The sequence below is a fragment of the Homalodisca vitripennis genome, chromosome 1, assembly GCF_021130785.1.
Source record: "Homalodisca vitripennis isolate AUS2020 chromosome 1, UT_GWSS_2.1, whole genome shotgun sequence".
Taxonomy (NCBI): Eukaryota; Metazoa; Arthropoda; class Insecta; order Hemiptera; family Cicadellidae; genus Homalodisca; species Homalodisca vitripennis.
In genome coordinates this window covers 169,871,991-169,944,079 of record NC_060207.1, presented here as the reverse complement: position 1 = coordinate 169,944,079, position 72,089 = coordinate 169,871,991, and the positions used below count along the sequence as shown (strand labels likewise).

The following is a 72,089-nucleotide window of genomic DNA, read 5'->3' as shown; positions in this document are numbered from 1 at the left end:
CACCCACGAACAAATTAAATATGGATACGATTTTACGATTTGCTTTAGTTCTTTAATGAGACGTGTTTCGTTAGCTCATTGTTGTTGAAACAATATATATGTTTATATTGATTTAAATCATGATAGGTTTGAAGACGATGAAACTACTAATTTCTTAATTGTATTATGAACAATTAAAGTATCGATATTCAACACTGTTTGAAAAACTTATTGTTAAAAACTTTCACACCTTTTTTATATTTGGAGATGACAACTACCTATGAATGCTAACTTTCCTTTGACCAGACGAAAAGGGTTTTGAGTCTGAATGTAAGAAAAATTACAATATTCTCTAGCATTGCAATAAATATATGGAATTAAAAAATATTTCCATGTTTAGTTATGGTAGTTAAGTTTAGTCGCTTATAAGTGAGTTAAATAGAAGTCTGCTTATTGCAGTCACCCTCATGACGGGGCGACCGTACAAGGTTTCGGAGTAATACACAACAAAATTGCAGAAATATTTGTATACAATATAATACGCGTTTTTTATTGTTTGATTCTTTGCTTATGCCCGGTTTTAATTTTAGTCGTAATATTCAATAAATCCAGATTACACGTAGTACAGAGACAGTATTGCACATAATTCATAATAAGCTGAGACCATTATCTAAGACAACGCACACGAATCATTATTTAGATTATGAAAATATATCTACAAATAATTCTACTTCCTGTATTTTTTGTGGAACATGTTATTCTGTATTGAAATATAACATTTTGCATGGTGTTAGTATGGTACCGATAAAAGTCACAATACTTAAACTCTTATATCCTTACCTCAATTTTGATTTATGTGTATTTAAATAGGCCGCACGATTTCACTGATGTGTCATCATGTATAAATAGCGGTAGAAGTGTTTTTTGGAAATTAGTTATTTTAAAATGAGGTTTTTGTCACGTATACAACTAAAATTCAACTTAATATTGTACCCGGTGACCCAAAGTGTCCTATTAATATTTAAATAAAAGTAATTTAAATGAGACATGTATTTTTTTAAATACGATAACTTCGTCAACAATCCATTTTAGATGCTGTTTATTTATAGGAAACATTTGTTTTCGGAATTTGCTTAAAATTAAACAATCTCATAATTTTCTTTACATATTACCAACATTTTAAGGAAGAACTTAGAAGGTAGTTGAGCTTGTGTTAATGACAAAAATAATGTAATTAGAATCACCTGGTTGAGAACACTCCAATAACAACTGACTGGATACCAATTGTCCCAAACAAATTTAAAGTCCAATTTGCCTTTGTATTGAGGAATTCGTTACGAAAGAGCGCATTCCTTTTCTAATATAAAACAGTTGCTTGATCAATAACTAATTATAAATGTTACAAGGTCTCCAGTGTCATTACACTTTTATATCCATGTTACATAATTTAAATGAAGGAAATAAATATAACTTTTACTAAAACTCGTTACAGAAGTAAACAATTCTGATCCATACAAAAATATCTATAGCTCTGCGTGGTGGTGAAAGCATTAGTGTCCTATATTGCAGCTATATAAATACTTACATGTAGAGGTTTCACTACGACAATAACTCACTATTTTAATCCTTCCATTATGCCACTAATTTTTAGTTCAAGTACTAAACAATAATTGATATGTATAAAATTTAAAACTATAAAATAATACAACCTATCAAATTATACGTAACTATTGCACTGATCTCATTTTTGTATTGAAACAAAAATATATTTAAGCATCGGCTTTTTTATGTAAAGAATTGCATATAAATTTATTTAAAAAAACATACCTACTTAAATTTGTTTGCAAGAAAATCCTCATACATTTCATATAAGTATATAACTAGATTCAAATGATTAATAATTTATAGTACAGAACGGGAAGAACATTTTTTTTTGAATTTTGAATTGATTTTGTGATGTGATTGCCACAATAATTGTGTGCACTTTGAAAGACGCTGTGATGTAAATTAGGAAAAATGAAACTCTATTAAAATAAATACATTTCATGTCACGTTGATAGTCCAGCCTAATGTTATAACATTATTCTATCCCAACAAGATTTCCCTACTATGTCCCATTCCTATTAGCGTACATCTCATTCAACTTACAAATCGTAAATCATTGTATTCCGAAATACTCGTATATTTCACTTTAAAGTTTACTACATAGTCTCTACAGGACAAATCATGTATAAATAATAGTTTAGTAGTTTAGAGAAGTTGGATCATCATGCTTATAAATAAATATACCTATCATCACACCTCTAACCGCTCTATGTTAGCAGTTACAAAATGATATGTATCACAGAGCTGGTGATGTGGTATTTCCGTATAACGCTTCCTAAATGAGATGAATGATGTCAATTCGAACATCGCGGTGTTATCAAACGAGAAAATTATATTATAGTTATATTTCATAAACTAGTACTTATGACGCCTTAGTCTTAATAATTTACAATAATTGACTACAAGCACTCCTAGGTTAACAATTAAAATATATGAGGATAATACTTTATGTAAAAACATGAACTTAACATTACTTAATATACGAATGTAGGCTATTTACTTCATCCTTATATACTATTAAATATAACTAGTTAAAAAAAATAGTAATAAACTAAGATATTAATGCAAAAGAACTTCCCATTGTTTATTTATTCTCGATCGTGTCTTAATATAAATTAATACATACCTTGTTATTTTAGTTGGTAAAAATTATATTGGCAATTTAAAAAATGGCTATTCACTCTTGTAAAAGTATTTTGTATTTGAAATGGCATTTCCTTTTGTATTCTTGTAAGCTGTTTTCGGCAAGTCTCCAAGGGCTGAGGGGTTGGAGGGCTATTGAGGTCGGGACTATCGGCTTAGTATAATACACAGCTTGTCCTTTATCCTGACCTAATATTTGTTTCAATATATCAACTTTGAAAGTATTTAGAAAATAAGTTATAGTAGACATTCAATATTCTTATGGCTATATAGAGAAATATGAACTGTATTGAATAATAACGTTATATTTTCTGTGAAATTCACATAATTTTTATAGGGTTGAGAATGTTTGTACATAACTACAAAAAGACCGTGAAATCTTGGCTATATTCACGTCTGGTCGTTTATATTCCAAACCATTAATATTTGGTTCTTTCAATAAGACATCTAGACCAATACTAATTTAAAAACATTAATTTATACATGTAAAACATTTAATGAAAAGAATATTTACAAATAAAAATTATTGCAATAAATTTTATACAAATGAAGTATCGAGGCACTATATGTAGTATTGATAAGCAGTGTAACTTGCTAGTTGTTGTTGTGTCAGGAATTATATTGATAGCCAATATTAAGCGGGGGATAAGACAACATAAAACTTCCTTATGTTAGTTCAGCAGAAGGTGGATATTGTATGGATTATGAAATACTTTTATCTGATGCTTAATAATTCATACTTTTATTGATGATATAGGTGTTTTTTTAACTTCCAATATCAAATTATACCTCTTAGAGAGTTGAAACAACAAATATTAAATCTGAAGTATTGCACATGATGGTGCGTAAATCTTTACATAGCAGTAGGGTAGAGATCAGCCTACACGTGATTTAATACTTAGACAATACTTTAATAACATAGATATGAATAGTTTCCAGCTACAGGTTAATTAAAGAATGCAAGATTAAAACATCATTTCCGAGCCCTAAGTACGTAAAAGTCATGTTTTAAGATACTACCTACCACAGATAATGCCTTACAGATAGGAACTACACACAGAAACCATATATTGCACTATCTCACCGTTCATGCGGTCTTAAACTATTTACTAAGCTCTGAACTAAAGTAAGATTAGCAGACGTGTCTCGCTTACTTATTCAGTTTTTATAGCTCTAGATTTTATTATAAACTGTACATGAGAAGAATAATGCGCAATGGTAAGGCTTTTCTGTTGATAAAAGCCCTGAATGGATTCGTATTAGTTTTATATTATTAATCTGAGCATTGAAGATGAGATCATTTAAGAGAAGTATCAAATATATACCAGATCCGTACTTCTTATATACCTCAAACAAATCAGCAGTCACTCATAAGTTTGAAAGATTGGCATTCATCAAGAAGACAATATCAGGGAGATTTATAAATGAGCTTATCCACCCATGTGTCTAAAAGCTTTAGTTGTAGTTTCAGCAGATAATTTTCTAGTTTTATGTTTTATTGCAGTTCTCTGGAATGAAGAATACCAATCAATCTTACAAAAATCTATCTTTCCTTTGAATCAAGACCTTCTCAACTGTAATAAATACATAAAGTTCAACGAGCATATTTCAACGATACATCATTGTTTTGCAAATCTACTTTTGTCAAATCAAGATCTAGCTAAAATATACTACCAACAAAATAACAATAAAAACACATAGTTATATCCAAATTGTACATTATATATACATAATACACACACATACATAATATACACGTATAGAAGTCGGATACCCATGCTCTCAGTCATATAATATTAGTGATTGTAAGAGTATAAAAATCTCCCTTCTTTTATCAGCTAGGGAAAATACCTTTGGCTAAAATAAATTAAGGTTTTGGATCAATTATCCAGTGGAGTATATAAACTGTTGGACTGCCTTGATCAGTGTTTAAAAATTGGAGTAGTAGTATTTTATCCCAGGGTGTGATATTCTAATCTCAACGTGCAGCGTCAACTGTAGTCAAGGTGGTCTTTAAACATTATATAGCCCCTGTCGTATTGTATTGCCTTGGTGTCACGTAGTTCGGTAGATTCCATAAGGTAGTTTGACGAGGCTCTCAGTTTGCATTATGATGTTGCTCGTAGCTACGGTCACAATCCTGGATCCATGAATACCACTAGACAGCCCCTCTCCTCCACTATTGGGTGTGGATTTAGCTCACTCCAGATCTCACTGGTGTTAGCAGTGTTAATAGACTAACTATTTATTTATACAATTTGTTTTCATTATCATAATTGATTGTATAATCTAAACTTATTTACCTAAATTAAAAAAATGGAAAACTGAAATATTAACATTAATCCATTTTTAAACATACAATAACTGATAAATTCCCTTCGAAATTAAAAACTGCGATATGTTCCACAGACTACTACAAAGAGCTAGACAGAATAAATAGTTACATCTAGCTATAAAATCTAAGCTTCGTTCTTAACGAAGAACTATCCTTTACCTTTTTATACTTTATCTTGAATCCTGGGAATGCAAAGGCAAAATTATATGCTTGAAAAGTTTTTTTTTTTACAATTTATCATGTCAGTGTCCTTTTTTTGAACTTATATTTTGACGATGGAAGTATGATGAAGAAAACAGGTATGAAGTATGTTCCTGACTATTGTCATCGTTCTGTGATGAAAAAATCTGTAAAATTACCTTTCGAGGTCTGCAATGTGATTTCTTCTTCAGGTGAATAACTAACCTAACACATAATTTTAATTATTTGTTACATTTGTTTTAAGATATCTAACCTAAGATAGATTTTACTTAAGTTCATAAATAAAATGCAACAATAAAATAATAATATAAATATATCTGAAAAGAACAAAGATACATCATAATTTTTAATTTTTTAAAATATAATTTATGACAAAATAATATTTCGTAGTATATTATATTACCTACTAGTATCCGGACCTCTCATACTTCATTTTTAAATTATATAAGAACACTCCAACATTTTCAAAAAACTGTATCTGTATTATCATAGAATTTAAAAAGAACATTTCATAAACAACGTTAAAAACCTTCTATATTAAAGTTTTCATTGCCTTGGATGAATGATCTCTTCTGAAGGAGAGTATTGTAATGTACGACCTCAGTAAATGAGAGTACTTCTTCTACGATAAACTTAAAGTAATATCCACGTAAAGAAGCATCAAAGAGGAAGAAGGTTTCATTTGCATTTGAGTTGTGCTAGAGTGTTTGGTGTGTTTACTGCTCGTATATCGAAGTGCTCGTGAAGCTATATCTTCCTTTGTGTTTGAGAATCCCATCAAATACAAGAAACATTATCACGATATCAAATTTGTTCCTTGTATATAAATAAAACAGATTGTACTGTAAACTTTTAAACACACGCTTCTTCATATCGCTTTACTCGTGTTCGTTTTAGTTGTGTATTGACAAAAGCCATTCCTTAAATAAATATAACAATTGAAAGCATCGGTTACAGTCGCTTATACAATACTTGAAACATACAAAAGCCGCCACAATCGACGGACGGACTATCCTTCTAAGTTTTGCTCCTAAAATTTAATAGAGCTCTTCTTTCTAATAATCTTGAACTTTTCTACCAAAAGCTTTCTTACAGACAGACGGACTGCTCTTTGGCCTTTCGTTATGACAATCAAGAGGTTTCTTCCTTGGACCATAAGGAATCCATTCACCAATTTTCAAATCCTTTCCAGAGTATCCAGCTAATTTTAAAACTTGTAAAATGAGCGGTGCAACCATAAACTTCTTAATGAATAACTTATCATTCCATATAAGACTACATTTGCAAGAAAATGGCAAGCAAATGTTTGAGATAGAAATGTTAAATGGCTCGTATACCACGATTTGACTGGTGTAATATAAACATTTATTCCTTTTTCAAGTAAGCACATTGCTTTCGCTTAAACAAGAGTTATGACAGCCAAATGTAGTTTTAAAGATACCCAAGTAGCGGTTATTGGGCAGTGTTAAAACATTGCTGTTCTGAAGGCAAATGTAACCCACATTAGCATTCTAGAACTATAACGGGGGGGGGGGATTCTATGATAAGAAGTCCAAATTGTTCTTCAAAAATTGTATTTTAGTTCTAAGAGCGTTAATGATATTTGCAGTGCTCTGACAAGTTTTCAATATTAGTTGTGCTGTTTCCAAATAAGATTTATATTGAAATTCATCGGTTTCTGGGTGTTGTGACGGAAAATCAATATCCTTCTAATAAATATTAGCTTGAAAACATTTATTAACGAAAACTGAAAAACTTACTTTAGGAGGCCCCTTAATAGGTGTTTTGATTTTGTAAAATCTTCATCTCCAAAATGTTCATTTGTTATTGGTATATAATCAAGCTTCTTATTGTAAAATTGAAAAGATTCTTACTAAAATTACAAAAACTATTTATTTTATCCTGTTAGATTCCTTCATATTCATTTTCTTTTTTATGAAGTACATTTCAAATTTTCCACCTTCAGACGTTTTCTTGTTCTTTTCTAAAGCCTGTCACAGGAAACTGGGTTGATTTCTAAATAATATAGGAGATGATCTTAATGAGTGATCTCTTAACTTCGGGATTTACTTAACTCAAGTATATCTGAATAAAGGAAATAATCTTCACAAACTGCAGAATTGTTGTTTGGTTCAAAATTGTTCCGATAAATAAATCTATTCCATATTTACCTTAAAAAATTATTGACTGGAAATAAACATATCACCTTTAGTTATGTTCCGTCGTATTAATTAGAATGGCAATCTGGAACACAATACTTAAGCGGCATACTCAATGGAATACTCGTATTTACTTAGTACCAATCCTCCTTGTTAATCGGCATTACTGATTTTCTCTTAAAGCTTGTTGTCTATTAAAACATTTAGTAAACAATACCAATAAAAATGTTTTAGTGAAGCTTCACGAAAATAGATGTTTGCCAAATTAAACAAGTTTAATTGTCTAAAATATAAAGTTGTTTAATTATAAATTTTAGAATCCTGATACAAATGAAGGTAGATGAGAGATTGAAAGAGTGTTCTCATTCTTTCCTTTTTAAAGACAATTGATTTATGAAGTTTAGCTATAGCAAATTGGAAATTTCGTTATATACTGTGCATTATGGATATATATTTTTTTAAAGCAAATGTATTCACTAAGACATACGATTATATATATATATATATATATATATATATATATATATATATATATATATATATATATATATAGTTCATAGGTTTTACAACTATATAAAATATGCAGTTATTTAGGCTCTATTATGATTACGTAATGTGAATTATTGCGTAATACGCAGATGTTTGTTTGTCTCTTAAAAATATAAATGCCTGTCAGTTGGCTCTTAAAGAAGTAGATGAGTGTCAGTTGGATCTTAAAATGTAGATGTCTATCAGTTCTTCATGTAGTTCACTATTCTTTACTCATTCATGCCATTAATAAGTTAATGTTACTAAATCTATAGGCTAGATATACAGACCTTATCCAGTTGAAACCTAAATTTGTTTTCTTACATTATTCAAATAACTAATTTGAAGGCAGACATTATTCACGAGTTATGTTATGTAGAATTTATGATGCCATATGTAAGTTACAACACAGTAAGAAGACTTAACTAATACAAAATTCTAAAAGTACGTCATATAAAATTTTTTAACTACACAAAATATCATTGTGTTTCAATATTTGCCACATATAATAAAATTGAAACTACTTTATACCGTTAATTTATGCGACGGAATAATACAACGAGATATTCATGAAAACTATTATATTATAAAGATCAAAATACCAACAGAGATCAAGAGCAGGTATCTCTCTTCGTTTGAATCAAATGTGAACTCACTCAATCCTGTAGAGCTTGACATATTACAAAGAGTTGTTACCTTACTGCAATCCTTTTTGCTTTTATGATCAAATGTACGTACGCTTAGTTATATTGTGATGTAATATTTTCTTCCTAATTATAGTTATCCATTCAAAAATTTGGGTTTAAAAGTATATAAAATAACTTATATACTCTTTGTTTTTACTGTAATTTATAATAATCTGTAAACCTTTTGATAACTGTAAGACTGGTATTTTATTAGTTATTTTTCTCTTGATATTAACGGTACACATAAAGACCCTCAACATATAGTATTTCTGATGCTTTAGTATTATTTTTAATTATCAATGTTGCAATAATAATGTATACAATAATCATTATGAAATAAAGTATTATAGTAATTATAATTAGAAATATGGTAACTAATTCAATTATACAACTTAACTCTGCTTAAACATAATGTTAGATGAATGTTTTTATTCGAAAATTCTACGTAAATTTAAGGTTATGCATAGTAAAAATTATGTTATATTTAGATATTTAAAAAATGTTTTCTGTAGACTTTTAGATTGCCACAGATAACTAACAGACACACTTACTCTAATACAAAAATATATGAAGGTAGTAAAATCTTTACTGTCTTAGTTAAGATAACTTTATCTTAGTTGTGTAAATAACGAATATATGCTACAACAATAAATACCGATGTTTTTTAGTTTTATTTATTGTGTTATAAATTTATGATATAATTTGCTAATTAAAAAAAGTCAGTGAAAACACATCGGTTAGTGGAGTGAAACGCCGCCTACCGCATCAGAATACGACGATCCAGTCAGAAATGGCAGCGCATAATGTATTTCACAATGTTTAAATAAAACAACCCGCCATTTCTGATTGGATAAACCTTTTGAGATGCGGTTTGCGGCATTCAACTCTACTAAGTGAGCTCTTTCAAATGAGCTCTTTCACTCGACCCATGCTTTCATTTAAGATTTCCATGTTGTCCTCTGTGGGCCGTCCCCCCATGGTTGGCATGTCATGGTAATAGCAAGGAAAAATATACATATAATAATGTATAATATGTATAATATGTATATATATATATATATATATATAAAACATTATCAATAAACATTGTAAATATTGAATAACAAAAAGTACTTTCTCCGCCGGGACTCTCACTTGCCGGGTGAATGTGGTAACATTATACCACAGAGCCCTTACTTTTTACGATTCTATTATTTTCTATTTGGCCGTATCTGTCATATATGCGTTTAAATAACCAAACTAACATATGATCGGAAGACTAAATACCTGTGAAACGACTTTTGTTTACATTTAATAAATTTCTATAAATGGCAATTGCCGAATTTTATATTTTCTTATAGCTCTAAAAGTTCTCGTGATATAAGTTTGTAACACCTCAACTGACTCAAGTAGTACGTATAATCACGTCATATTTGATTACTTATCAACTTCTCTGACCGCTTTTTAATATAGTTTTAAAATATATGATTAAGCCAGAGATACACGGTTTATAGTTCACTGTAGAATGTGGGTATTATCTGCACTCAAAATGTGATACAAATGAAATCTAACTAAAGTTTATTTCCTTTTGACACCAGTTTTGTTTAAGATGAATTTCCACACAGACTCAGAGAGGAATTAGCAAATGGTGGTGTTCAAACAAGAAGTTTCATGACATAAAAGCCTTAAGTATAAGCTGCAATGTAACGTAGCAGTTGCTCTAAATATACTGTCTGTTCCATTAGCAAAATTAAACTCGTCTGAGTACAATTAGATTTCAGAACCAGCTAATCTTTTACATTCCACATATCTGATTAGAAGAGTAGTGATGCAGATCACATTCCATTGTCACCTTTAATCAGTGAGCTATTTAGATGCGAAATACCACACAGTCCATGTATTCTTATTGGCTAAGCTTTAGCGTAGCGTCATTCGATGAACTGGAAAAATCACTATTTGTCTGTACACACGTTATCTCCACATCGAACTGTCCCAGAGATTGAAATTTTATAACACACTAGCAGTTTCCCGCGGCTTCGCATGCAATGTTCTGATGAAGACCAGTACACTATATTCACGTATTATTTGTCTATCATATTCTAAACATTCCTGAGATAATTGATAGTCGTGAGCCTCTTGAGCGCATTACGAAGGTATGTACCATATTTCCTGATTATATCTTTCGTGGTTTATGTAAGTTATTCAGTACAATTAATCTATAGAAATGAACCTCGATAAACTAATTAGGTTATAAAGAATCAAATTCGGTATGTTAAAATTAGTTTTCTGTCTACGACATTTCTAGTATTATTGTGGAGTTTACCTTGTGGTCCGATCAAGAAAATGTATAAAAAAAACCAATTTTGATCATAAAGTGTCTTCTCTCGGCTCTTTTCATTTGCCTTCGATCTAACCAAATTCAATTACCTTATGTGCAACCACTCACGGCTTTGTGCAATGAGGTGTTTTATAACAGCGTTTAATAGTATTTTCACTGCATTATATAGTTTATTGACCATTGGTGCAATCTAAACTAATAATTAGGCAATAACTTATTTTGTGAAATCTGCATTACACTACTGATCAAGCACTTTACAATAATAATTTTCTAAATATTAAATGTTTCTGCCTCTTTGACGAACTTCAGCTGACAGTTTTACCAGCTGTTAAGTATCAGTTCACTTTGTATTATGTGCCGTAGCGCAGTCTGCCGGATCCAATGTAAAACACTCTAACATCAACAACAATAATTTATAAATAAACAAATAACTAAATAAACTATTTAAATCGGACCAAATCATGAATCTAAACCATTCTCGAATCCCCTTCAATGCACACACACAACATTTCTTCAAAATCAGTCCAGTCGTTTAGGAGGAGTTCAGTCACATATACACGAACACAAGAAATATATATATATATATATATATATATATATATATATATATATATAAAGATTAGCAGCACTGTCTCAGATGGCAACCTGATGGCAAAGATAACATCGCAGAATAAATAAAGTAAAACAAAACATTTCAGCATACAACATAGTAACACATGCACCTATAGATTTTGAATACAATATCGGCAAACAATTTTACTGTATATTATGTAGGCTATGTACTCCTTGTATATATTAGAAAATTTATTAATCTGTATCATCCCTGACCTCTTCCGAAAAATAAGTAAAAAGAACAGGAATCCACAAAATTATCAGATTGCAATTCAAAACAAGTTTCTTGCCACAAATTTTACGTTAACTCAATATGTCTACTATAGACAGATATCCACTCATATATGATCATTGAATATTTTATCACATTTTTTATTTTTTTTATTATACTGTTTTTATCAGTTCCGTACAAGATCGCAGGTGGATCTTGAGGAATTGTCACATAAGTATATGTGTGCATGTTGCAATTTTTGTTTTTATTTATTATGTGTTCACTGTTGTATGTACATTTAACTTGTTCAGTTTTGACGAAATCCAATGACCGAAAAATAATGTGCCCCAGGAAACTAAGGGTATACGATGAGGAGGAATTGTTACATAGTATGAAAACCACTTAATTAAAATAAAAAATGCATTTCGGAAACGCCAGGATTTGGGTAAAAGTCCATTTAAATGTAAAAACAAAGACCTGATCCCAAGAACACAGCGATTCCTTCTAAATAAGGTAATGAATTTGTTTAATGTATCTTTCTGTGGCAATGGTTATAATTAGTTAGATTTAAATAGAGATTAGGCATTGAAATAATCTGTAAATGTGTTGAATATTGAAAAATTACCGGATTTCAGTGAAGGAAACAGGATTTTTACGTAAATTTGCCATCGTTCAGTCCTACAAAAAATCAGTACCACTACGTTTCGGGATCTGCAATCTGTTCTCTTCTTCAGGCAAATAACTAACCTAAAACATAATTAAAAACTAGGTTAAAATGAACAAATCATACTATAACGTTGTGACACGCGTAAGTCAGGAATCACAACCACAATGGTGTGTGTAAATTCGCTAACTCTAAAACATGCATTTAATATGAACAAGACACAACACTAATTATTAAAACTGAACTACAGATAATAGGTCGCAATAGGTCTGCATTCATTGACAACCACGTACGACTGACTAGAAGTCAATAGTAAATGGGAATCGTCATGGCAAAAACAAGATAGCGGCAAAAAAGGAGGGAAAGGGAATGGACCGTTTATATTGTTGGTTCATGATAGATGAACTTCTTAAAACCATACTGTGACTTTGCATTGGTCTATTACTAATGTCTAATCTGTTTGATAATTTTGGTTTCCTTTATAGTTCATTTTTCAGAATTGGCAACCAAAGCGGCCTAATCCCTACTAATGGTTGACTGATTGGTTGGTCTGCCAGTTTAATTTATCAAGCCTCGATTAATTTCCTTTTAAACAAATGAGGTTCTCGATTTACTATGTTGGCTTCATCCTAATTCCTATGATGGTCTTCAGACCAACAATGATGTGCAATATTTGACTTTTCTGTTAGACCCTTACTCGTGTTTTATTTATGTTATTTTATCCTTACGTTTAATGGTATATTTGTCTCGCCTAGGCCTATATATTCCGTATTACAACTACATTTTATACCGTAAGTACAGTTTTTGGAATCCTGTGTGACATATTTTTTTCTGGTTGGCTTTATCAAATAACGAGTAGGCCATTCCTCCTTTGACAGATTTTTTATGGTTTGAATGGTGATTTAAATATTTTAATGTCTTTTCTTCCAAAAACCAGTAGTCTTAAGGACATCCCTATCTCCTAATACACACAAATCATAAAAAAGGAAGCTTGTTTTGGACTTCCACTTCCGTTGTGAAGCGGAGGGAAGTAGAAATACTGTTAATGTAATTCAAGAACTCATTCAATTCAGTGTCTTCTTGAGGAAAAACAACAAAATTATCATCAATATACCTTAACCAAATCTTTGGTTTAAACTGGAATAAAGCTAAGACTTTCTGTTCAAATTCCTCCATAAAGGTATTGGCGAAAGTAGAAGACAGTGGAGAACCCATTGTTACCTACTCATCTTGACGGTCTATTTTACTCCCTAACTCAAAATAATTGCATTGAGTGCGTACGGATTGTAATATCCAACACCGTTCTCCTGTTATAGTTATTATTGAAACTGTATGTATATTTCTCATTACGTACAGGTACGTATAACTTACAAAACATTTTTATTTATCCAGAATTTGTATTATAATAGGCCTACTAACGGTTTCCTGCAGCTTTGCACGCTTTTCGTAAGCTCTGCTCGTGTATGGCACTTATGGTTCAAGTTTGTTGCCACGATCAAGAAAATATGTCAAAATTAAGTGTTTATAACAATTATACACGTGCATGTACTTTATTATAAAGTTTTCTAACACTCGAGCTTTAAATACAACCAGAAACGCTTTTTAAAGACAAATACACATTATAACTTAGTTCCTTCAAATAGTGTTTGGCTATATACTATAGGTAACTGTCTCGTATTTGCAGTTTAACATGTGCAGACGTTTTTAATCAGCGCCGTCAGCTCCAATTGATGTAACCGGTTATAGCGGGTTACATCAATGGCCACAGCATATAAATATTCTACATAGAAAAAAACTTATATATAGGCTACAAGTTTTCATAGTAATCGGTCAAATACTTTCTGAGTCTATCAATTTCATATATACAAGCATCCTATTTTGTATATATAAGAATATCCTCGTCAGAAAACATATTATTGGTGACTTCATGTGAATAAAAATTAAAACCACTTTAATATATATTTTTAATAATATTTCGGAAAAAATAGAATTGAGTTAAAGCGCTATAATAGGTGTGTAGGAAAAGAATTATAAATGTATTATTTGTAATAAATTCCTGGCACTAGGATTTATATTACAATCTTCGAAATAAGCGCTGCTGCTTCAACAACTCCAGTTCAACTACACTAATATTGTCTTATTATGATAATGAGTATAAAATAAATTGTAAAGTGAATACCTAAAAGGAAAACTAAGTTTGTAAAATAACGTTTAAATTGGATTCATAAAAATAACTAATTTGTAATTAAATAAGCACAAATTCTCCATAGGAAATAATGAAGAGGGACATTTTCATTACGTTATATACAATTACTTTTCTGGATTAAGTCTTCTGAAATCCGCTAAGATACATTACTTAGCATTCCTTATTCACAACACTAATAGAATTCACTTGAAAGATACTTCTATTATTGTCAGACTAAGCATTGGGGAATTGTTCTCTATTAATGAACGTTCCTTTGATAGAGCCGATGATTCTAAAACGTCGGAAATCCAAATACTAGTTGAGTTAGAAACAGCACAAGTTTTAATTCTGTATGTTATCGTTAACATTGTTACTAGTACAGTACTGTATCGACTCCTCCTCCTTATTGTATTTGATAAGATCCTCGCAGAGGCCAGTGACCCATGATGAAGGGCTAAATAAGCATTAAGAAGGGGCTTCTCCTTGAAAATGAGGATTAATAAGAGATAACTGAGATGTGGACTTTGAAATTTGCGTTGCTCTTCATTTATGTACGGGTAGCATCGATTTTTATTGTGGTAAGGGGGATAAATCAAGAGCTAATTAAGTTATAGGTTTTAAATGATTCATATTTCTTATTTATCCATAACATTTTTTCTTTCGTCCAAGTATGTCGAGTGCATTCTGCAGGATATCATGAAAACTAATTGAACTATATATATATATATATATATATATATATATATATATATATATATATATATATATATAAAACTATTTGTCACGCAACACGTAGTGAGACGTACACCTTCATTTATGTATACCAAGGACACAACCTTATTTTATAAAATATTGGTACGATTCAGACTATAAAAATTGGTGTCTCGTTGAAATTGAAAGAGTTTGTACAAGTTATTTCAACATGCATTATGATGGCAGGAAAGTTACATAACCGACTATTCATTATTAAATTGAATACATGAACTGAACAATGTATTGAATAGTATGACAATTTTTAATAAAATAATATTAATTACGTAAGAGAATTAAATTTTACCCAGTTATTGAGCTATTATCCAGCTATGTAAATGGAGTTCATGATCACAAATAATCTCTCTAGGTTAAGACTTTAACCAGCATTATTATTACTGAACATTTTACCATAAGATAAGCATTTCCTTATCCTCTCATATTATTTACTTTTTCATTCATTTCAATTCTCTGTATATTTCTTTAGTAGAAGGACCATTTTCTGCTATCAAATCCTCCTTCGTTTGGTCTGAGCGCAAACCATGCACCCTACGCGTTGGTATTTTACAGCCTTCGTTACAATCTAACTTCCACAAATGCATTTTATCTTACCAGCTTCAAGATAAAACCTTCCTTGCACTGTTTACGGCTTCACTTTTAAGTAGTACTTCAATCCTGATGTTATTATTCTCTTGGTTTTCAGTTCATATCAGGATAAATTTCTTTGCCTCTGTAGTGTTTAAAGAAATCAAATATTATCACTGAACCGGTGGCACCGGACATGTCATCCCCGGTACTCTCTCCTTTTGGTACTCTCTTTGCTTCTTTTCTTGTTTTTTTTTTTTTTTACTTCCGCACACCAAGATGCTGGAGAGAGATCGAGTAGACTTACAAAAATCACGCAACATGTATCATGTACCATGATGAAAACCAACTTAAATCTTGTAATTTATGGATGTAACCGTTATATCTGGAATCGGTTTAAATGTTTCGGTTGCAGTACATATTTTAATTGAACCCTTCCATTCCCTATTCAAACATTCAAACACTAATCAAATTTCACTAGATTCAAATCGAGAATCCACCACTAAAAAGTTAATTTGCAACACAAAGCTTTGGTGCTACAAGGCCGATTATAATCACAAATGTGAAGCTATGTGAAGAACAACAGCCACTGAAATTCAGTTGTGCTGGGATGCGAGCTCAATTGGCATAATGAAAGATTATGATATTTATGATAACTATTATACTTTAGCTTATACTCCATAATGTATCAACAAAAGCCTTTCTATCTTTTGCTACTTCCTCAATTTCCAACTGATTTACTTGGTGTAAAAAACTAATTCCAATTTATATATTATTTTCTTTTTAGGGTAAAACAGTACTGTGTTGTTTACATCCATAAATTAAAACTTTTGTAGTGAGGCTTCAATTTACTCCTGAGAGATCCTCATACTTCGTAAAAGTACAAAATATTACAAAATAATGTGGAAAAAGCTACTGCAATTGTATTTTACTTTTTTAACACCTTATTAAACACGATTTGAGTTGCTGAAATTTGAGAAACAGTTTTTAAACTAAATTCAAATATTTTCCTGGTGTTCTAAATAATAAACTGTCTACTGTACACATCAATTACTCCAAGATATTTGTACTAGTTGCTTGCTCAATGATGCCGCAACCACAGGACAAGCCCGCGGATCACCATAAGAGTGCAGCCTAAACACCATTCGAACTGGTTCATTGTTAAACACCAGCCGAGTAATTCTGAGAACTAAGAAGTGAAAATTTACAAATTTAAAGAGTCGAGTTAATTGAAACAAAATCAAATCAAAATCAAATCAAATCAAATCATCTTTTATTGCATTTTCTTTACAATTCAACATTGCATCGCAATCGTCAAGAAACCCCTTATAATTATAGTTATAAGCAACCCCTTATACATTCACACACACAGTCAAACTTTACATCTTCATACATTCTCTCAAACACATTCTCACTGACCTCAGATCCTATGCTCTCATAAATCCCAGCGCGGCTCATCATGAATTCATCGACAGAGTAAAACGCTCTAGACACCAGTAGGCGTCTTAGACGAGTTTTTAAATTGATTTTTGATTGTTGGTAATTCCTTTATACCTTCAGGGAGCCTATTGATCAGTTTGACACCAACTTCATGAGGTAGATGTTGCGACACGCGCCAGTCTGTGATGCTGAGTTCGATAGTTGTCCCTGCCTCTTGTTTCATATTGGTGAACGTCCCTGCCACGAATCAGAGTACACCTTTGATCTGCAGTTACTTAATCACCTCAAAAATGTAGAGGCAGAGGGGCAAAGTCATAAAATCCCAAGCTCCCTAAAAGATTCCCTACACGACTCTCTGAAAACTCAACTTTTGTATGATTCTGACAGCCTTTTTTTGAAGTCTGAATACTCGTTCCAATCTATTTTTTGGCACAGCCTCCCCAAAGTCTTACTCCATACGCAAAGTGTGGATGGATAAGGCCATAGTAGGGGCCATTTTTAAAACTTTGGGGGAACATAACTTTGCTAGGTTGCGCAAGGCATATATACCTGCGGAAACTCTAGCACATATGTGGTCGATGTGGTCGTCCCAGTCAGCCCTCTGTCAAGGAACATTCCCCAGAAACTTTGTAGAGTATGTTTCCTCTAAAAGGACCTTATCTACAAATACAGCTGGCCCATCCGAACGTGTATTCCTGCCGAATGCAGAAATGTACAAAATTTGATTTGGTTTGTTAGATTTGTTTTCAAGTTCATTTCAGAAAAGAATTGAATACATGAATTCACTTCAACAAACGTTGTGATTTCCAGTTCTTGCAGTGTTTTGCTTTTAAAAACAGAGAGTCGTGTCATCAGCATATTGAACTAGTTTTCCCATGTTGGATCACCGAGTTCAATCTACTGACATAAATCAGGAATAAAAGAGGCCCAAGGATAGATCCCTGAGGGACACCATGAGGCATTTTGATTTTGTTAGATGTGACGTTCGAAATCTCCCACGCTCTGATCCCGCTCCTTTAGGTAAGAAGCAAGCCACAGCTGCGGGAGTCCCCGAACGCCACATTTCTCCAACTGGTGCAGCAGTGTCCTCATGATGCACACAGTCAAAATGCCTTGGACAGGTCAAGAAATATGCTAAAGCACATGTTTCTCTCGCCGTTCCAATCCATCGACAACATTTTCCAAAAGGTTGTTCAACAGCGTCAATTGTGGATTTGTTTTTTCTGAATCCAAATTGCTCTGGATTCAGAATCCGCCTTGTTTTCTAGAAAGCTTTCAAGTCTTTCATAGAAAATTTTTTCAAAAATTTTGCTGAACACCGGAAGAATTGATATGGGCCGATAATTGCTTGGAATGTAAGGATCGTCCTTCTGAAAATTGGAATGACTTTGGCTGTCTTCAAAAGAGAAGGAAAATTCCAGATTCGAATGAGGAATTTATCATTTTTGTGAGTGTCCTAATAAGTGCCTGAGGCACCGTTTAAGTAACCAAACTGACATCCCATTTGCGTCACCTGTTTTCTTCGAATTCAGTCCCTGTATGACACGTGCTATCTCATCCCCCACACACAGGAGGCAGAGCCATGACGCAACCGGCTCCGGAACACGCCCCTTCCACAAGATTGAGTTTCCGTGAATGACGGATTCATTGAGGCAACAGAAGAAAAATATTTATTGAATTCATTTGCCACTAGTAATTGATCTTCAAACAATTGTGTCATCAACTTTGATCACAAATGATCTGGAACCCTTGTCCTTACTCGTATCTCGAGAAGAATCATTAATAATTTTCCAAGCTGTCCTTGAAAAAAATTTTTACATTCACCCAAGGCTCTATTGATGTCATAGGCTTTAGCCGCTCGTAATGACTTTCTTGTAGATCCTCCGGTATGTTCTAAAAAATTGTTTAAAACGTTCATTTTCAGATTCAATAAAGATTTGTGAAAGAATTTTAGTTTTTCTCGAGATATGAGAATTCCCTTGGTCAACCATGAAATTTTCTGAGGTTTGGTATTGATTTTTTGTTTTTTTAAAAGGACACGCAACATCTAGATAGTAATTGAAAGCATTACTAAATGCCCGATACATGTCATTGACGTTTTGAAAGTTATTTAAAAAGTTCCAAGATTCATTTTTTAAAAGTTTGTTCAGATGGCAAATGTTTTGAAAATTACAAACTCGTGAAATTTTGAATTTTGAATTTTGAGTTTGTAGTTTTGCATCCATGAACCACTATCTCCTGCGCAAAATGGTCAGAGACCGCTGTATTCAAAACAGAGACTGTGGTGTCAGAAATGTTGGTAATGACGTTGTCGATGGCAGTACTCGACGTCGCGGTCACTCGTGTCGGTGTAATTCACGGACCAATTTTAAGTTAAAAGATCTTAGAACATCGCGAAGCCGCTGGGTAAGGGGGTTGGTGTGGTCCATTACATTGATATAAGATCACCAACCTAATACGAAATTCATTGAATTTTGAGAAAGAACGAATTTAAGAAGATGCTCAAACTTTTCAAAAAAAGAATGATCACAGCCATTTGGAGACCTGTAAAGTCCAATAACCGTTAATTTACCAAAAGAGTTTGACGAGACTTTGATACCTACGGCCTCAAAATCCAAGTCCAAACTGTTGTCAATTTTAAAAGATTCGATTTTTTGACGATTTTTTCACAAAAATTGCCACACCACCCCATTTTAAAAATGATTTTCGACAAAAATAGTTTGCCAATTCGAAATTTTGAATTTTGAAGATATCGATTGATTCGGCTTGAAACCATGCTCCGAGACAACCAGCACATCAGGTTTAAGCTCTTCACACAAAAGCGCCAATTCGTAAAACCTTGTTAGTCGCAACTTGAGCGTTTCTGGTGAATTACTTTAAGCTTGTGATTTGAAATTTTTGAATTTTGAATGTTGAGATTAGAAATATGAGCATTTTTTGATGTTGGATCCGAGGTCCTCCCTAAGGTTGGTTCCGCACTGGTCAGCACTGTCAAGTTTTTTGAGACAGGAGAGCGTCCCATCGAGACCATCACTAGGTAGTCCTCTCACGGTGTCCACGTATGAGAGGCGCTGGAGATTTGGAGATGGCTGCAGGGTCCCAGTCGAATCTCCAACAACCTCAGTAGGCACTGGCTCGAGCGGAGAAGATGCGATGGCCGCCGGAGCGCTCTCGAGGGACGTTGACGGCGTCTCTGGACTAGAAGAAGCGAGAGCTCTGACAATCAATCCCTGCCAGCATCCGTTTCCCCCGCATGGAGAGATGTTGACCGTGTCTCGTGAAATACCTTCGGCCGACTTCATCAAATTTCAATAAGCGGACGTTGTGCCGGGCAGCCAGTTCCTCCACGAAGGCATTCAACGAGCACGGTCTCCACGTGTACGGGGTGGTCCAGGTCCAGGTCGTGTCGATGCGGCAGTTGTAAAAATTGTAAATTGTAAAAAGTTGTAAAATTGTCTGCTAACCATGCGATACGTTTATTTAAAGTAAGCAGTCAGCTAGTTACTAATAATTGATTTTATTAATTTTATCGTACAAATTTCAGAAGAATTCACTACGAGGTAGGAACTATAGGAGGAAATTTTCTTTATCTATAAAACATTTTCTTTAACATTCTTTTTATGACGATTAATATTGAGAAATAAATAGGTTATTAGACCGTACACAATATTAACATATGCTGTATTATGTATGTACTGTATTCAAGTATGTATGTACTGTATGCTGTATTCATTTAAATACAGAAAACCATAGTACGACGTATGTATGTTGGCAGTGTTCCATGTAGGTCAGTAGACGGTAATGCATACATGGGTGGTTACTGTTATGCTTTCAATTGATGTAGTTGTAATATTATAGTAGTTGTAAATATGAGGATTACGTTATTGTACCTTATGTAAGTTCCAATTTACTTCCGAATACAGGTTTATGTAATGGTACTGACAAAAGAGCTGAATTTTACAAAACAGTATGGACGTAAAATTAGTTTTTAATCATAGTATTGAAACTGAAATATTTCATAGCAGCAATATTCTTCAGATATTGTTAGTTGAGTTGAAAGTTTTGAAAATTTCTTAACTAAAGGATAAGAACAATGTACATTTCTCAACATATACATTTATAACATTGTAAAAAGGTGAACTTGCTTTTATAGAGACGAATTTTAATGAAAAATATCAAGTGTATAGGTTAGCCCGTTTTTGAAATCTCACGCACACATACAGACAGAAATTACATTTTCCAGCCCTCGAGTAGTAGGCTTTCCTCGGACAATGACGTGAGTAATATAAACTATAACATTTTACAAAAGTTGACTTGTTTAAGTGTAGCTAAATCATATAAATTGTACATGAAATGGTGAACCTTATCCTATGGAGTTAGCCTTTATCATTTATTAATAGTCAGTGAACATAAAACACGATACATAGATATGAATAAATAACATGTATTGACGAGCACGTCACAGCCATAGCGTTACGAGACGGTAAAACCGATATACACCCATATACATGTAGGGGAATGGGACTCCCACTTCAAGGAATTATTACTGTTATCAGTAGACCAGTAACATCTGGTAGTTGTCCACTACACTACCAGCAGAAAGTAAATATAACTATGCTAAACCGACTTAAACTTGGAACTGACTTAAAGCTTTAAATTGGGAATTTATATGAAAGATAGAATAACGAGTATATTTCATTTCTTTCTTATAATATAGATTTCCTTAATACATGAAGTTTTTACAATAAATGTAAGTAAACAAATAATACAATAATATAGTGATGTATTGTATTTCGTAAACCACCAAAATAGAATCTACAAAGTTATTTTAATTTCGTAATTGCAATATTTATGTTTATGGAAATGCTTGATTGCTATACAGTGATCTGTATCAATTTGGTGTGTTAGATAATAATAAAGTTAAATTTTATATTCAAAACAGTAAAAATATAGGATGTTCTGTGGAAAAATCGTAATGCTGGAAGAAAGTGGGAAGCTTTTGGAAATCGAAATGTATTATTTATAGAGATTCTAAGTTATTAGGGTTATTGAAAAGTATGTGAAGTCCCCTAATTTAACTTTACTAGTTTTATAAGTAAAAATTGTTGCATATTTGTTAATACATACACTCTATGTATAGTTTTTACTGAGTTCTTAAAAATATGTGTTATTATATTATTATTTATCGTTTAGGATAAATACTAGCAGAATTACTACGAGTAGTATATTCTATTTAAAATATTTTCTCAATACAAAATCAAAAAGACATTTCTACCTGCTTATACGAAAATTCGTTAATAAAAAAAATATTGTTTTACTGCTCGCTTCAAACAACACATACAGTATTTTGGTGCAGTGATCTAAATACTGAATTTGCTTTCAAAGTAAACTCAGTACTCAACTCACATTCTCGTTCCCATGAAAACTTTACAGCGCTGTGCGAAACAGAGAGGGCAGAGGGACGTGAGAGGAGGTCTAAAGGGCAACTTTACTTAAGTATTCACACACGGTCACTGATAAAGAAACTCGTTTTCTCAACTGAATGTTTTATTAGAATTTTTTTTAAGTACCGTTCCTCAGCTGTTCTATACTCTACTATAGTATGATAAATAGAGTTGTCAATCTATGTTTTTAATAATATGTAAGTAGTAACCTTTTGATCTGGAGATGAGGAAACTCCGCACTGGAATTAATCTTATGAAGATTAAATAATTATTTTCACATAATCTTCTTCCTTTGTCCCTTTTATAAATTTGATAGTCTGGAACAATCCCAACAAAAATGAAAATGCAAGAGTGGTAGGAAGAGTTGATTCAATGAGAATGTTAAATTTAGTTCTAATTCACCTTCCTTAATGCAGCGTCTGGAATCTGAACGGTGAATTTTTTTTATATCTTCAGAGAAGCTTAACTCCAGATTGCAGGAGTCGAGTATGTGACAGTGTTCATATTCAAGACGCTAAACTAAGAGGAATGTGAACTGGAGTTAAACTCAATATTCAGTCCAAAAATGGAATGGAGTAAAAATCAATTAAATATGTAATAAAATGCCTAATTAGTCAGATTTGGAATGAAAGTAAATTCATATACAGTCCTGTGATATTTTTTGTTCTAATTTGAAGAACGTTTTTTCTGCAGCAAACGTTCTACCAGTTTAAAGTAAGTGCATATTTTGTCTTTAGACTTTACAGCTCTTGCTTATAAATTGGCAGAGACATACGAATTGTTAGTTACCTCACATTATATCAATCTATCTCTGGACAGTTTTTGACGTTGATGCAGAGAGACGAGTTGTTTAGGTAATATAACAGAAATCTCCCTCTCATATATCATTATAATAGTTATAAGAATATTGTTGTTGTATGAAATATGTAATGAATTACTATTTATATACCAAATACAGAACAATACCAACGCATACATGATTTTATATAGTGTTGTTCTTACGCTACTTTGAGTACAGGATAAACTGTTCGTGGTTAACTGCCCAATTATAATGAAATAACTTAGTGTGCTTGTTCTCTAACAATACATTCCGATGTTTATGTAAGGATGTTTATTCGCAACATATTACACATACTAAAAACATGATGCACAAAGTTAAGTTTGACTTTTTAAATTATATTAATAAAAATTTACAGGAAAATGGATACTTTTTATTTAAAACTAATTTTATCTTCTAAATAATAAACAGTTATACGTTTTAGGTGTTTTATTATCTGAAGTAATTTATATGATTAAACCGGCAGCATTATTAACCTGTGTGGCGATGTTTTAGTTTTCTAACTAAGTGATTAGAATTAAACCATGGACAGTGGCAGTATTAACGGAGTAGCTAAAATAACATTACTGAAACTCCAACAATAACATTTGGCTGGAGATTGTTTGGACATTCCTCGCGTAGTTGGAATACTGCCTCTCTCTTGGTTAATCTTTCTTGTCTATGCATGTTGTTTGTATCTGTTTTAGCAGTATGTACTTCGTTCTATGTCATATTCTAATATTTTATACTAAATTAATCAGTTATAAAGTTTAATATTAGCTATAATTCAAAACACCGAAAGTCTACCGGCTTTACAAGTATGATACCATTTGACTCTCTTTTCACTGTTACCATATTAATTCTGCACTAAATGCAAAATGGTAACGGTAAAGTACGATTCGTTCACGTTTACTTATAATAATCCGTTTACTTTTTATAATCCGTTTCTCAAAACGGAACACTATAATAAGAGCTAGTAGATATTCGCGTTTAAACCCTAGTGAGACTGGTCTCTTCCATGGTTCTGTATCCAGTGGGGGTGTTGGATATGGCAGTCGTCTTGAAAGACCTAAAGCCGAAGAAGTCCAGTGTGACAGATCAAGCGTTGCTTCAAGCACATCTTGACAACACTTACTAAACCGATAAATCTGTCCTTCGCCCAAGGCGTTTTCCCTTCGGCTTTGAAGACAGCAAAAGTGATTCCGATCTTCATAAAGGATGATTCTTGCATCGCAAGTAATTATCCTCCTGTTTCCATTCTTCCAGTCATGAGCAAATTGTTTTAAAGTTTTCATTAGAATGCTTGAAAGTTTTCTTAAATCTTTGAAGTTCTTAACCGTTTTCTAAATCATTTCAAAATTAAAGAGAATTGAGTCGTGCAGGGATGCCTTCAGGAGGCTTGGTTTACTGACTTTGCCCTGCCTCTACATCTTCAAAGTGGCCGTGTTCTTTTAATAAAAGAGCACATTGGCTCAGGGAAGGAATATTCACCTGTATGAGACAAGAGGCAGGGACAACTATCGCAGTCAACCCCATCGAACGGTGGCGTCTCATAAGTTGCCATCCCAGGCTGGTGTTAGGTTGATCAATAGGCTCCCTGAGGCTCTTAAAACATTGGCAGATACCAAAAAATTTAAATCTCGTCTTATACGCCTATTGGTGTAAGGTGCTTTGTACACGGTGGGCGAGTTCATGGAAAGCCGCCTGGGAAATTAAAATTAAAATTGAAAGCACGTTTTAACAGGATCTGATATAGGCATTGCATGTTTGTCTGGATGAGGAACTTTTTGTATGTACTCGTATGTATGATTGTGTGTAAATGAGTAGATACGCTAATGACTGTTGCTTCACAATATTGTATGTTGTTCAAAGGCAACAAAGACTGATTTGACTTGATTTGATTTGATAACCCTGAGCAGTACGGATCCAGGAAAACCAAGTCGACTATTGATGATGTAACAAACATCACTGACTGTGTTGTTTATGGCTTAGATTAGTGAGAACAAGTGTTTGCCATATTTTTCGACATTTCATAGGCCTTGGACTGTGTGCATCATGGGACACTGTTGCACCAGTTATAGACAGTGGTGTCAGAGGTCAGGCGCATCAATGGCTTTCGTCATATCTCAGTGGCAGAGAGCAGTGTATGCAGATCACGAACGACAGGCAAACTAAAATTGCCCTATGGTGTTCCCCAGGGTTCAATTTTGGGCCCATACTTTTTCTCACTTATATTAACAGATTAAATTCATCAATTCAAAATGGAGAAGTTATTCATTATTCGGACGATATGTCTTTGTGCATTAGATAAAATACGAAACAAGATCTTGAGATCAAATCCTTATTGAAACGCACGCATGCATCGAGCACCCTTCAAAGATAAATCAAAACTAACTGTGCCAAAACTAACGTAATAAAATGTTGTTTCTGTCAACAAGAAGACGATTACAAAACGATTTTGATGCCGGATGAAGCTATCTTACATAAAGTTTAATGCACCAATTTTCTGGTGATGCACCTGAACCGGGGACTGACATGGATCGATCACATTCACAGAGTTTGCTCAAAGGTTGCCTCAGACATTTATGTCTTACGCAATCCAGCAAAGTTCTGCTCGTTGGATGTACTGAAAACAGCCTACTTTGGCACAGTACACCCACATTTGACCTACGGTTTGAGACTATGGGGCAGCTGTTCTAAATGTTATAGAGTATTTAGAACCCAAAAGAAAGCTGTCAGAATAATTACGAAATTAAAGCCCAGAGTGTAAATTACTTTCGGAGAACTTGGATTTTTGACCTAACCCAGCCTCTATATTCTCATTGTCAACTGCCGATTCAAATGTGAACTGTATGATACCAGAGGCAGAGACAACTTCATAACTGATCAGCATAAAACGACTACGTTCGACACTTGCCATCTCAGTGGGTGCCAAGATAATAAATAAGCTTCCAGTAGATCTCAAACGAATTAATGAACCCAAACAATTTAAATCTCGATTAAGACACCTTTTGTTGTAAGAAGGCACTTTACTCCGTTCATGAGTTTACAATGGGTCTCTGGGATGTAAATTAGCATTTTATTATTATTCTATTTCTCCTTTTCTGATATCCAAAACATGCGAAATACTAATTATTGATAGGTTAACACATTAATATGAGGAATTGACTATGTCTACGATAACTTATGATAGGTTTATTTATAGATGTTTTAATCAATATTAAACAATGACGTTTGCGATAAAATTTTGTTAATTGTTTTACTCCAATAAAGAATTATTATTATTACTATCACTATTATTATTATATTTATTATTACTATAGCAAATGCAATTTTTTTATATACAATTTCTTACATCCATACTACAAAATTATCATTCACGCATACAGTTTTACAATCACACCCCTTTTATTCTTCGCAAATGTAACTCGCTTTAAATAGCGCAATCGGACGTACAATTGGGCGGACTCCCTGTTACATTTCACACAAATCCCCCACGTAATAAAATAATTGTAACATCATAAGATGTTTAAGGCGAGTTTTGAACGCCTTGTGTGCTAGGGCATATTCTTACTGAATTTTACATTCTCTTAATGAAATTAAACCGAACATTCGTAATGAAACTACTCCTCTTACCATTCGTGTGTTTTGTGTATTCAATTAAAGCTTTAAATGCTGTAATATTGGATGTAAAATGTTTGTGTGTGTATATATATATATATATATATATATATATATATATATATATATATATATATATACAATACATTGCTTCATGTTATTGATATATAAGACGATATATAGTACTATATATAAATAAATATATATATATATATATATATATATATATATATATATATATATATATATATATGATATATAGTACCATATATCTTATATATCAATAAATTATTATATATCTGTAAAAATATTATACACAATAATATGTAATGCAACAAATAATTACATTAACATCAACACAAGATTTTATATTTATTATTTAATAGATATATAACAAACAAAAGAGAATTAGGTGCAGTACACTGACCAGAGGACGGCATTAAGAATATTTTCATATACCTCTAAATATTTTTAAGCCCTAAAATTCTGCCTGTTGGCACATTATTAGTGATTATGGTAATAACTAAGGACCAATACTGCCTTCATAAGTAAAATTCTGTATTTTGACCTTTATATTTGCATAGTGGCTAGTAAGATCAGTATTTTATCTTCAGGAGAGGAAATTCTACATTTAATACCTGGTGTTATCAAATCATGCTTCGTGGTTTTATTGTTTCGCTCCCGAAAGGTGAATATTGAGTCGTTATATGTCTATACAGTGTGTTTAAGAATTTCTAGGAGTCTCTAGCACGAGCAGCCAAGTTTCATGTTATAAGCCTCTCAATTATCCAGAGTTTTGAGTCGTAGCTCTGATATGCAAACATCGCTTCAGGTGTCATTTGCATATCGTATTCCATGATCTTATTGCTTCAATCCCTTCCACCGAAGAGTGTTTGAGAATGTCCAGGAATGTGTTACACGAAAGACCATGTTTAATGTTACAAATCTCTCAATTATCCAGAGTTCTGAGGTTTAGCTCTTATATGCAAACATCGCTTCTGATGCCATTTGCATATCGTGCACTACGATCATATTGCTTCACTCCTGTCCGTTCAATATTAAGTCACTAGACGTCTATACAGTGTTTAAGAATGTCCTGGAATATGCAGCGTGAGAGGTCATGTTTCATCCTAAAAACCTCTCAATTATCCAGAGTTCTGAGTAGTAGCACTGATGTGCAAAACATGGCTTCTTGTTTCTTTAGTATATCGTGCTTTACGACCTTATTGCTTCATTCCCGTTCGATCAATATTGACTCGCTATGTGTCTCTATAGTGTGTTTCAGAATTTCTAGAAATGAGTAACGCGAGAAGCCATGTTTCATGATATAAACCTTTCAACTATCCAGACTCCTGAGAGTTATTGCTGATAAAAACCACGCTTCTGGTTGTAATTCTGTTTCTTTTAACAGTTATGATTAATGATAACACACATACGAAGTTGTAGGGATCTAAACTTTTTAATTAAAACGCATAAATACACACATTTTAGCAGATTAGGCTACCCATATTTTTGAAATCCAACTATAGGTAAAATTAATCAAGTATAAACATTGCATCCACTATGATATCCGATTAAAGTTCGAAAATACTCTGAACAATGATAGTCATTTTATGTTTTAAATCACAATAAATGTAACGTATAATATTTTGTTGAATGCAATATTTGCAAGACGCTATTAATACAATCAGTAGTAGTTTATTCTCTAACAAACGTCCACGTTAATAAGGCTTCGTATATTCCTCTAACGTTTGTCTGTAATATGTTTGATAGTCACATAACGGAAACTCACAAATTTGTACCGTAAAACATTGCGGATCCGATGTAAACACAAAATATGCACCTATTCTATTAAAATGCTAATTTTAGCCTGAGATAGCACAATGCAAATTAAAGAGACATTTCCCCTCGCCTTTACGTCCAAACCCGGGGGATATTTAAATGTAATCATGCATAATATTAAACATACTTAATTCATGTACTAATAATATGTAAATGTTGCAATAATCATAGTTCTAATTAATTTATTTATTAAAATATAAATAATCGACACCGACATATATCCAATATTTGTTCTATAGCATTAAACTTCTTATTTTAAGCTTAGGCGATATAAATTAACCACAACTGTCTAGAAATCCTTGTTAATAAATAGTGCGTTAAGCAGAGATACCATTTTTTCATGACACTGCCTATAATCGGAAGATCTTAGATACCTCGGTATCTGATTCGCTGACGCCGCGTGAATTTGAAGGGAGGGGAAAAAATGAATTGGCTTACAGAACAAAAGTATTTTTGCAAGTGAGAAGGTACCCAGACATTGGGGAAAACAATTCGTACAAATCAAGTTGTATTACTTATAGAAAAGAGCTCACAGTGAAACAGTGGAGTAAAGACGGAGAGGATGTTTCAAGAGGTGGATATTCATTCTCAAAGAGGTGTATCTGATATCAAAGAAACTTTTCACATAAAACATGCTGTTTACTTACTATAACAGTTAGTACGCTTAAGTCTACCTTTCTATTATATTAACAAAGTATGTAACAAACTGAAATAAACCCCTTAAGGTTAAGGTTTAACCTTAAGGTATAAGATTAAATTGTAGCAAAACTAAAGCACGGTATGCTAGAATATAATTAAAATGTAACTTTTATGATCAAATAAGAATTTTCTTGATGGGACTACTTAATAATGTCGTTATTTTATTCGAATAAAACGAGCGGGAACTCAACTGACTGGTCAATCTCAGAAGACGGGAGCTAAGAATGTGAGGGTATAAAATACATTTTTTTTGCTTTTACGGAACCAGGTGGTTCAGTGATGTAAGTTTAAATAGACTCCTTACGAACGGAGAGGATACCTTGTGGTTGCTGAGCCAAGTTAAGTGGTTTGTTTACTATGTCACGTTAAAATACCATATGATATATTCAGTTTGTTTCTTTACACATTTTTATATTCTGCAACTGTTTCGTTAGTATCATGATTACTCGTAACAGCATTGTAAAAATATTCGCTGACGCTCAATAACAACACCAGTGTTCGCTGGAGGAGCATACACCAGTGTATGCTCCACCATTGAACACGATGTGTTTGTACATAAATGAAGGTTCATCCAAAATTTTAAATTTATAGATAAGTTTCCTTTGTTGAGATATGGTGTTGCAAATATCAAACGGATATAGAAACAGATCCAGCCCCTCATGTGATAGGCTTCGCTAACCTTCAGAAAATTTTCTTTAATAGACCATTTATCTCTTTTACCGTGCATTAGGTAAAGGAACATTTTATGAGTTCCACATGTCATGCTGTAGTAGAGAAATTCAAAACTGAGTACAGTCTGGTGATTAGTGAACTAGGCCAACTGCACTCAACGTAGGCTAAAACACGGTGATTGCGTACAAGGGCCAATCACATTATTGTACGATACATTCTCCATAGCGGAGCGTTGTATGGATGGCTACAACTACTCTAACAATGACAGTAGATTGACAAGATCGATAACGGGACAAATAACGCATGTGAAACGACACAGAGTACAGTATAAGTGTAATGTTACTTTTTCAGTTCGCTTTGATTATCTATTATAAAATAAACAAATCTAATAAATTAAATATTGGTGTGATTATATCTGCAATATTCTTAAAATTTCAATGCTCTTAAAATTGTAAAGGAACAAATTGTTATTTCTTTATTGACTAAATTACTTGATATCGTGAGCAATATTTGAAGGTTCACGTTAGAGGAGTTGACTGAATACTTTTATAAAATTAACAACAAAGCGAAGCGTTCTCATAGGTCAATAATTCCAATTTTGTCCCAGTATAGTAATCTAATTACTTTACTAGTGTATAACAGACAAATTTGGCTATACGGACACAGGGATAATTTGACTACTCACATAGAGTTTAAATTTCTCACTTTATTGTCTGGGCTTAAACGGGTTAACAAATGAAATGAGGAATATACTGTCATTCCTAAGTTCCTATAAAATGGTTCTAACTTTATTTATCTCAAAGTAAGATTGTTATGATAGAGCTAACTCTGCAATATGTAGCATTTCAAGCTACTGCGCCATGCACTAAGATAATATTGAAATATTGAAATTTTACCACTGAAGACTACCATTACGTGATAAAATCGCTAAGACCTGTCACTAGGACTTTAGTGTCGAATTGAGCAGAATCTATATGTTTGTAAATATGTTGTCAATGATCGATCTCGATCCTCCAAAATCCCATTGTGTACCATTTGATAGTTTGACGGAGTCCAAAAGAAGACATCAAGTTAATGAACTTTCTTGAGATCTTGTTGTCAATATTGAAATCGCCAGCGACAATAGCAAGGCTATTACATTTTAATATCGTATCAAAATAACTCGACATTGAGCCAAGACATTTATTAAGTTCCGTTTGAGTATTTACAGCTGGGCTATAAACAGCGACAATGATTTAGTTTGACTCATAAATAGTGACTTTTACAGGTAGAACTCAGAACTTTCCTCATCACAAAAAGACCCAACTTCACATGGCTGAGTCTCACGTTAACATGCGAACACTTCTTCTTTTTAGGCTCGACTGACAGAACCCAGAAAAACGGAAAACCCAGGAAAACAGAAGGAAGTCGATTCCTCTTGTTTAAGAAAATGTTCAGATAAACATAAAATGTCTGGAGTAGTCAAATCAATTAGGATTTCCTAATATTGCTCAAACTTTGAAAAGATTTCCTGTATATTGTGATGCATTTGGCGCATTGGAGACGATGGTTTAAAGCTGACTGGGAGAAATAGTTATTTATAATAAGGCAATCTTTTACGGTCCTTTGCCGTAACTCCAGCTCATCCCGAAACAATTCGGATTGTTAAAGAGGAAATTCCTGTTATGATATTGGTTTTAGTAGCCGAGCTAAAATCAGGATTATAGTCGAATAGATATAACTTCCGAATCGGCGGGGTGGGGCGTTCTGACGTTGGAGTGAGAGGGAGAACTGCCTGGTTGGCTACCTGACCAATAGGAGCGAGGAGCGTATGACGCGGTTGCCATAGCAACAGGCACTGTTGCCACATCGGCAAAGGCATATTAGCAAAAGCGGTTTTTTTTATAGGCAATGTCCTTAAGAGCCGTTTACGGGGCAACATACGGTCTGTAATCAGAATAGGAATATTCTGACAATAATAATCGGAAAATTCAGGAATGGTTTTGCCATTAAGGTTTTTCGTGGTTGGGGAAAATGAATTGAGCGACAAATTGGTTACTGCTGGTGGATTTAAGTGTTGAAAGGAAAATTGCTTGCATAACCCACCAAAGATTAATTTGCACACAGCACTCTTGCCGTCCAGGTTCAAACGAAGGCTGTGACGGATATGTAAAGATCTCTTTAGTACATCATAGGGTATAAATATTACACTACTGTAGTTTGAACATACATTACTTATGCTCTGATTAATTAAACATATTTAATTATCGAAACTATTATCAAAACGGAGAGGGATGACGACAGCAAGAATATTGGTATTAAGTGCACTCTTCACAATCCGATCTTCGTATATCGTTAGTCCCAGCCGTAACAGTAATAAAATCCTCAGAACTGGCATTGGTTATCTCCGGGCTAGCGACATGCAACACATTGCTCAGTATGTTAACCATTTTTTTTTCAGAATACTACATTTTTAAAGAAATGAGAATATGCACTCGGAAGGATGAATCGTGCGTATTCACTCACAGTGGTATGCGTGAATTTCATTGACTGGATTGAACAGAGTAAGTTTTGTGCAGCTGATAACAGGAATTTCATTTAGTGTTAATTAATATTTAATTGCAACTCTAAGCAAACAATGACAATTTTTAGTTACTCAAATGTGCCCTGTAACATAATCTCAGTATTATTATAAATTATACAGCTATTATCCAGTTTCTGTCATTAGTTGTCTGAGCTGAGCGACTTATATACGGCAAACTACCCGACACATTCAACTGTCGGTTGAGTGCTGGACTGACGCTTATCATTTTTCTGTGACCCGAGATCGATTCCTGTAACAGCATTGAAAATGTTTGACAATCTATTGAAAGTTTGTTATTTTATGCTCTGTACGCCAATGGCTGCCTTTAATAGATGTGGGCCATCGTTAGCTGCTTTACCGTTAGATGGCTGCACTATGTGGCTTGGTGTGGGCCTACTGCTGAGCAACGGCAATATTAGACCTTCAACGTGTTGCATATATTCGTACTGTGTTATCTTTTATAAAGGCGTTTACTGGAACTTGAGCAGCTCCTCACCGATCAAGACGTCGCTGAAGAGACAAAAGTTAGACTGATTAAGACTACAACTGACTTACAAACTAACCTTAAAGCTACAAAATCTGAAACCAAAGTTCTGTTAGTGCTGAATAATTCTATAGTTCAGGATTTAAAGAATGTAAAAAAGCTGAATAACTCACTCAGCGATGATAATGGCGTATACCAAACCCAAATTAAAGATTTATAATACAAATTAACCTTATTTCACGAAAATTTATCTAGAGATAAGCTAAAAATTAATGATTGGAGTAAAAACAAGTGGATGAATGACGAGATACTGGAAATTATTTCCACTATAAGTCTGAATGTCTTGAAGGCCAAAAAGGTTTTTTATGTGGCCCTTCTTCAACACAATTAATCAGATACATTCGAGTTACTGCGAGTGAGATCACAAATCTTTCCTCATTTTGAAATAGTCACTATGTTCTATTGTATGTGAATGACAGTGCCCAATCTCACCAGGGAGGATGGGGGATCGCACTGGAATTTACTTTGTAATGACCGAACAAATAATCACGGTTATCCCTCTGATTCACTTAAAGACTCAAATAAGAGTTCTATACACAAGACGCAGAACATCTCAAAATACCGGTGGTAAATATCTGGTGGAAGTGGAGTGCTTTCAAAAAAGAAACACCTACGAATGTGGAATAAACATTCTGGTTAATACTAAACACATTCTCATTTTTTAATTTTCCATGTCGAATTGATAGCATTTCTTTATAAAAATGGTTCGATTACGATTTTTTTTAAATTAAACCGACCATTTTCAGTTATGAAACACCTAATGTCAATCTAAGTGTAGAGAAACTAGGTGACAAATTACGTTTAGATGTAACTCCTCAAGCGATTGAGCGTCCATTTAGTAATGCCCGCTTCACATGCACTAATGCATGCGGTGCAAGTGCACGTACAATTTATGAATAACTCAAATAAGTTTAAATTCTTAGTACTAGCAAACTATTACTGCAAAATTAAGAGTAGTTAAAAACAATAACAGGAAACCAGTTTTTGTTAAGTATAATAGCAATAGTAGTAATGACAAAAACGTTATAACACGTAAAAAGAAGCGCACACAGAAGAATAAATTAAATATCACTGACCAACTTGTTGACAGTAGACATGATGTCGCCGATAATAGAAAGTTCTCTGTAGACTATAAGATACCCCAGACTCTAGTACTTCGAGGATCTGGTTCACATATTGACTCAATGTATTTGCAAGTGAATCAGTTAATTCTAGTGCAGTAAATGTGCAACGTGCTGGCTCCGAGCAGGTTTCTCTTACTCAACCCAAATTAAAATCATTCCGTATTTTTACTATTAGTCACCGTCGTCGTATAGCGGATATATGGTTAACTAAGTTTTAGCACTCAATTAAAATAATAATGTTAATGGAGCCACACAGGTCGTACAAAGTTTACGGAACAAAGGCTTCGAATGTAGCTGCATTCGAGGAACGCCAGAAATGTACACAAAGACGTGGCGCAGGTTTAGAACACAGTTTGGACCACCTGAGAGTGGCTTATTGGTGATTACATTAAACTTTAATAAGTATGATGTCAATATGCCTTGTATTTATAACGTTGTTGTATGAAAATAAAAGTGCATTTTTATATCACATGTGCTACTTATTTCTTGATGCCTCTGGTCCTTGGAAGGTACATAATATACTTAAATCCTTACAGTATATAATATATCATAACCAACCCACAGTGAAGCGTTACTGGATAACTAAGTATATTTATACATTTTAATAAGCAATCAAAATATCAACGTGCTGAATATATCACCATTTATCAATTTAGTAACAACGGTTTCTTTATGTTCTGGGTTTTTCCTCATTGAGGCTCGGGAACCAGTTTGATAAAGGTCACTGTCGGTCATCTAAGGCCAAGAGTTATCTAAATGGTCCGTCCACAGTGCACATCACTACACTGCTGTGCTCCGTACAATACATCACTCAAGGTATCCGTTATTGCTTTACCACTGTACAGTCTGTAACATTCATTACTAAGTAAGTTACTTCTTGTAGATTTTTAAACTGAGACAACTATATTACTATTCATTTATATTTTATAAGTTAAGGTAAATAATAACTTTTCCTGTTTATTGGTTTTTTTGCATGGACAAACTTTGTTAAACAGGTATAAATGGCTTTTTATATTAAAATAAATTAAATAAATATTCAGGATATGCAAGCTTCATTACTTCATACATAATAGCATACAAAAGTAAAGGATTGTTGTAAAAAACAAACTTCATTAGTTCGCTAATTTGAAATGTTTACATAATTTCTCAGTTCTCGTGCAGTTTTTCTGTTTATTGCAAATCTAATAATATGTACCAAGTTAGAAAGTAAAAATGTCTATATTTAAGTAGTAAACCTAAAAAGATGATTTTAAACTGATTTTCGAAATGATATTTTATTTGGATTAAGGGTTTTTTATATGGGTGCTTTCTTACAGATTTCAATAATGTCACTTTTATGAGTCTTTATCTGACTCGCCATGTATATGGATCGCCCTCGATTTCACCTTCTTTTATTTTTTTGAAGAGAATCTTCGTACAGATATAGAAGTAATTTAAAAAATTAACGGAAGTTATCGTCCCGTTCAATAGTAACTACAAAATTTTGGGCCATGTGGACAAATAGTTTCAAAACTCTTTATTCTCCCACTTTTCTCAACATCATTTTTAAAATTTTGAGATATTTTCTTACCTTTATACCTATTGCTCATCAACCTACAAACAATAACTACTGTCATAGTTATAGAAATACAAGAAATCGATAGTTACTGTATCTTAAATATAGATAACGCCAGCCCTTATCGGAACCAGATAAAAAGGACGTTTCGTATATCGCTGTCCTTACTACCAGCTGAACTTAGGAAGAACATTTCGTAGTTACGCTGCAATGGTAACATTAAGTAATATGTAATATACAGACCTTTTTTAGTTGCATTTTACCTATACATAATTTTTATTTTCAACTTATAAAATACATTTGTTGTCTAGAATATAATGGAGTAATCAATACTCATATACATATTACTCAGTTCCACAATAAATAACTACTATGTAAGCACAACAGTATTTGTTCGTTTATATTTTTAATTTTATAAGTACAATTTTGTAAAGAATTTCACTAAGCCAGAATTAGATTTTATAATCTATTAATGGTAAATATAAGAAACGTGCAATAGTTTAACAAGCCCAATGTTTAAACGCTTGAAAGTCCTTAGTGAAATATGAACACAAGCTAATAATGTAAGGTGTCATTGATTTACATCTTGTAGACTTGTACGCACGTTGCCCTCCAAAGGCACATAACAAGCATAAAAATATTAATTTAATTTAGTTTCAGCGTTTACATATTAACCTCTCACTAAATCTATTGAAGTACTTTCAAATATTCAAAATATACATTGCACGTCAATTATTATGGAAAGAAAAACCTTAGATCTCTTCCGGCCAATCTAAGGAAAGATCGGTTTCATGTCTAGCTATCATCTCGAAGTACAAAATCGAAAGTGCTTTATTGTTTTAGAAATTTTATTTATAAAGTGAAGTACTACACCGCTTTGTTAGTTGATGTGATGTTAAAGACTTCCAAAAACTTTGAAATCCAACGTCTAAAACCCATACAGATTAAAGTGTCACAAACACATCAATCAGTGAGTGCTGAAAATGTGGACTTTGGTGTGATTGTAATCAATCAGATATTACATGTAAAAATGTTTTACTTTCATTGTTTTGACGTTATTATAAAATTATAATAATTTTACATCATTATGAAGACTTCATTACCCAAAACGTTTAGTAACAAAATTAGCAGTAAATAGCAGGTTTAATGAAAAGCCAGTTATTGTTGTGTTCTATGTGTTCTAATGTTGCTTATTAGCTATTATAAAATTTATTTCGAAATTGAACGAATACGATCTGGAAATTTAAGGATATATAGAATATAGAAATTAATATATAAAATTTGTTTAAATTCATTGTTTCTGAGAGCATTTTATTTTGATTAGTTTTTGAAGTAGCGGATAGTTTCAAAGAGCAAACGACCACTATTTTGAAACTTTTCGTTGGTTGATAGAGGATAATTATATTATGCAAGGCAGGTTATAAGTCCTTAAGAAATGTATTTTTAATCTGTTAGAAAGTGCAGTACTTAAAGTTACCAAAAGCAGGTAACTTTAACTACTATATTAAAGTAATATTTCATAGCGATAATTCTTTTTAAAGCTACGTAAAACGCAAATATTAAATGTACAAAATAACATACAAAGTTTGAAATATACACAAATAATGTTCGAGAGGTGCTAATAAGTTGTTTTCTTCATGTAAAATCAACGTGCAGAAACGTTAAAATATTTTATCTGCATTTCACAGGGCTAATCTAAGCAAAAACTAAAGCGATACATAAAGGAAAATAGACATATCATACTATAAATATACGCCACTTTGATAAGAGAACCTAATAATGGTCTTGAATAAAGGCAAGGAGAAGAGCGCATTTTCCTGCTTCTTCGGATCATTTCCGGTCTAAGTAACATAATCGTAATGGGCACTAACATAATATATATCTAACATAAGCTTAATTCCATTTCTAACCTGCCCAGAAATCTATACTATACGTTACAATATTAACTGCTATTGTCTTAGGCTTATGCACTCCCCACACCGACCTGATAGATCAATTGTTACTGAAATCGTCGGAGCAATTCAAACAATTTTCATGGAACGTTGAAGGGAAATTTGTATCTTATAAAAACTGTTTCACTATACGACTTCAGGGTCCCAAAACACTGTTCTTTAAACTTAAATCTGGAATGGATCAGGAGATTGGAATAGCTTTGAGTGACTATCAGTTTATTTCAGGAGTGTTTAGAATGTAATAGATAAAGAAAGCGTGAAATTGTGTAAGAACTGATAGCAGCAGGACCTACAAAATGAGAGTTACACAATGGGGCGTATCGTTAACATTTTTTAGTTGTTCGCTTGATCCCCCATTTTGAGTTTGTGAACGAGGTAGTAACTATGAATAAAAAGTACTTTATAACTTAACATAGTTTAGTTTTTCTAGCGTGAGCCGTTTCAATATTACAAAGGCATCTCCAAGCCTTTTATTAACCCTGTTTGTATGATGTAAATAATGTAGTGATATAAAATATAAAATTTAAGATAAGTTTGTAGTATGAAAAAGTAATTTCCATTACAACTTAGTATTAGGATTTTATAATAAAGACAGTTTAGGAATATATATATATATATATATATATATATATATATATATATATATATATATATATTCGGATATTTTTCCTCTATATCCCTGTGCAGATACAATTACCGTGTAACTTTCAGACACTGCTGCTGTTATCAAAGTTTATACTGAACTCCCAGAAGCTGGAATACGTTGAACAAGTAATTTTCCAAAGACAAGATGAGAGATTGGCTGAATATCGTGTCACCAATGATGTTTCTGGTACTAGTAGCCGCTGGAGAGAGTGACCGTAAGTAAACAGGGCATTTTAACTTTATATATATATTTAAACGGAGAAATATATCAAAGCTAGTCAGTTTATATTTGGTACAGCTTTTCTTAAAAAATACACAAAGAAAATCTCACGTAAAATTTATTATTATAATAATCTTGTATATTATAATATGTCTTCGTTAAATAATGATAGTTTTAACTTCTTTCATTTAAGATTACTAAATATATTTGAGATCAGTGAGTGAAACATCAATCTAAAGATCACTACCCTTCTATTGATTTGAATAGATATTCCAAACATTTTCACTTTGTAAACTAAATTTTATTGTCTCAATAGTAATGAACTGTTAAATGAACGATAATTGGCTAATAGTATTGGTTTGCAATTTATATTCAATAAATGAAAATAAAGTAGTAGTCTATAGAAAATAACACCATAAAATGTTTGTACCCAAAAATAATTAAGTTAATAATTTTTTTAGAAACGTACTTTTAGGTTAAACTTAAACTTTTATTGTACAATCTTTTTTTACCTTAACATAGCTATAGAAAGCATACATACTTAATAAGTGATTTTATCAAAGTTCATGAGTCAGACAGAGTTCAAGCGGAGCAGACGTTTATCAGAGCTGAGCTTATCTCATCCGCGGAGCTGTGCTATAATAGTGGCATGCGTGCTTTTGCCTGTATATAAGTGATTAATATTTCGATTATAATTTTTAATAAATTTTAGTAATGCCTAATTGCAAAATATGTTTAGTAGTAATAAAAAAAATCAGTTCAAAGTGCAGTGCATTGATTGTTCTCAAGAGTATCTCGGCAAATGTGTAAATATAGGACAACCGGATGTAGACTACCTGACCGAGCAAGGTACGGGATGGAGGTGTGATCCCTGCAACAAAACGAGGAGAAAGAGCATGAGGTTGGAGTACGTGGCAGAAGGTTTGGCCATAGAGACCATCATGAACACCCTGAAAGAGATGCGAGAAGAGCAGAAAACCAACTCGGTCGACTTCAATAGGTCTTATGAAATGTTGTACAGCAAGGTAGAAGAAAATACTATAAAGTTAGGAGATGGCGTGTGGGAAAATTGAAGACAACTTAAGAGAAATTGAACAGCTTAAAAGTGAAAATGTAGCTCTGAGAAAACATGTTGTTTTACTTCAGTAAAGAATTGAAGACTTGGGAAATTATTCTAGAAGGAACTGTGTAGAAAGTCAGGGAATATCGGAAGAAAGAGAAGAACATGTTTCAAAACTTTTTAAGAAGGTAGGAAAAGCCTTGGACGTGAACATCACTGACAGCATGATTGACGCCTGTAATCGTATCGGCAAGAAAACCTCGGAGAGAAACCAGACTAGAGGGATTATTGTGAAATTCATGCGGCGGACTGACAAGGAAGCCCTGATGAAGAAGAGGCGAGAAAAGAAAATGGACTTACCCACACGACACCTAGGCCTGACCACGGACATCCCCATCTACCTGAATGATTCCCTGTCACCAGAGCGGAGGAGGCTGCTGGCCCAGGCACGGCAGCTGAGGAAGGAACGGGGATACAAGTAAACCTGGCTGCGGAACGACAACATCTTACTGAGGAAGAAAGAAAAAGCACCAGTAGTAGAGATAAGAACCCAGGCTGACTTCAATGGGCTGTAGCTTAAATAATGTAAGTAGAAAGAACACATATTTTGCTGTATGTTCAATTTAATTACCAATCATTTAAATCTAATGTAACGTCAATTTAATCTAATTTAATGTCGAATTCTTAAAAATCCAATATTACTTTAAATATTCTACAGCAAAATATCCGCAGTATGAGATCAAATTTTGATGTTTTTCTAGCCGAAATTGCCACCTGGGAGAGGTACCCAGATATTATAATTTTTACTGAAAAATGGATTAACTCTTACGAGACAAATTATTATAACATTCCTTATTATGATTAGATAATAAATGCCAACAATAATTATAGCTCTGGTTGAGTATCTATTTACGTAAAAGTTATATTAATGTATTAGAACAGGAAATACCAAAATTATTATCAGCTGATATGATTAAAATCAGTATTATTTATTTAGGTAGGGAATTTCATATTTTGGATATCTATAGATTGCTGCAAATTACAGCACTTTATTTTTTGGATAATGTACGTATGTATTTAATTAAAAATAAATTTGACAAACAATTTAAGAATTTGATATTTTTGGGATACATTAATTTGGATTTGCTTTCTTCAGAGAGTAACGATATTGACAATTATAAAATACTAATGGCCAGTTTTGGCTTTGAATTACTGATAAATGAGCCGACCAGAGTAACCAATATATCACAGACATGTATTGATCACGTGTTTATTATATTAGTAAACATATGCAGAAGAATTGAGAAAAGAAATTGTTTATATAATAAAATTAAATATAGACCTTTAGAGGATAAATTTAGGAAATATTATTTAAATTATAGAAAGAAGCTAAGGAAAGATATAATACTTGCAAATCTGTCATATTATGCAAATGAGTTTGAAAAAATGTATGTAATCCTAAGACCGTATGGAACACTGTAAACAGAATAACTTGTCTGTGTAAATCTAGTAATAAGATATCTTTAAATATTAAAAATTAATGATAATTGTAAGGATATAGCTGAAGAGCTTAATACGTATTTTCTTAGCGTTGTTCAAGAAGTTGTGGAAAGCTATAAAATAAGTGCAAATTTTGAAAATATGACATATGTTTTTCCGGCACATTAAGAAGTGAACTCGTTTTTTTTTATGGAACTAGTTTTAAGTTCAGATGTAGAGAAGGCTATTAAAACCTTAAAGAACGGTAAATCACCAGGCTTAGATGGTGTCCATTCTAACATACTAAAAACAATATTTCCAACAATTTTGGACATTTTAACTTTCATTGTGAATTTAAGTTTCGAAACAGTGGTATTCCCGCAAAAGTTGAAACACGCATTAGTCATACCTATTTACAAAGCGGCTCCGTGTAATTTTTCCTCTAATTTTAGACCCATATCTTTAAAATAAAAATTATTTTTTAAAGAACCAGTATGGGCTTAGGGCAGGACTAAGTAACAGAGTTAGCCCTGTGCAGCTTTATGGAGAAGATTAATGCAGGGGTAAACGATGGGGAATTTGTAACTGGCCTGTTTATTGATTGTAAGAAGGCATTTGACACCGTAGATCATGAGATTTTGCTAAATAAATTGGGCCACTGTGGATTTAGAGGTACAGCTCAAAAGTGGTTCAGTAGTTATTTAAGTAACAGACAACAATTTGTCAAAGTGGAGAATAATTTTAGCGAAAGGGAGGAAGTTATTTGTGGAGTGCCGCAAGGTTCTATACTGGGTGCCATGTTGTTTATAATTTGTATTAATGATTTGTTTAATGGAAAATTCAAGAGGGAATTAACAGCTTTTTCAGATGATACTGCTCTCTGCTATAAGGAAAAGACAAGGGAACTTATAACATGAAATATGATAATGGATTTAAATGCTCTTAACTGATGGTTTAGAAAGAATAAATTGATCTTGAGTGCTAAAAAAACTACGTATATTAATTTTTCTTTGAGACAAAATCTTCATGTGCAAAATGACTTAGTTTATAAATATCAAATCTGTTTATAAAGTGAAATTGTATTCGATATCAAGTATCTGTGCTAATGTTCAAAAACGTACCAGTACAAAATAGAAAGTTACATATTACAAAATTAAAAAATAAAATTTTAACAAATATACGTCCCTTCTATTTTCTCCGCGACATGTGTCCTCAAAGTATTCTAAGAACTCTTTACTTTGCTGTAATTAATAGTAGATTAGAGTATGGTATTAAATGTTGGGGAGGAATCTACATAAAAAATTTGAATCCGCTTGTTACTTTGCAGAAAGTGTTTGTAAGAATAATTCAGAAGAAAAGCAGATTTGATTCTTCTTTTCCATGTTTTATCCAGCTAAGAATATTATCCATTGAGATCTCTTTTGATATTTAAAACGTTTAAATTCGTTTTAATTATATTAAATATAAAAATAATGGCCTTTTGCATACAATGAATATAAGAAGCGCTTGTAATATTTTTGTTTCGAAACCTAATTTAACTTTTTATAATAAATTGTTTGACTTCTTAGCACCATGGCTATTCAATAAACTGAGTGATGATATTAAAATGCAAACAGACTATAGATTATTAGTTAAATTAGTCAAGGCGTGGTTGCTAACTCAAGATAATCCTGAGGCGTTATTATGTATTGTATGTTGACACTACATAAATAAATTGACAAAGTATGTTTTTGTTTTAAGGAGACATTGTTGAGATTTGTACGCATCCATACAAGTATCATGTGTATATATGTATGTATGTATGTATGCGGTATGTATGTATGTGTGTCTGAGTGTTTATGTGCGTGAGTACGTGTAAAATATGATCGATTTAGGCATTTTGTTTGAACAGAAAGTATTATGTTTTGTATGTTATACGTGATTATTGTTAATAGTTCTATGTTTAGTAAATACAAAAATGTCTAGTATTTTGTTTTGGTTTGTTATTGCGCTATTTAACTAGTTCAGTTTGTAGATTAGTACATTGACATGTATAAGGTTTGGCATAAAAGCACATCTTTTGTTGTTTATTTTTTGTTTGTTATATCAGAATTATGTTGTTAATTATAAACTAATGCTGCTGAACTCATTTTATTTTTAATAGTTATAATAATTATTATGGAACTCCTAGGTGGGCTAATTAGTAGCTTTAGGGGCCCTATTAACTTCCTTTTGGGGTCAGTCTCGATCTTAGAATAGGTATAATTTTATTATTTCTTTGTTTTAATAATTAAAAATTTTAAATACGAATCGTGTTTGTTTTGTCAAGTACGACTTAATGAGGAGAATAAATGTATGTATGTATTTATTTAGATCATATTTTTTGCTTAGGCGATGTGATCCTGAATAAGTTGCCTGGGGACATTTGTGGAACACGACCACGCATTTTGGACTCTAAAACATTAGCCGGAAGTCGCGTACAGTTAGGTGAGTACTTCAGAATGACGCAAAAGCTAAGCCATTAGCCGATTTGAATGTGAAGCATTGATACAGTAGCTATAGAGATATAACAGTTTTGTTGTAATACACCGAGTCCAGAAGATTATTTTCACCAGCAAAATTCATATTGGCAACAATAAATTGGTGTTTAGGGAGCAATCACTAGGAACAAAGAACTCGGAAGGATCCTTAAACGATTGATAGTTCTATTCAGATGTGAACGCTGGATGCAAAGAATCAAAGTCATCTTTAACTGCACTTAAATCAGATGACTGGTTAAAAAGAAGAACTACATTTGATTTGAGTTCTGTTGAAAGCTCTGTTGAATGTTCTGTTGAATGCTCTGTTGAATTTGAGTAGTTGCTTTTTAAGTAAAAGACCTGACTAAATTATAAAAAATTGTTTAGGGAATAAAGACAGTATTCATTTATTACATATTTGTTATTAAACAAATTATTTAAAGATATAAGAGTCAATTTGCTTTATTAAACTATACGTTTTCCTCAAATCGTTGTAAATGCCTAATTGCAACAATTTAATTCATATTATATTGATAAAATTATATGTCCTTTGCAAAGATTTACAAGTTAAATGAAACTATAATATATTTTCCAGTTTCTACACTTATCCTTATTTAAACTTTCTTATTTAATTATACATGGAATTTGTTACTTTCAATAATTGTACTAGAAGTGTTAATTCAATACAATTTATAGCAGAGTGTTGAACTTTCTATATTTTTGGTGGACAGTATTAAATATATTAAATGATCATTGTACGTTCTAAAAGCTTCAGAGATGGAAATAAAGAAATTTACGAGACTAACATTTGGTTCTAGGAGAGTACCCATGGATCGCTGCTCTATTTTACCCAAGATTTTCTTCGAATTCTACTGATTTTCGTTGTACTGGAAGCCTAATCACGGATCAGTATGTACTAACAGCCGCCTATTGCGTAGACTCTACCAAGTTACCTATAAATAAACCGTAAGTGCAACTTCCGCCATTTAGACAAAGCTAATAAAAGTTAATGTTTTATATTTAATTCATGTGAGCATATTGATAAACCGACTAATTTAAAATTTGATTTCAGAGTGAATGGTTTTTTTAAATATATTCTAATAAAATTTGTTGAAGATTTTTGCAGTTGTGCGCATGTAATTAGTACCTGATACGAGTAATTTGGACAACCAAGCTATAATTTTGACTTAATAAGGTTTGCCACTTACTTCATATCCATCTTATATGATCAAGGAATATTTTATGGTTTTATGCATGTACTGCTCCTGATCTCTAAAAGCCATCCAATTGTAACAGGCATAACTGGTTGGATGTTGCAGGGCAAAAGTGCGCCTGGGAGAGTTGGACCTTGAAAGTTCGACAGACGGCGCCACTACCATAGACGTGGAGGTGGAGAAGGTCATACTTCACCCGGGATACAACGAGTCTATAAATACAAATGTGATTGGTCTAATCAAGCTCAAGAGGAAAGTTGAATTTAACGGTACTATAGAATTTGAATACGGTATTGATAATGACGTTGAAGTTTGATAATTATGTTCAATGTATGTGCAAATTATAATTTTTAAACCCCGTTTTGTTAGACTACCAATTAACTTCACAGCATGCTATTACGGTTTTTATTATTGTATATGATATTTAAATTTATATAAGATACTTTTAGTTCATTTAACGTGGCGTGTTTCAGCCTATGTTGGTATTTCTGTCACTCTTGGCCACGAAGTAACTTTACACTCAGTGCCGGGATGTTTAAATCAATAGAAAGTAAATGTTGCGCATATGCAAGTTAAGTGTCATTGTTTAATATAAATGTGTGCTAAGCATTTCCAATCGTCGAAAGTTCCAATTAGTTCGCGACAACCGTTTAGTTGTCCCAGCAAACGGTTACGTAGGAACGGTTTCGTGACAGCAATCGAGCTGTCCAACCAAATGGTTACGTTACAACAAAAAGCCATATTCTTTTCGTTATCTCGTCAAATTGTTAGATAAGACACGTCTAGTTCCAACGTAATTAAGTTAAAAAAGTTAACAATCTGTGATTGAAACTATTTTTAGTAACACGTGAATTTAGTCATCTATTGCAGTATTTATTTAAGCTCTTTAGCATTCTATACTGAGAAATACAAAAAATATATCGCATTAAAATATGAATTAAATATTGGAATAACACGAAAACTAATATTGTTAATAAACTAATAATAGTAAACAATAAAATTCTTAATCTAATATTTTATCTATATATACTTAAAAAATACAAAACTTAGCTAATATTTATAAAAGCTATGCATATTTATCTTACAGATATGTTAATGCACAGCTATGAATTTATTGTTACAGATGAAAAAGTTGCTGAGTTCAAATAAAGTATTCAGCAATAGCAGTCAAGACGGGTGGGAAGGGGAAAACTGCCATAAATAGCCTCTCCAAATCCAAATATTCATGTAGCGTCTTGGTTATCTAATAATACCAGTTCTTTTTCCAGTAACAGAGGCATAATCCATTGTAACGGCATATATTTTTTGCAATGGTTGCGTTGTTGTGATATTTTCATGGGAAACTGTTACTTTTTCCTTCAAGTGGTTACGTAGCAGTGCCAGTTACGGAGCATCAAAAGCAGTTGCTACGTCTCATGTCTTGAGTGCCTGTCATGGGTTTAGGCCTGAAACTTAAAGTTTTGGTCTTAATCTATTTTTATTAGAGTAAAAGTACTTTTTTAAGCTGAGATTATGTTAGAAAACTTGTCTTTTGGGCAATTTTCACTTCAGTTTGTCTACTGACACTATCTTCATAAAGGATTTATGAAAGATGTTGCTTATCTTCAACTAAATGTAATCTCCAGAAAACGAAATTGTTATCTCTGGTACCACATTATATCTGATATGTTTTGTTCGAATGCTAGAACTTGATAAAGTTATAGTTTAGTTCATGAAGATCATATTTTACTCAGAGTATTTATGTGTATTAACTATAATCGTCTTAGAAGTTGAAAACTGTTTTTGCTCTTATTATTTTATCCTTCAGATTGTTTATAGAGTGATCTCCATTGGGTGGTTTCAAAGTGTTCCTAAAAGGTTCTTTATCTATAAGCCTTATACAAATCTTCAGAATGGCATAACGATTATCCTTTTATAACTGTAATGCTAAATGCCAGTTATTGATTTTTTTATTATTTTTCTATATATTAAATCTCATTTAACAACGTACCTAATGTGCAAGTTTTATTTATATACTTTTTTATAAAAAGAAAAGTGTTGGTTTCTTATCATCATGTAACTACGAATGACAGCGGATTTGCACGCGATGTCCTATTGAATAACAAGGTTTCTGAATAAAACATACAAGCACATATGCCTGGAAACTCTTTTTCTGTGAAAAGGCGTGTACTATAGGTCAAAATCACTCCCTTCCGGCTTGAGGTATCATTTTTTACCCTGTCAAGAAAATATGTACATAAACGGGTCAAAAAGTCCTCTTTGGCAAAAAAGACTAATTACTACCATTGTAACATACTTCTATTTTAAAATATATTCTCTTCCGATAAAGAAAATAAATAAATACGTAGATCTTGGTGGAACTTCTGGTCACCGTCATCTACATCCACTTTAAGGTATTTTTCTGATATCCGTAGTCTGTATAGTTCATAACGTGTGTGTATAAAATTTCATATTTCTGTAACAAAATGAATGTGCAAAACAAAATACAGTAAGTTTTTCTATAGATTGCAACTCTATCTCTGCCCACATAGAGAGTGGATCTTCATTATAAATCGCTATATTGTCTTTTTAGAGCATAATACTTGTGTGTGACAAATTTAATTTTACTAAGAAAACGGGAAGGTGCAAATCAAAATATAGTTCTTCAAGAGGTTGCACTCCCTTTTCAATCGATATGGATGTTCGACATATACAAATATTTTTATATAATATAAAAAATTTAAACTTTCTGCGATATCGGGAAGGTAGGGGAATCAGTGATAATTGAGTGAGTCATTGCCTTTTATATATTGAGACACTGCGCGTATAAGCAATATTATTACTCAATGTACTGTAATCACCGCACCTTGATAGTCTTTGCGATACTTCAGGTGGTGATTTCATCCTATGCCGATTGGATATGTCACAAGAGCAATCACGATTAATGATATAATACTTAATCAGTATGAAATAAGAAATATTACGTGGTATGGGATTGTTAATTGAAAATATTAATGAAGTCCTTTTTCAGATCTAGTAAGACCAATCTGCTTACCTTATGCTGAGGAATTCCAGAATAACGATTTCGTTAATTCTACTGTAGAGATTGCGGGATGGCGAGTCATAGGAAACGGTAAGTTTAATATAACCCCAGTATACATCAGTACATACATAATTAATTTCGTTAATTCTAATCTATAAATTGAGGGAAGAGAAGTAACAGCAAATAATAAGTCTAATCTGCCTACATTCTGCTAATGACTTTCAGAAAAAAATTTCATTAATGCCACTGTAGATATTGCAAGATTTAGAGTCTAAGTAAATAGCAAGTTTAATCTGCCTACATTCTTCTGAGAACTTCGAGAACAATTATTTCTTTAATTCTACTGTAGACATTGCAGGAAGGGGAGGAGTCTCAGTAAATAGTAAGTATAATCTGCCTACACTCTTCTGAGGACATCCAGAACAATAATTTCGTTAATTCTACTGTAGACATTGCAGGAAGGGGAGTAGTAAATAGTAAGTCTAACCTGCCTACATTCTTCTGAGGACTTTGAGAACAATTATTTCTTTAATTCTACTGTAAACATTGCAGGAAGGGAGTCTCAGTAAATAGTAAGTTTAATCTGCCTACACTCTTCTGAGGACTTCCAGAACAACAATTTCGTTTAATTCTACTGTAGACATTGCAGGAAGGGGAGGAGTCTCAGTAAATAGTAAGTTTAATCTGGCTACACTCTGCTGATGACTTTCAGAAAAAAATTTCATTAATTCCACTGTAGACATTGCAGGATTTAGAGTCTAAGTAAATAGCAAGTTTAATCTGCCTACATTCTTCTGAGGAATTCTAGAACAATTATTTCTTTAATTCTACTCTAGACATTGCAGGAAGGGGAGACTCAATAAATAGAAAGTATAATCTGCCTGCACTCAGCTGATGACTTTCAGAAAAAAAATTTCATTAATTCCACTGTAGACATTGCAGGAAGGGGAGTCTCAGTAAATGGTAAGTCTAACCTGCCTACATTCTTCTGAGGACTTCGAGAACAATTATTTCTTTAATAATACTGTAGACATTGCAGGAAGGGGAGTCTCAGTAAATAGTAAGTCTAATCTGCCTACACTCTTCTGAGGACTTCCAGAACAACAATTTCGTTAATTCTACTGTGGACATTGCAAGAAGGGGAGTCTCAGTAAATAGTAAGTTTAATCTGCCTACATTCTTCTGAGGACTTCCCTAACAACAATTTCGTTAGTTCGACTGTAGACATTGCAGGAAGGGGAATCTCAGTAAATATTAAGTTTAATCTGCCTACACTTTTCTGAAGACTTCCAGAACAACGATTTCGTTATTTCTACTGTAGACATTGCAGGAAGGGGAGTCTCAGTAAATAGTAAGTCTAATCTGCCTGCACTCTTCTGAGGACTTCCAGAACAACAATTTCGTTAATTCTACTGTGGACATTGCAAGAAGGGGAGTCTCAGTAAATATTAAGTTTAATCTGCCTACATTCTTCTGAGGACTTCCATAACAACAATTTCGTTATTTCTACTGTAGACATTGCAGGAAGGGGAGTCTCAGTAAATAGTAAGTTTAATCTGCCTACACTCTACTGAAGAATTGTGAATGGGGTATCGCAAGAGATCTCTGATTAGCTACACGCTCGACTTATAATACGCGCATACCTGTGTTAAGCTATGATATCTGATCATAGTGAATGAGTTATGCTAGACAGCTCCAATGTTTGTACTGCTGTAAAGACCTTCCATTATAATAAAATAACCTACACGCTCGACTTATAATATGCGCATACCTGTGTTAAGCTATAATATCTGATCATAGTGAATGAGTTATGCTAGACAGCTCCAATGTTTGTACTGCTGTAAAGACCTTCCATTATAATAAAATAACCTACACGCTCGACTTATAATACGCGCATACCTGTGTTAAGCTATAATATCTGATCATGATGAATGAGATATGTTAGACAGCTCCAATGTTTGTACTGCTGTAAAGACCTTCCATTATAATAAAATAACCTACACGCTCGACTTATAATATGCGCATACCTTGGTTAATAGATAATAATTTATGATGATATCAAATAAGTTATGCTAAACGTCTCCAATGTTCCTAGATACTAATCCCATCTAAGATTGCTAAGATTCTTGCAGATAGAGGTCACAAATCCAGGTTACACTTTTTAACTACAACTAAGAATACTTAGATATTTCCTGTCCTAGGCTACTATTCTTTTTGTGTATTGATTTTAAACGAAATTAACTAAACCACTTCCATTCTGTCCAGATACTATAACCTCCACAACACCCCCTTGTACAAAATGATGACAACCCATACATATAATAGTTGCTTTCAGTATCTGACAGTATCTATAGCAGTCGAAATTATGTGACCTTTTTCTGAATATATGTTATTTTATCTATACAGATGATGTAAAAAGTCACCTAAAGAAAGCTGAACTCTCCGTAACCGACTTAGCAGAATGCCGTACAAACATTACCTCCATAAAGAGGACAGCGGTAATAGACAAGAGGGTCATCTGTGCCTACGCAACTGGAAAGGACGCATGTAAAGTAAGTTTTTATTTACGTTAAAAATGTTTCATCCTGTAAAGTTAACACTCTTCTTAATTTTTATTTTTATTCTGATTACCTTATTATTGAATCTTTTTCAATATTTTATTATCAACATATTCTACATCTTCTTATTTCTGAACTTAGAGCATACCGCTCCTTTCCTCTATATAATAATATATTTGATAATCCGGTTTTATCTTGCTTTCGATTACCAGTAGCTAACATTACAATAAGATAATGTCAGAGCTCCCCTGCATATATTTTTCAAATCATGTGTAAAATAACAGCCCTTTTTAATCATTAAGTTTTGCTAGTTAAAGGAAAAAAATTATTTTAATGCGATAAATAAGCATTCGAAATTAGTTAAATATTCATTAACAGAAACCGAGAAGGGTCAAAATTACAAACGGATGATCTTACACGAATTCCAGTATAAAAAAAATAAATAAACGACTATATTTTTGATATGTTCAGGGGGGGTTACGTTAAATAAAGAAAAATAATAATAGAAATACATTGCATGAAAGCTCACTGAATATGTTCAAAATGTAATGTTGAGACTATGTTGATAACATACGGAAGTGGGTGTTAAGGTAAAGGATCCAACCCAGCAATGTGTTATGTTATAAATATAATTTATTGACTTAATCGTACATACAAATATTCACATTCTGTCCCAAATACTGAACATTTTAAACAATGAGGAGCTCGAAAATAAAAAACTTTTTCATTCAAAATAATGCATAACCTTCGAAATAAACAGAATTTTGTAAAAATATAATTATCTTCTAATAATACAAGAAATCAGTAACACTACGTGTTGAAATTTGAAATCTGTCTGATCTCTTCCTTAGCTGGAAAGATATTCTATTTTAAAATAAAAATTAAATAAACAAATCATAACAGACCGTAGTTGCAGCATACATTACGAATCACAGTAAAAATGTGTCTACTGCATGTACACTAATTCTCAAACTTCCAATAAATAAAAACAAAACCATAATTATTAAAACAGATCTAAAGAACACAGGTATGAATAAGTTTGCACTTTACTACTAATTACTGAGAACTAACTGGAGGCTAAATCACTGTGTTCTTGAACTCTCTAACACAATCACGAAGTTGTGTGAAAATTGAAAAAAATATATTTTACACAGGATTTAGAGTAATATTAAAACCTAATCTTATTACTTCTCTAAATACTGTTGCACGATGCGAGTCATTGAATACATATCACATTGGTAGTGTGAGTGGTCAGCAGACTCCATCATAAAACTCTTTACATACACCAACTTCTCTATTCGGTTAGTTAACAATGTCGTACTGTTCGTATACATTAAAGACTAAATTATTTCAATAGTTTATTAACACCATGTATGACTTATAAACTTGCCTCCAGGTTCTTTATTGCTAGTTAAAAGTACAACAAAGCCAACAACTACCTCCACCAATAACTACATACACTAAGTATTTCTAAGAGCTCTTTTTATGAATATTTAACTTTAAATAAAGACACAAAGTTTGTAAATCGTATTTCCATTAACCCAAACATTGCAATAAAAGAAACTAAAACTTAATAAATTATGTGTTAAAGCAGTATTTATAAATATTGATAATCCATTTTCTGTATGTAAATCATTCAATCAATTTTAAATTGATAAATTTTGTAATTTTAATTGGAAGGCATGCATTACAGCTATACATTTGTTATTCAAAAAATTAACATAATTGATATCAACAATAACTTTACAATATCTTACACCTAATTTGTTGTTAGTTAATTTTGGTAATTTACTTGAATGTTATATTTGCAGGGGGATGGTGGTGGTCCTCTGATGATTACGAGAACGATTAATAACAGTATGAGGAATTATTTGTTGGGACTGGTATCATACGGGGCTTCTAGGTGTGCAGCGGAGGGTTTCCCTGGGGTATATACAAGAGTGTCGGAGTACATACCTTGGATCTTAGATAACATTGAAGTTTAGTTATTAAGTTCCAAGTGATATCTGTTCATTGTAATAATTAGATAATATTGTAATTGTAACCTCTAAAATAAAATAACAGTTTGGATCGTAACTTTACAACCGTGTAATTGTATCTCAACCCGTTGAAACATGATTTATAAACGGAGACCCGGGTTTAATTTTTCAAAAAAATAAAATTTAATAGTTTTTCCTATTTTTTTATAAAATTTATAACTCGATACATCACCTTCATAACTAAAAAATACTAAGTAGACTATATATATCGATGTATGCTATTTCATATTTTTCAAAACCAAAAGTATTTGGTTGAAAAAACCTGAAGTTCAAAATAAAATAACGGTTGTAAATTTTATTTATTATTATTAATTTGTTCGTAAAACCTTCTAAATTTGTATTTGTTCTTCCCAAATATACAAATTTCCATTAGATTTGTTTTGTGTACTATACTTTAAAATTTGAAACACAGATATGCCTCTTAGATATTTTCAAAACTCGAATTCACTTACACATGTCAAGGGAGGAATTCCATACACCTAACAAATATTGTAAGGGCTTCCTAATTAATTGTAGGGATAAAAAAGGAAGAGAGGCGTATTATGATAGAGAACCATCATATTACATCATTTTAAGCTTTCATTTCAAAATCCATTTACGTTTTAAATTAATTACTCGCACGTCTCCAAAAAGTAATATACATGTAATGGATAACGTAGCTAAGATGGCAAGAGTTGATTCAACATGAATGCTGATTTTAGGAAGGTGAACTAACAGAAGATCTAAGAGGAAGATGAAGTGGAGCTAAATTTAAAATCCACACATGTAATGGACTCATAATGATACTGTGTTATTTAACCTAACAAAATCTTATAGATCGCGTTTTAATATTATTACAAATTCTTTATTTAAAGTTTGTTATTTATATTGCAAGCCTTATAGTATTATATATGTAACTTATTTACTGCACAAGTGTGTCTAAAAATAGCTCTATTTTCAATAACAACAGTGTATTTACAATTTTAGAGGCTACATAAAAGTGTTGTAACGTTTATAAAAATAATACTACTTTACTTTTCGATTTTATCCATTTAATATAATAATAATAATAGGTTACATAGTTCATATAGTTCATCTGAAAGGTAAAACGAACATCAGTGGCATTATATTATACTCTAACATGAATCAAAATAACCAAGCGGATAGGAATGTTTTTAGACCTGACCTGTAGCAGTTAGTCTTTAAAGATGAAAGATGAAAAAAGAAATTCTTTATGTTCATTAGATATGCTAGACAACCAACTAGGGGTTCGTTACTTATTGCTGCTTTTTATTTTTTAATTATTGCAATTAAATTACCTGCACATATTTATTCAATTACCGTTTTATGGGAAAACAACTGATTTAGTTAAAACTTGTTAAGGTTTTTAATAATACATACTAGTTTATGAATAAAAGATAATCGCTCTACCCTTGCATAATAGAGCTATTACTTTAACTTCACAATTAAATTTTATTCAGTCGTTTATTCACTCTTATGTTTAAATGATCTAACTAAGATGTGACCACAAAAGCAAATACCTTTCAAGAAACTTTTGATTTTCACTAAATCTTTATAAGTGGCTAGATCCAAATTTTGTGATAGTTAAGTTTCATCCTGGAGTCGAATCCGGATCTTTCTCATGCCGGGGGAACATGGTGGTATGTATTTATATACTATACATACTTGCTGGCAAATAAGAGATTTGTTCGTGTTTTTTGTGCAATCTACAGATCTGGTCACGTCAAAATCTACATAATATCGATAAATAATTATTTCGAGCATTGTCCACGATATAAAGTACAGATACTCATTTCAAGATGGCTTTCTGTTCACTTTGTTTCATGGGCTACCTGCTTATAAGAATCCCTCAATGGGATCTTATTATAACTATGCTTTTGAAACCCTTCTCAAATATAATGCGTAAGTCCTTAACATGTTACGCTATAAAATATCTAATCCCCAACGATGAAATTTTTGAGTAAGATCTTGCAATGAATACCCATATTGATATAATTTTGATAATTTTAACAAAACCCCGACCACTACATCCTACGCTATTCAATATCTTGTTTTAAGAGTTCTAGTTGTCCAGGTTCTCATAATAGCGAATTTGTACATTTTCCACCAGTACCTGATGTTTCTGATTAGTTTATTTTCACTTTTGTTTTCAGTTTAAAAATGATTCCGTAATCGTCATTAGTGAAGATAAACAGCACAATACATTCTCCAATTACTTAAAAAAATGTTTATAAAACGACCGTTCATTAAAACTTCACAATAAAAACGTTCAATAAGATAATCTTTATAATATCTCAAATATTTAGATTTAATCACTAATCACTTACAGGGTCTCTTGTCTTGTAACAATTTTGTAAAGAAACGTTTTTCGTTTAAATAAAATAAGTTAAATTACAGTTAAACTTCCTGACTCGTAATAAAATCTATCTAAAACGAATTATTCTCGTAAAATTCAAACAAAATGCTGTTCTAATTTAATTTAAAATAAAATGTACCTATTTTCAATTACAGGCGAAGCTCAATAAAACTGAATTAAATCTTGAATCAAATCCTGTTAAGCTGGCACAGATTAAAAGTGAAAAAAATAATGAAACCATTTTCCTCCAAAAATTATTGGCAACAAATTTAAAGTCTCGATATATTAAATTTATTATGACTTCTGAATATTACATTTCTTTAGAAAAAATTTTAATTTAAGTTGAACAGTTTATTTGTACAAATCTTACTATAACTTGTACTATCTTGCAATTTTGAGTTCCTTCCAAAAGCAGTACGCTCAAATTCCTTCTTAATTAATTTGTATCATTATAATACAATATTCCCTGTAAAATGAAGTTAACATTAGTTGACAATAAATGTTCCATAAGAAAATCTTAACTCAAATATAAAATATCTACTTACACAAAATCCTACTCAGAACGATTTTTGAAAAAAGAACGGATTCACCACTAAAATAATACTATATCGTCACCTTGATTGGTCTCCGACTATCAAATCACAATGCAACAGAAATTCGTTGTCAATTATTCTACCCCTATTGTAACCATGGCTTCTTAGCTCTTATAGGATGGTAGCTATCATAATGTAGATATTGCACATTATTATATTAACTGCAAGAATTTTAGTATTATAGCATCCGATTTTTGATCAAACATGCACATGTCGATTTTTTGTGATGTTTCTCGTATTAAATAACGAAAACACATTAATTCTTTTTAGAACTACTTAAGATTTCCCATCCGATTACCGGTTTAATAAAACGAGGGAATAAAAAGATATACAATAATTTGCAATTGATTATAACTAGACTCGTATAGACACCTTATAACGTGTCATGCAGATGGGTTCGGTACAAGGTTGAAAGAATTATGTAATAATTTCTATGTAATAACCTGTTCACAAGGTCACCAGGGTTATAAGTCTTTGAAGGTTTAGAAGGGCAAATACATCCTGTTACAGGTTATACTGTGTACTTCAATCTTAAAATCTTATCATTTATTTTTATCTACGACTCTTTGAGATGAAAGTAACACTTTAAATATATCTAATAGTCATTCTTATCATGTAGAGTGAATATTAGTGCTGAGATTCTAATAACATGAAAATACTTGATTTCTATTTTGTAGTAGCTATTACATTCCATTCATAAAATGCGCTACTAATAACCTAATTTCATTAAACGGTTTTCGCATCCATTCCATTTGGAGTTTAAGTTATGAATTTTATAAACAAGATGTATTTCCCGAAAGAACTCAATGTATTCTGTGTCAAAGAGTTTCCAGTATTCCATGCAACCATATTCTACCTGTATGCAGATAACTAACGGGTAGTATAAAATATGTTTCCCGTGTAACTATGCATTAAACTATTCCCAGTGCAGCTCAAAAAACGAAATACCTGATATCTGAAACTTTCATATGAATACTCACTTTAGAATTTGTGAGTAGAAAATTAAATTGAAAAAGTTATTGAAGTAATTATAAACATAGCCAATAATATAATAAATTGATTTTAAAATTCTTAAGAAATCATTATATATTATGTTATACTACTACAGCCTCCAGGGTCTTAAACACCATATAAAATAATTGAAAATATATAATGAGTGGTCATACAACATATAAACTTTCACACTTAAAATTTTATATTTATGTATTATGCAGAAGACTGATAGTTTATTAAAACAAGTTAGACTACCGTTATTTAAATTAAAATATACTGTTACTTTAATTATTTTTAAGTATTTAACGTTTAGTGATGAATTATGCATAAATATCTTAAGCCATCACTAATAGAAGTAGTAAATATTGATTAATCCTGTTTAATTATTGCTTTTTGTAGGATGTTTACGTTTAATTTATTATATATTTTTACAACTTATTTCTATATTTTAAAGGACGCATAAATTGAGTTTAACAATATTTTATACTTGAGGTTAAATTATTGCATTTTAAATGTCTTAATGTTTCATGCGTTAAGAAGAAAGCACCCTGTAGTGTTTTCTCCTCCATATCTTAAAGAAGTCGTATTTATTCGTGACGGACATTTCCTGGGCAAGAACAGCTTGTTACCATAATCATTTCCAGAGGCTATCTGTAGCCGATATTCGCTGTATTAACTACTCTTCAAAAGCTTCATTTATTTCAGCTCTACTAAGAAAGATTTTTTGTTCTCTTAAAGTATGTTAATTATTGATAATTATACAACGTTCATTTTCTAATACCTTAATCATGGAGAAAACGCAATTTCTCATTCAAGGAAAACGCTAAATTTTGATAGTGTGGATCGAAGGGAAGGTCACATCATATAAAAGTTTATTAAACTAATCGACAATTGTAATTAATTAAATAGATTGAGTGTTACATTTACCAAGACTAAGATAGTCACAATTATCTGAAATAGACTATGATTAGGCCTATATTAGCTATAATTAACCTAGAGGCCCTCTGGGAAACCGTACATAACTTAATGTCAGATAAACCTGCTTGACAAGTTCCTATTAGCTTAATTGTGGATATATACTCCTTATAACTTATATACTTACATGCTTTTATTTAGGGTATACTCGTGAAATACGTAAAATTTGGTGAATACAAATAAAACCAAATTAAATCCTTTGGAAAATCACGTTTAGTTTAGGCTACACTAGAAAAAAATGTATTTCTGAAGTAATATTCCCTGACTTCACTTCCGTAGGTGAAACATTTGGTGTGGCAAGCTCAATCTCTACACTAAATTCAAATCCTTCTATTTTGCAGTGTAATATAAGTAAGATGTATATACTATTCTCCTAAAAAATATATTAATCTATTATGTCTAGGTTATCACGTGAAATTGTCTCTGATTTATTTGAATATAATCCTAACCAGCCTGTACCTAATTTGGATTTTTTATTGTTAAAAGGAATTTCACACAGTTACACTATACTAGATTGCAGATTTATTAAAGTAATACAGTAAAAAGGAAGGCTAATAGATGAAAGACAATTTTATGTAGAGTACTTAGTTTTTTCCTGATTGAACGACGGAATAATTTAATCTTTATAGTTAACTCTGTGATAAATTTGTGTAATTTTGCACATTAATAAGAATTCACTTAATTAATCAACTAGAATATAACGGTAACTCGTGAAAAATCCACTTTTAAAAAGAATAAACCTTTGAACACGTTTGTAGTTATACAACAGAGAACTATTTGTTTCTGTGCAATAGCATAACACAATACAAGTCCTATGTACTTGGATTGATGGAAGACTGACGAGAATATATCCAAGCAATGTCGTTGCACGGAAGCAAGAAATATTACACAACACATATTCCACGAACGAGGAATGATGGAAAACTGGTGAGAATGAACCAAAGTGATGTTACTGCACTTAAAAGTTTACAGAAAATAATGTTTTATTTAGTGCAGGCTCCTACATAAATCCTTCATTCCAGTAAAAATCTTTAAAACTCTAATTTACGATTACATTCATATAACATTGTAAAAATATAGCTCAGGAGATACAATTTTCTATTTTCTTCAAAACCCAAATTAAAAATTGAATTGTGGATGCTGCCTTAAGTCACTGGAGACAGAATTTAGGCAAAAAATGTGTTGCCATAAGTGGTTTAAAAATATTACCAATTTAAGAGTGCTTACTTGTTATTAACGATAACATAAAATTCTCTTTACGAACGAGAAATTTTGGACATTTTATCCTGCTTTTTATCAGTTGTAATACGTGCAAAGGTATTGCTTAACCAACTTCTACCGAGATAAAGGCGATAAATAAAAAAATTTGATATTTGAATTTCCCTCCATTATCTTCAGCCACTCCTAGGATTGAGGACTTTTAGTAAGGGTAACTACCAGGTACCCGGAACAAGTTCCTACAGTTGGTTGCTTACACTTATTGACTTTCCTTATACACCCCTCATTTCAACATTCAATGACTGGACTAAATACTTAGGTTAGATGTTTACCAATGTATAACGTTTTAAAATTTTGTTATACTTTTCACTGTTCTATTTTTATACCTCTTAACAGGTTTTTTGAATATCTGTAGAACTACGAGAGTTTGCTCAAATATTTTATACCATTGATATTTAACTTAATGGTGCAAGAATGGGTTATGGAGTAATGTAGAGGCTAAGTATTACTATTTTAAAAGCCAGACAATCTTGTTACAAAGTCGTACTTACTGCTTAAACTGTTATTTTTCTAATGGAAATAATTCCCATAGTAATGTTAAATCTTGGTTACCTTTTTTATCTTATAAATAAATAAAAACTAATATATGAGTATAAACAATTTATCTACTCGTATAGAAAACAACGTACTTATTACACTAAAAATTTGTGACAAAATTATTTTTTTTAATATTATTGACTAACTTTAATCCTGATACACGAAATAAAAAAAGTTATATCTGGTATTTCTAACTTGTTTTTTGGAACTAATCAGATGGTGCGAGACTCATTCTAAGAAACCGATTTCTTTGTTATTTGTTTGTTCACTAGAAACTACATTAATAAGGGTGTTTAAATGTCTTATTATTTCAGAAAGGTAATACAGATTAAATGCAAATGTAGTGAATAATCTCAAAAGCCTGAATGCAAATGACAACAGAAGAGTCGTTTGTAAGAGTTACTTCTCAGAACTGTGGGTAATTGAATGGTTTCTAACATGGAACACACTCTAGCGCCTTTGTTAAGAGAAACCTTCAAAGGTTCGTTAGTCGCTACCCTTATAGCTTTAACAGATAACAAATATCGAGATTGTGCGCTATTCATTAACCAATATTTAACTTCAAAAACATCTTATAAAAGAACAATTTCTTGTTCACTGTCAGAAGAAAGAAGATGTAGTTCTACATACACTGTATCAACTCATACACAACAAACATATACAGAAAAAACTACTTTTAAGGGATTCTTATAACTATTAGCACTTTGGCTGTATTAAGAACATTAAGTAATATACACTTCTCGTATAAATTTTAAAATATTAAAAGAGCTAGATTCATTCCATAACCATTGTGTTGTTAGATTTGTGTAGTTTTACAACTGGTCCACTAATTTTATTATATTTTTTACAGAGAAAACACTATTGAAATTTTATTTGGGAAAAATTATGTCCTGAGAATGCGGTTTTATTTAAATATGCCATGTTAATAACAGTAACAAATGTTAATCAATAAAACAATAAATTGGTTTTGCCATAACTATATTTGATTCATAAACTAGAACTTAAATAGATTACATCAATACTATCTTGCTATGTAAATTATTATTTTACTATACATTTTGAAATAATAATTATTACATCTACTTCTATGAACCCTCATACATTGTCTATGAATTTTACATAATTCTGTATAGCTTTCTCCAAATTTTAAAATGTTATCCAAAGCATTTCAAAACGTGCTAAATTTTAATGCTTTACACTAGACATTTTAATGATAAGATATTAACTGTTTATGTAAGAAGCGGCCTCTCCATTTGCATAACGACCACTAATGTGCCAACAGGCGGTGGTTTAGGGCCGCTAATGTGTCTAGGGGAGCGGTAAACAGCTCTTGTGGTCAGTTGAGAGTTATCTCAGCCTTTGTCGGTTATAAGGGCATTTACATTTACAGGGGCCATCTATGTAGCATTACTTTAAAACATTAAATACATTTTACACCATCGATCTTAATAGGTTATATTTGACAAAATTAAGTTAATAATAACACGTTTGGCAACTTAATTAGAAACAGAAGATATATTTTAATTATTTACAAAACTAGTTTAATAATTATTCTTGAAAACTAATAAAAAGAAAAAATGTAATATAAATTTTCTTATATATATATATATATATATATATTTATTTATTTATTACTCCAATAAAATATAGAAGCTGATAATGATTTTTTACAAATTTGTAATCGACATTAAAGATTTCATATTAAAAAAGAAATATTTATTAAGAAGTTTTCTTAAAACTTAATATACTTTATGTCTGGATCTAATTTAATTCAAAGTTGTATAGTATTCACTTTGAAGTACAATTTTGATGATACATTACATTTTAGAATTGCTAAAAGAGTCATAAACTCTATTGATGCTTTGTTGTTGCAGAGCCTTGAAGTACATTTGAAGCTATTAGATAAAATAAATTCCAAGGGGCACTTTGTTTTGTAATGGTTTTTTTCATAATAAATTTCAGCACTTCAGATAACACACATCTTGGTGGCAGTATTTATGGGGTATCGAGTTCCCTGAAAGCCGATCATAACAGCCATGCCTTTGCAGTGTAGTAGGGGAGGTTTTACAACTGATGCTAGGATTCTAGGTTATCTTCCTCTCCTGGCTTTTATATAAAATTATTTTATTTGTTTGCAGTTTTATGTTTTGGTGTTAATTACTGAAGTAATTTTATATTATAAATGTAAAATTGTGCTCCTATGATTTCAAAATTTCTTTATGGAAATAAAGATGTTTTTTTGATTTGATTCGATTTTTTTATTCCATCGCATAGCATCGAAATAAAACAATTTTCTGAATTGTAATTTTAATTGTCTATATTATCTCGATAATCTTGTGTTCGTGTTCTTATTTGAGAGTCACAATTTAAAGAAAGAGTTGCAATGGTAATCTGGCTCGAAGCAGAGATACAGAATGGAGTTCAGAGAAAGTTCAACCAACAACTTTGACAGATATAAGGAAACTTAGGAGGTATTTGTTGTTCATGAGGATTCTCTTACTGGAGATAATCGAGAACATCTTGGCAAGGGAATAAGGATTTCTTCGCTAGACTTTTTGTCATTCAAGTTTTGTCACTGTTTATATCTTACTATCCAATAAACACCCTCTATTTAAAATAACTAAAGAACCAGAAATAGAGTACACAAACTTTTAAATAACATATCTACGTTTTGATACACAGTGCTCTACATTTACGTTTATGATAATGGTATTAATTTATGGAGATAAGGGCTAAAAATTTGAATTAAACTTTTTGATCTGTGAATTAACATTGAAGGTTGAAAGTAACCATCCAATATAACAATGCGTCATTACTGAAAGTACTCAAGAATTTGAATTTTAGGTTTAAAATTTGGCGAGAAATTTCTGTATTATTCTATTATTTAAGGTTAATAAATGTAATATTTATTCATTCTGAAGGATAGAGGTGATATAGAGAAGACAGAAACTGTAAACTAGGACTCAATAAAACAGTTTAACAGTACTCTGAATAATGACTCTCCTGTGACAACAAGTCACCTGTGGCAACCTTAACGATGTTATTTTATTTTCTGCCTTTGGTTTTATGGTATATACTTTTATTGTGCAAGGAAAATATACTAGTGATTTGTTTCAGGCATATTTCTTTCCGGTTTTTTAAACTGAAAATTTAAACAGCTAATATTCCTGTTATATTAGTGTGTGAAAATTAAAGGTATTATTGTCTAGATAATAATTATTTCAGAATATTCGTTTATATGAATGGAGGATTCTGTCTATGAATCCCGATAAAATAATTTTTCTTGTTCAGAGAACCTCAATATATGAAAGTTTTACTCATAGCGTGCCTATAGTGAATGTATTTACTCAATACGAATATTGTTTTAATACACGTACACGTATTGTATACATGTTTCTGCACTAAGCAGAAGGTATAATAAAGCTGAACCCAACAGCCGTATTGAATCAAAATTTCTCACCATAGCTACGTTATATGTTACGTTATATAAAACTGTTACTCTTCCGTTTTTGTGATCATGTATAAACCTTTCAGTGCACCTTATTGTCCACCTGATGAGACCATGAGAAATCCTCTTCATCTAGAATAATTTTTGGTTGTCTAGATTTTCCTGATGTCGCAACGATGCAAAGCGATCCTTTTGACCTTCACCAACGACTTTTTTATCTGGTCAGACGGACGTTGATTCCAGATTCCAGGTGTCTAGTCTATGAGAGCATCAGATCTCAGACGTTACACTAAGCGGAAGGTGAAATGGAGCTAAACTCAACATTAAATTAAAACAAGTTAAACATAAGTTTAAATTGATAATGAAAAGTTTAGCTCACTTTGAGGCTAGAATCTAGCCTGGTAATCCTGGATGTAGATATTCTTTGCTCAAACGCGTTTTACTAGTTGAATTTTTGTAATATCGAACCTCGGATACTTTCAAGCTGATCTTTGTTTGCCGAATCTGTTCAAAACCAATACCAGGGGATGGAGACTTTGTAGAATGTGGGCAGTGTAAGGCCGGGTTACACTATCAATGTGCTCGTCTTCAGAAATCTGCCCGGAAAGTTAAAACCCTAAAAAAATGTACAACTAAGAATATTTACTCTGAAAACCCTCCACTTTTAAAACTAGGGCGAGAAGCCTAGAACAAGATGTTGAAATAGAAGGTGACGAGCCCACTTGTTAAGCCTTGAAGAAATTTCTTAAGAATATGTTAAAAAAGGAGAAGGAGAAACTTTCGTCAAGAAGTAATACCATGGTCACTTTGGTAAGCGAACTAAAGTAGACAATTAACAATTTAATTTATAGAGTGCGGGTAGTCACCAACTCAAGTTAGGTGGACAATCCAGAAAGGGCCATTTACTTCAATGACTATCTTCCGCCATACTTTTATGACCATATGATAAAGCTAAAGAAATGAAAGACAAAGTTTACGTTCTTACAAGTACATATATTCCAATGGCAACAAGATTATGATGAAGAGAGATTAAGATTCACGAGCTATTAGGACGGTTAAGAGAGGATACTTGATTAATATAGCATAAAAGTATATGAAAAGGATACCCACAAACATGCCCTTCTCAAGGACAAATCACTTACAGGTAACATTCCCAAAAACAATTTTTCTTACATATAAGAAATAGATTTAGAAGAACTTGAAATAAATATTTACACTAAATTTAAAATTGTTTCAGATAGGATAAAGATTAAAAATTTACGACTGAAATCTAACAAAACTTTTAAGACTAAACTTTGTTAAAAGTTTATATACATTACTATTGAGTTTGAATAATAGTCTAGAATTTATAGATGTAATAGTATTGACTGAAATCATACCTTTATCTAATAGTCAAATTCATTTAATATTGCTAGTCAGAAAAGTGTCCTTTATTCGATACAGGGTTTATATTCGACAGCACATTTCTGGTCTAATGAGAAGGAGAAGGTAACCTAATCCGTATCAACGATCATTTAGAACTGACAGATGTAAATGTTGATTATGATTTTATATCTTTTGAATTAAATTTAAATCAAATAAAAGTAAAAAATCAAAAGCTATCCTCTGATGCTCATTTCCTGACCACCAACAAAATATCATATTTTTATTATGATCTAGAGCAATTTCTGAAGTTAGATGTACCAAAAAAAGTAAAAATTGTTTAATTATAGATATTTAATTAATGTATGTTACTTAAGGAATATTTATTGTCCATAAGATTAATTGAATTTTTTTTGTACTATTAGTATTAAAAGTATTAAACACGGTTCTAGCACCTATAACAATTGAATTATATAACAATCATTTGTATTTTACGTGTTAAGATCATATAAATATTAATAATGTGCAGGTTATAACTACTCCTCATTTATAATAAAATAACAATTAGAAGATCATTTTTGGTCAGGTAGAGTAATGAATTAAAAGGTTACCACACCGTAAGATAACACACTCAAGTAAATGTGTTGATGTGCGATTTAATGCCGATGTAGCTCTGTACAATTTTCTCAATATATAACGTTTTATTTGCTCCACTGAATTGGAAACGGGTGTTATATGAAATTCACAAATTGTTTACCAACTCCTCACCCTTATTAATGTTTTTAGAGTTAGGTCACAGAATAGTCGTTAAATCACAAGATCGGTGTATTTCATTTTCTGAATTATTATCAACCTGTTCATATGGCATTACTAGTGCTGTTCTAGCACTATTCTTGGGCCACTAAAACTATGTAATTGTAATGACAGTGAGTAATGCCAAAAGGGCTGATGCCAGCATGGATATTCCTGCTGGATTGGTGTATCAGCGGTTCGTATACGGTCTGAATGTATCCTTATCACTGATGATCTAATTTCCTTGAAATTACGAATACCCTCCATAATTTAACTGCAAGCTCTGAATGGACAAGTACCTGGTTCATGAACTAAAACTATAGCACATAGTGCTATTGTGCTATTCTTAATGTGACACATCCCACTGTCTGTTACATTGGTGTTGTACAAATTTTGATTTCAAATGCATGTTGTGTACTATATCGAACGTTCAGGATTACAACTAAATATTAAAGTGACGTTTACAGGCTAGGTAATACCAGTGCTGCCTTTGATCATGTTTTAGTCTACGAAGAGATATTCCATCTAATGCTAAACTTGGTTGTACTTAAGAAAAGTATCGTAAAGAATATCTTATATTACCAGGCGAAGTTACGGTTATGGTGTCCTCTAACAATTAACCTACGAACCAACTGCTTAAGGTGACTTCCGAACGACCATCAATGGCTGCGTAGGTGGGCCACTTGTAACGAAGGATAAGCTGGCTTAGCGGTTTACCATCCAAGCAGCAGGCACGCTCGGTGTGCTTGATTCGTTTATCAGTACCCGCTACACCGCGCTATTGCATAAAACGTTGTTATCATGCGCTATCTATCAGGAAATGAAGAAAACAGAGATCACATCGCTTTACATTTTATTAATTAAAATTAGGCAATTATATTAAAATTGAATGGGTTAACTCTGAACACATAAATAGATCTAGCTAGCTAGTTTAAAAAAATAAAAAGCCTGACTCAAAATCCTCTTAACGAATCAATGTCTACTCTCTGGAAAGCCAAAGGCATTTCTAATTACCCACAGCTACCAAAAAAGCTGTGAAAAATGTACCTTTTCTTTGAAATATACAGTAGGATAACGTTTAAACATTATTGTTCTCTTTCATGTTAAAAAATTAACACAATATCCTCGATCATATAAACAAAGTCTTCTTTTTGGGAGTATATTACACAACGAAATTACATGAGAAATGGGGTTTACTTTTTCCTGTCTCACTAAGTGAACTATAAACGTATTATATACTGTATTATAAATCTGAAATATTACATACTGTAAAATACTATTATAATATACAATTTAAATTAATTTTAATATCTAAAGCATAACCGTAATTTGAATTCAAGGTAAAGTAAATGATGGAACTAATTGGTGTTATATAAAATGAAGCATAAGAAGGATACCGTTGAGGTGTTTTTACGATTCAACCCCCTTAATAACACAGAGGGTCGAGTAGTTTATCTGATATGCAAACATCAACAGTCGGTATAATCCGCACCCAGCACATCGCGTTTAGCTTGGGTTCTCTGAAACACATTGACATTCCGCTAACACAACTTCATTAACACTGCTTGTATACTACGCCAACGATAATTTACCATTGTACGTTTGAAAATGTTTGGTTGGACTGGTTTTCCTAGAAAAGGTGCGATGAAATTGCTTTGAATACAACTATAAAATAATGACATCATTAATATTCTAATAAATGTGAGAGCTTCATTTCTATTTCTTAGAAACAGATTTTGAGTGTAATATTATATTATTTGTGTTGACTGTGATAGTACGATGTATTTAACAACTTAATAATTTTTGTTGATACATGTCTATAACTTAATATTTGTTATGAAATATTTCATTTTTCAAAAGTCCACACTATTTGATTTACTTCATGAATTTTATTCTTTCATTTGTAGCTCTAATGACTTTTTTACGATATTAAGTACGATATAAGTTTTTTATCGTATAAGAACTTAAGATTTAATTAGCTACTTTCTATAGATGTCTTATAACATGAATTATGTTGATATAAATTATACTTGATTTTAAAATAATAATATCGTAAATTTACAAATAACGAGAAGAAAATAAAATTTTCCTTAATTTCTAGGTGACTTTCTAAAGGAATCAACCGCTGGTGTTCCTTTTTAACACGCTTTTATTAGCTTCGGTTGTATCTATGTAACGGAATTTTTGAGCATAATTTTCACCAATTTCCAGAAGTCTGGTTAATTTGAAACTTTGCATACGTATCAAGGACCGATGACAATGCAATAATTTGATCATAGTTTTCCATTATCCTTATTAGGACCGCCAGATTAATAAATTCTTTCATAGATCCTCTGTGATAGAGCTAGCGCGCGATCTGCGCTAACCCAGCGTTCAAGTTTCCATTCAATATCTGCGCTAACCCAGCGTTTAATTCTCCATTCGTCTCGGTATTCTCGGATGTGCTGACTCTTAATATAGTAATATTATACCATCCAGGCTCTGCCATTTTTAGTGGTTTCCTTGACAGCCATATCTCTAAGTACACGATCCATGCATATTCTTTGTTTAGTATACATTACATAATACTAATTTGAGTTGTTGCTTTACAGAAACATACATAGTGTTTTTATCAGACAAAGCCTTTAGCGTTTTTAACTAATTCCATTTCAACAATATTCCAAATTTGTCTTGCATTTTCAATTTTATTTACTATAAATAAAGTTTAACAAATACAGTTTAGTTATTTTACACATTACCGAAGATGTATAGCTAATAAATTAAATAATAAATGTACCAAAATATGGGTATATTCAACTGAACTACAATAACCATTTGTTTTATTATGTATGTGTATGTTTGAATCGCAAAAAGTACTTGCTCCGCCGGGACTCGAACCCGGATCTCTCACTTGCCGGGTGAATGTGCTACCATTACACCACAGAGCCCTCACTTTTAGATATCAAAGAAAAATAGCACATTCACCCGGCAAGTGAGAGATCCGGGTTCGAGTCCCGGCGGAGCAAGTTCTTTTTGCGATTCAATATTTTTTGAAATTATATATATATATCAGAATATAGCAATTATATGATAAAAATATAAAATGATTTACTATACGAAAAATTCAACTTAGTTAAGGGTGTAACATTTTATAATAGTATATTTCAAATAAGAAATAGTTTTAATACAGCTCAGTAAGAATGATAAATGATATATACTAGCAAACATTACGTTTATTAAATACTTCACATACTTCAAGTCCGGCAAAGGTGTTTCAAACAGCCACAGTTCCTTGGTAGCTTAGATGCCAGCCTTCGATTTTTACGACAATAAATAATCTAAAGAGAACTGCGAAGCTCCGAGTCTCCAGGGATGAGAGCCGACATCTTAAGTGCAAGCTCGAGGAGTCATATTGAGGCGATGCAGGTTGCTATTTCCCCGTTGGTAGCTATTAATAGCACAGAACCTTTAATGAGGCACCGATGACGGAAACGGACTAAGCGGGCAAAAACCTGTCCGACCCGACATCCTTGATCTAGGCTCGCGATAGTTTGCTGCTGGACAAGCCTATGTAGCACTTAGTCGAGTAAGATCTTTAGACGGTATTCGGATTGAAGAACTTGATTGCTCTAAGTTAACAGGAAATATCCCATGCAATAGTAAAGCTTTAAATGAAATGATGAGATTGCGGAATGATTCGTAAGAAAACCACATTTCCACAAGAAACTAATTGATTAATCGAACTAAAAATGAAAAATAAATAAGAGTAAAAAGCGTGGGGTGCATTTTACTACATTTCATGAGTCTCCTCTCAAAGATAATTACCGATAGAATGATTGTAATATTTAATATATCGAGCACCCCACGCTTTTTACTCTGAATTAAATTATTCTGTTATTAACTTACATTTTATTATAATTTTATTTTGAGGTGATTGACTATGAATGATTGTTTTGCCTTCTACTACCATAATATAAACTCTTTGCAATTAAAAATGATTTTCTATTTTTTAGTTTGGTTAGCTATAAAAGCGTGTTTTTAGTTTTTTAAACTATTATTTATTTTTTTTCCATCTTATATTTAAAAACGTATGACCAGTTATTTTGTGTTTTGCCTTTAGAGTTTTCTCCGAGACAATGTCTAAAATTAATTTTCTAAATTAATTCTCAATGTATTTTATACCTACATCTATTGCATATCAATATTAAATTATTTAATTTGTAAAATGTATGTTTAAATCTCTCTTTAATTAAACAATAGTATGTTACTATGATAGTTTCGTTTCATAATGTCAAACATGACACATAATAGATTTAAGTAGAACAAGAAAGTTCAAGTAACTCTGCACTTGATCTATATAAAACAGGTTAATGCACTTTAACTATCGTTAGTAAATAACAAAAATATTTTCCATTAACCCAAAATTATTTATTTACCAAGAGGAACGTAGTTAAAAACATCTTATACAAATCTGTGTTTATATATGATATTTAAGAATGTTTTGGGTCAAACAAAATAATACTGTACCAAATGATTTAGTGACACTCAACTTGATAACCTAGCTAACTGCAATCTCTATCATGTGTATGACAAAACAATTCTGTAACAGGCGTTCAATGGGCTGTGTAAATTCATAGCTAGTGATTTAGTGACAGTTACAGACTGATATTCTTGCTAACTGCAATCTTTGTCACATGTTTGTCAAAACGATACTGTTACAGGCTTTCAACGGGTCGTGTAAAGTCATAACTGGTGATTCAGTGACAGTCACAGATTGATGGCCTTGCTAACTGCAGTCTTTGTCATATATGTGTCAAAACACTATTACAGGCTTCAAACGGGTCGTGTAAAACCATAACCAATTTAATTTGGTTTCATGGTGATTCAGTGACAGTTACAGATTCATGTCCCAACAGAACCGTGATCTTTGTCATTGATTAGTCAAAACAGGTAAACTCGAATATTACTTATTTTTTAACACTGATGGGGTAACGTCCTAATTAATATCATAAATGGGACAATACTTCATTATGGTAGGTTTATAATAAATATTTAATAGTTTTATATTGATTTTATGCGATTTAATTTTATATTGGTAAATAGTTAAATCGCAAGCAAAAGTGTTAAAGACGCTATTATTACGCTTAGTTTCTACCTCAGACTCATACACCCATTATTAAATTAATAATTTTTTCCTACTAGTTTTCTGATAATTGAGTACATACGTGACGTTTGCTTCATATTATTGAAACTATTATATTATTATATTACTAGTGTTATTTTATTTATTGTCTATTATGGTAACTACTACTACAGTATTTTTCAAAAATAGTTAAATCTCTTTATTACTAATCAGAATAGTTTAAATGGAAATAATTTTCACCATTTTAGACTATATAAGTGTTTCTAATATACTTAAAAATCATGATTATTTCGGAAATATTATAAAAATAAGATGGCGCTTTTAATTTTTTTGTCGTGAGTACAATACAATAGCCACCATAGTGACAGGAATCGAATCAAAGTCAATTTATCTCTTGACTTGAAGCAGATTTAAGGCCTTTGTTGTCTCGAGGTAAAGGCTGTTTAAATTAAAGCTCAAATAAGGTGTGACAGATTTACTAAACCTGTCTCTTATCTCCTTTAGATATCGGTATTGTGTACTATAACATCTCATTAGTATTCATTGAATCAAAAACCGAGAGCATTTTAAAGTGTAAAGAATACAGTACATTTTGCAGCAATACAACTTAGTAACTTAGTCAATATCATAATAACATGGAACTTAAATGAACAAATATCATTATTTATTTGTTAAATTATAGTTAAACTATGGTTTCTTGAATTTCTGATGATAATTAAAGTTTTCTGCCGATTTGTAACCTACAATATATATATATTATATATATATTTAAACTATATATATATTAACATCGCATTTGCAAATGAAAAGTTCATATTAAATAAATGTTGGGAATGTTACATACTACTATTATTTTGGTTATAAAAATTTAATAGGACCTTAATTTGAAAATTGAACACATTCAAATATCTCAGGTAAATTATACAGTAACATATTCGTGTGCTGTCTTATATTCTGGGCACGCTTCCAATAACCACACACTCCTTTATTTATTCGGTACATTTCTCTCACGGTTTCAATACACTGTTAAAATATTATTGTTATATTTGGTATGAAAACAATAATACTCATATTTTATGTCAATGATATTTATAACAATTTATGTCCGTTACATATAAGTAAAGTAACAATAGTTCTGTTGTAATCACTAACTTTAATCAATTCAAGTAGTATGCTAATAAGCAAGTCACAATGCTTATTGCGTACAATCAGTGAATCATGAAATTCCACTTTAAAACATATGAACCATAGAAAAATAAAAAGTAAATGTTTTAATATGTCTGAGTTCACAATTCGCAGTTCAAATATGTTTATTTATTAACAGTTTTTATTTTATACATGACCCCATGTGCCTGAGTGTATGTCGGTAACTATATATAGCCTATTTGTGGGTGCATTTAGTAATTGGGGATTTCTAAACAATTAAATAAGTTTATTGGATATTACAATTGCTGTCACGTACGAATATTCAAGATTACACGAGTAGGGAGAACAAATAATTTATAAGTTACTTTATCATTCTGAACAAATATGTTGTAAAGTTAACAATATAACTTGCTAAATGTTGTACTGAATTATTTGTATACACGTTATATTTTTTAACTTCGAGGTTACGACGATAGTACGCATATCGCAGAAATTGATCTTTAATTTAAAATGTTTGTC

At 32.0% G+C, this 72,089-nt stretch overlaps 1 protein-coding gene across 3 annotated transcripts; it reads left to right on the top strand.

Moving 5' to 3' along the window:
* The first annotated feature begins 35,408 nt into the window (after nt 1–35,408).
* On the top strand, nt 35,409–53,008 carry LOC124352717 (CLIP domain-containing serine protease 14D-like). Of its 3 annotated transcripts, none has more exons than XM_046802345.1 (8): nt 35,409–35,542; nt 38,945–39,093; nt 44,008–44,103; nt 44,954–45,101; nt 45,455–45,618; nt 48,360–48,461; nt 50,778–50,923; nt 52,741–53,008. In XM_046802345.1, exons 2-8 carry the CDS (start codon nt 39,024–39,026, stop codon nt 52,912–52,914), a joined length of 900 nt encoding a protein of 299 aa, XP_046658301.1. In that variant the 5' UTR covers nt 35,409–35,542; nt 38,945–39,023; the 3' UTR covers nt 52,915–53,008. The 3 variants fall into 3 exon arrangements, with proteins under 3 accessions (XP_046658301.1, XP_046658302.1, XP_046658303.1); XM_046802346.1 differs by having other exon boundaries at nt 35,472–35,591; XM_046802347.1 differs by lacking the exon at nt 35,409–35,542 and adding an exon at nt 35,700–35,721.
* Nucleotides 53,009–72,089: the final 19,081 nt, after the last annotated feature.

Coding starts and splice junctions, on each gene's coding strand:
- LOC124352717 (XM_046802345.1), top strand. CDS start 39,024: ATGAGAGATTGGCTGAATATCGTGTCACCAATGATGTTTCTGGTACTA. Junction 39,094..44,007: donor AGCCGCTGGAGAGAGTGACC/GTAAGTAAACAG, acceptor TTTTTTGCTTAG/GCGATGTGATCCTGAATAAG. Junction 44,104..44,953: donor CGGAAGTCGCGTACAGTTAG/GTGAGTACTTCA, acceptor ATTTGGTTCTAG/GAGAGTACCCATGGATCGCT.